General features: G+C 39.1%; 2 protein-coding genes across 19 annotated transcripts; one reads left to right on the top strand and one right to left on the bottom strand.

The window, feature by feature from the left end:
* Positions 1–15,145: 15,145 nt before the first annotated feature.
* CUNH9orf85 (chromosome unknown C9orf85 homolog) lies at positions 15,146–29,738 on the bottom strand. 14 transcript variants are annotated; one of them, XR_005954382.1, is made up of 5 exons: positions 24,947–25,178; positions 18,717–18,823; positions 18,405–18,524; positions 16,395–16,508; positions 15,575–15,602 (listed from the first exon to the last, which is right to left on the bottom strand). XR_005954382.1 is itself a non-coding variant. In XM_041458413.1 (5 exons), coding segments are annotated over exons 1-3 (1,104 nt in total). In that variant the 5' UTR covers positions 29,736–29,738; the 3' UTR covers positions 15,575–15,602; positions 16,395–16,508; positions 18,405–18,523. The 14 variants fall into 14 exon arrangements, 10 of the variants coding, with proteins under 10 accessions (XP_041314345.1, XP_041314347.1, XP_041314350.1 ...); XR_005954384.1 differs by having other exon boundaries at positions 18,405–18,521; XM_041458413.1 differs by lacking the exon at positions 24,947–25,178 and adding an exon at positions 28,740–29,738.
* On the top strand, positions 28,984–46,555 carry ABHD17B (abhydrolase domain containing 17B, depalmitoylase). 5 transcript variants are annotated; one of them, XM_041458422.1, is made up of 4 exons: positions 28,984–29,122; positions 34,773–35,247; positions 45,331–45,510; positions 45,965–46,555. In XM_041458422.1, exons 2-4 carry the CDS (start codon positions 34,781–34,783, stop codon positions 46,182–46,184), a joined length of 867 nt encoding a protein of 288 aa, XP_041314356.1. In that variant the 5' UTR covers positions 28,984–29,122; positions 34,773–34,780; the 3' UTR covers positions 46,185–46,555. The 5 variants fall into 5 exon arrangements, with proteins under 5 accessions (XP_041314356.1, XP_041314355.1, XP_041314360.1 ...); XM_041458421.1 differs by lacking the exon at positions 28,984–29,122 and adding an exon at positions 29,607–29,744; XM_041458426.1 differs by lacking the exons at positions 28,984–29,122; positions 45,965–46,555 and adding exons at positions 29,607–29,744; positions 41,983–42,395 and having other exon boundaries at positions 45,331–45,467.
* The last annotated feature ends 7,683 nt before the right edge of the window (positions 46,556–54,238 follow it).

Below are 54,238 nucleotides of genomic sequence, written 5' to 3'. Positions count from 1 at the left end.
AGGCTCAGGACCGCTGTGATAAAAGAGAAACAAATTTGGCAGGTTTGGCCCAAACTATTATTTCCTCCTTTTGTAGGTCAAAACCAGCCTATTGTGGTCCTTCCAGACATGTGTTACTGATTTTGTAGAAGGGTGTTACCTGTTAGGTGACTGCTGTCTGATTCCTTCTAACACATTGGATATCACTGTCTTAGTTGTACTGTTTTTATGCAACTGTACTTTACAAACAAACCATACAAAATATGTAGCTTCTGACATCACTCAGTCTTTTGATATGTGCGGCTGCCACACTCACAGAACAGTCACTAACAGGTGTGATGCCTGAGGTAGGTAAGAGAAGGTAAGAGGTAAGAGAGGCAATAATTTAAATTTCATTTAAGAAAGCATATCAAGCAATGCACAGGTTTTGGCTCAGCAATGCCGTACCTTGAAAGAATTTCAAGCTAGTCCAGATCAAACCTCAGAAAAGATACAGCTGTCTGATTTGATGGTCAAGAGATTCCACAGAAAGAGAAAGAACAGAAATCATCTCTTTCACCAAATACTTCCCCACAGAATCCCTCACACCCTGATTTCAGAAGAGTTTGGTGAAACGTTGGGCAGAACAGAAATGTGAAACATGTCCTCATGAATATAGCACAGGTTTTCTGAGTTCATATACTTTGTTCTCTGACTCATCCCTTTAAATCCCTTTTCATTAATCAAATTCATCCATGCAATTTTGGTAGGGAAAACCACAACATCATTAATTCAAAGACCAACATAATTATTTAAAATTTTTGGAGGGCAGTTTTTTTGATTGTAGATCAGGGAGTATGGCCAAAAAAAAAAAAAAGGTTTCTACTTCTTAGAAAAAGGTCTTATTATACATCTCAAAAATTACTTCAGCTTTGTTTGAATGGAAGAGGAAGATATCAGTCTTTAGTTTCCACACAAAATAACTGGAACTTATAGGCTAGAGGGTTTAAAATTATGAGTACTTTTACTTGGCTTTTTTTAATTCCAAGTATTGTTTGTGTTGGATATCACACCACAGAAATGCTAAAGGGTATGTATGTCATGTACTGCATTGCATTTGTGAGCCGCAAGGATTAAAACAACATTATAATCTCCAAAGAAGCTTGCACTATAAACCAAAAAAGAATTGGATTTTCACATGCATGGCTGTCTCACCTGGTAATTTAACTTCTGGAAAAGATCAGTGATGACCGTGTCAGGGAACAGCTTAGCCAAAGCCAAGAACTGAACCACCAGGCAGCAGCAAGTATTTCCAGAGATAATCCTAGCTTGGGGCTGGTAGGGTTTGACATACTCCAAAAAGAATTAAACTTCAGTTTATATTCCTTATTTTTACAAGGGGATGCTCATGCATCTCCAGTTTTACTCTACAACAGTTTTGGGTGTAGACAAGGAGAGGTGGTCATCAGCCTGTCCCCCCAAACCAGCTCTACCACAACACATAATGGGAAGAAAGAAATCTTCTATATCCCAACTGGACCCCAAAAGCCTTCTCGGATCCCTCAAAATCACATTGAGCTCCCCATCACCTTTTCTCACTCCTACTTCCTTCTGCTACAAAATTTTTATATTTGGCAGCAATGAAGGAAGGAAAATTTAATATGTTCCTATTACTAGAACAACAAAACACAATTTTTATCAACAGTCCAGAGAATCCCTGTAATACTGTGGGTGTGATTTACTGTGTCTTCAGGAAAAGACCTTATAGCTAGCAGCAGCGTTCTTCTGATTCTTACTCTCCACCAAAACAGACTAATCTGGCACTATGTCCAGCTCTGGTGTTAATACAGTCACAGTCCTGCAGAGGTGAGCACTCTCAGTTTTAAAACTTGATCTGGATTACAGGAATAAACAGCCTCAATTTCCATTTTGCAGTCATGGTCCAGCAGACACTTACAGGCAAGTTTTCTCCGCAGCTGAGACTTTGCTCCATGAAGTATAGTTGAGTGAACTTTTGTTCTTTCTAAAAAGAGCTGTAATGAAACAGTTACAACCTTGCTTCAAGTTGTTTTTCTCATTTTTTCAAAATGGTTATATACCAAAAGTAGTTAAAGATCTGGAGGCTTCTTTGCAAAGTGATTTTGGAAAATGGTGCCCTGTCTATCTTGATACTTGAGCTTCTTCTTTTTGACCAGGCTTTATAAGATAAGACATATTTTCAGATTAACCAACTGAAATTGAAGAACTAAGAATGTATGATGTTGAGTATAAACACATGCCAAAGTGCCTTCTTTACACTTCCAAAAAGTACACAGTACATAGAAGCAAGGAAAAAATAAAGGAAAATACTTTCTCAAAAGCTGGTCTCAGCCACCATAATGATCCTAGAGCAGCTAATCAGGTGGAGCTGTTGCTGCTCCAGTTTTGTCAGACAGAGCCCCATGAAGCGATATATCTGAGTGTGAGCCAAGCACCTCACTAGCAGACATCCCTCTATGGTAAGGATAATTTATGGACGTATGCATTTTAAGGAAATACTGATAAATACTTGTCTTTATGTATTTATAATGGGGTGAAAGATGTGGAAATCAGTCCATGATTTTTTGTTGTGTTACCATGCACAATCCACGTTGATGTACATGCTGTAAATATCAGGCCTACAGAAGAACAACTTTGGGAGATTAGTTGTTAGTGCCAGGAGGATAGCTCACAGGTCAAGAAACCCCTCTGTGCAGCCCCAGATGAAGGGAGGTGGTGCCCCTTGCTGGGCAGGCCCTGCTCGGGTGGTTGATGGTGGCAGTGTTACAGCTTGATAGGGCTGGGGGCAAGGGACTCCTTTCACCACCAGCAGTGCCCTCTGGGCACTGACTCCCTCCTGGTCTTTCCAAGCTGGACTTCCCAGCACAGCGGTGATCCTGGAGACGCTTCTCAGGTTGGGTACAAACCTGCCAAGTGCTGGCTGACCCTGTGCCAGCTGAGTGCGCTGCACAGGGCACAACAGGACATTTCCTATGTCAAAGAGTCAGCACAGACCAGGCTCACCAGGGACAGGGGTGTTTTTGAAAGTCTTATCTCTCATATGGAGAATGTCCTTTGGACTTGTTTGGTCAGCTTTTTTTTTTCCAGTTTGTCATCAGAACTGCCTTGCACATATGAGATTAGAGATAACCTGCTGTGTGATACAACAACAGCAGTTTGGAGTTAGGCTGAATGGCAAGAAGCTTTTCTGTTGGCATCACTTTATGAAAGTAATGAAGTTATTTTGGCAAGGTAATTCTTTTTGGGGGGTTAAGGAGGGAATAAAGCTGTGAATGGTGACAATCTCAGAATATGTGCGGAAGTTAAGCTTTTTCAGTCACCATGGTTACTTGTTTCTAAGCTAGAAACAGGGAGGAGATTTATAATTTATATCTTTAAACTGACCTGCCTTATTGAAACTACATTGTGTTCTGAGTTGGACCCACTTCAGTAAAAACTGTTCAAAGAAACAAGCCTGCATTTGATGTGAAATGCCATAGATATTAATCAGCGTGATTAATTCCTGCACTCTGCAAAAAGCAATTGTAAAAAATGAAGTGACCAAGTCAGAGTCAAAGTGGGTTTGTTGGGTGCTATTTAAGATGGCACAAAACCAGATTTTATATTTTTCAGAAGGTGAATTAAGACTCCAGTTGTTTGCCAGCACAAGGCCACGAGGACTATTTAAGCTCTTAAAGCAAGTGTTTTGTGGTACATGGAATCTTTTCTAGGCCTTCTGCATTGATGTGTTTGACCCTGTAGCTGTTTTTAACAGGAAATAAATTGCTAGTAAGGAAGGCAGTGTCTGAAAAATGTGATTAGGAAAATGTTATTGAAAACAGTATTTCTGCTTATTAATTTCTATCTACTGGCTAAAGAAAGGACAAGATTTCTCTCTTCTTGTCCATTTGCTTAAACTCTTATCCACTCATTCCTAATTAGCAGGGAAAAGAGCTGGTAGTTCTGGGAGAGGAAGGTGTCCCTGCCCATGCTAGGGGGATTGTAACTAGATGACTTTTAAGGTCCTTCCAATCCAAATTATTCTATGTTTTGATGTTTCTTTATGTACACCAGAAAGAGCTTTCAAAAAAACATTTTCCAATGTAACCTCCAACTCCTAAAACATTATATTACATCTCATGGAACATATCTTGTTCCACATCCATGCACTTTACTTCCATATACAATTTGCTTACATGATGGCTTGTACCTTTTACTGCAGAGCCATTTGCAATTCAGGAAACACTGTGGATCAAATTCAAATATTCCTCAGAAAAAAAAAAAACAAACTACTTTCAACTTTTAAGAGAGACCTAGTCACTACCTTAACCATTTTAAAAAGCACTAGGATATATCTACTAATATTAGGTGTCAAGAACTCCTAGATTTTTTCTGTGATTACAAATATTAATTTTACCTAATTTAATTCAATATTAGTACTGTTACTAAATGAGAACAGTATTGTGAAAGGTGTAGCTTTCAATTTGTGTTTCCATTTCATGCTGTTGATTTGGTCTTTAATTACAAATGCTCACATTGTAAACCACGGTGAAGCCATCAGTTATGACTGTGACCAGACATTTGATTTTGACACTTTTATCATTAACATTATGTAAAAGGAAGAGTTCTTGACACCTGAACACTGATGGTGCAGCTAATCCAGCCAACACATTTACTGCAGCCAAGGCAAGTGATTCATTAGCTGAATTGTGAACAAAAATGAACTTCCTGCCTATTGTATCAGCCCTAAGAAGTAAAACAATAAAAAATTCATCATTTGTTTTAAGCAAATCTTAGACTTTACCTATTACGGTTCAATTGCAAATATCTTTCAACAGAGAAAAGCACTGATGCCCACCCACAATGTGATGTTATAAATTTAGAAACACTCTTCTGCTGTTACCATAGAAATCATTTAAGTTTGCAACAAAATATATGGGGGAATTTAGGGAAGATTCAACAGATGCTGTTAAATTTCATCTATTTTGTTTTCAATGCACAAAATACCCTGAGGGTCAAAAAACAGTCAAGTTAGCAGAGAAGGGATGTTTGAAATTTTTAGCTCTACCTGAGAAAAGTCTAGAAAACAGAAGAATTGCTGGTAGCTGTCTTATCCAACTCTTCTGTGTCCACCTGTTTTAGGCTATTGGAAGATGAATCCTTTAGCTCCCAAGATTTGGGTCGGAGAATTCACTTTTGGAATGAACAGGAATTACACCTATTTGTTGGGTTGAAAAATGTTTTACCCGAAAATCTACCTTATTTGAGACTTAAGACCTCCTTACGTACAATGGCCTTTCCAGCAAGAGAAATTCACATCAGAAATAAACACTGCTATAACAGCTTTTCAAAACAGCTTCTGTGTGACCAATTTGGATAAACAAGCATTTGTGGATGTGCTTGTGAATCATCTCATTATAGTGAGATTCCATGTGAACCACAAGGTCTTCTCAGCAGGAGTAAGATTTCATCTGCGTGCCTGCAATGCAGAAGGCTTCATGTTCAAAGTCACTTTTAGCACAGTAGAGATTTGAAAATGTCTGATCCAGACACCATTAGATTTAGTACTGAGATTCACACTGATTTTTATACAGTCTGGATTTGATGCAGTACTTACACAGGACCAGGGTCTTTTCTGCTTCTCACCCCACACAATCAGAGAGGAGGCTGGGGAAAGGACACCGCCAGGAGAGCTGAGACTAGCTGACCAAAGGGATATTCCACACCATAGGACATCCTGCTAAGTGTATGAAGTGGAGGCAGAAAGAGGAAGTGAGGGACATTTGGAATAATGGCACTTGTCTTCCAAGCCACCATCACCTATAATGGGGTCTTAGTCTGCTGGAGAAGGATAAACACCTGCCTGCCCATGGGAAGCAGTAAGCTTGGTTTTCTTTGCTTGTGTGTGTGTGTGTCTTTTGCTTTACCTTTCTCTTTACCTTTTGCTGTACATTTTACACTGTCTTTATCTCTACCCACACTTTTTCTTTTTTACTCTGATTTTCTCCCTTATCCCACCAGAAAGTGAAGAGGAAAGAGGAGAAGCCTGAAGAGCAGAATTAAACCATTGACTGTTTGGAGCTTAGTTGCTGGTGTTAAACCCTTTAAACTCTTATTTCTTTCAAAAACATAAATCCAAACCACTGCACTCTACCAACAGCTAGGAAGAAAACTAACATTAGCCCAGCCAAAAAACAGGACACCTGAGATAAATGAGCAATTTTATATGTCTCAGAAAGTCCTTTGGTACTTCAGAAAGAAACCTGGTGCAGTGCTGTTCTGTAAAGCTGCTCTGTAGTAATACAGACCTTTAATGCTAAATAAAACAACATGGATTTGAATGCTCTCATGCACATAATTATCTGTTAGAGACCACAAGTCAAAGTCTGAAATTAATTGTGGAAGAAATAAGAAGGAGCTCTGAAGACCTCTAAGGAGGCGTGGCCCATAAATATTTTTCGGGTCTCTATTCCTAAGCACTTATGATTGTACTATGTCCCTCTCATGACCACTCAATGTTTTCCAGAACACACACACACACACACACACAGAGTCATGAAGTGAAGGACTGAGGAACCTCCAAAAGAGAAAGAGACCAACCACAAACTCAAATCCTGCTGCTATTCTCAAACTCAAATGACTCTAAATAACTGTATCCTAAATATTTAGCACCTTACTATTTTTTGTATGTTTTGTTGAGTCTTCCAGTTGCTGACTAATTAAGAATTCATTAATTGTTTTTAAAATACAGGTTTAAATCTTTCTTTCAAGGAAAGAACTGCTTACCATGCATTATACTCCATAGTGAACACTGTGACTTTCTTTTAGTGAGAGGCAATTAGATTGGTACATATGGATCCCCAGGTGTATGCTGATATAGTTTCTTACAAATTTGTTCAGTGTGTGTCAGCAAAGGTCTGCACTGAAAGTTTTGCAATAATTTATATTTTTGGCCCTCAGAGCTGTGTTTGCTTTAACACTGAAACAATTCTGAAAGCACATTCAGTACATGAATGTATTGGGTCTGGCTGACATGGAGCTGACTTTCTCCACAGCAGCCCACAAATGTTACTCCTGGCAAAGCCCTGCTCTTCTGGTAGCAACTAAACAGCTCCTGGAAGTGAAAAGTAAATTTCTCTTTTTGATTTGCACTGCCCCAACACCCATTATTCACTTTATATTTTACTTTCAGGGTTAGGATTGGGGTTAGGGTTGGGTCTCAATTTGCTATCTCTATTAAGCTGTAGGAAGCAGCTGTGTGAGTATTTGGGTCTCATTTATGGCTGGTCCACCATGGTTAATGAGCAGGTGGTTTTTGAAAAGGAATTCACAACAGGAATTAACAAAAGACACAAGAGACTAACTCTTTTCTATGTACACTTTTTTTTTTTTTTTTTTTTTTCCCTAACTAAAGAGAAAACTAAAAAATGTGTTGGTCCTGACACACAGCTCCATGTCCTCTCAACTAGCAACTCAGGGTTGCTCCTGTGAAGCTGCTGTGGAAAATGAGGGTTTTTGGTTAAATGTGATGTGCTGGCAGTACGTTTTCATTTTCAGGCTTCTTTCTCTCTCAACAACTCTACACCAGGTTCTCCAAGATTTCTGGGGAAATTAATGACCTGAGCTTAATCTAACTATGTGTAAACCTTTGATTTGTGTAACTTATTGTGTTCGTGCAGTGTTCATTTGTTTGGTTGGTTGGTGTGGGTTTTATTTTTATTTGCATGTGTATGTTCTAATTAATTAAATATTCACATTACAAGAGGCCAACATACAGTATGAGGTCGGTAGCTCTGACTTTTGGAAACTCAGCATTTGCCTACTTGTGCTACTGCAGCTGCAGGTGGGTTAGCCAGGCTGGGAAGTACAGCATTTTAAGCTTTCCCTAAAAACCAACTTCATATTAAAAGAAGAATTTCCAGCTCAGGTGTCTGTCCTTGATCCTGACCTCTCCCCTCAGAAGCTTGCTGGAAGTGTAGATGGTCTGGGTCGCAGCTCAGCGCACAGACCAAGGGGAGCCGCATCCCTGTGAGATAAAAGCTGGCCAGCCAGCTCTGAGTAATGAAAACAAAGCCCCCCAGAGATAGCCAGCCTGGGGTATCACCGAGCAGCTTGAAGCTAACTTGCAAGCAAACTTTTTCACTTTGTTACAGTGACACCTGGTGTTGCAAGGTAGCTTTTTCGAGAACGAAACGTGAGGACGTCGGTCAAAGCAGCAACACAAAGGCTTGTACTTTGGCACAGACAAATGTTCCAGTTTGCTCCTTGTGTGAGCAAACACAAGGTTTTGTCAGCTCCCTTTTCTTCCTTCCACACTTACTAAGTGGCAAAAAAAAAAAAAAATTAAAAAGGAGTCTCTGTGACTTTGTGCGTCTACTCTAGATGATTTATGTATGCATTATACTCTGGAGCAACAACTGTCACACAGATTTGGGAACCTTCTCTACAACGAGACAGCAAAGCAGTCCTCCAAGTATAAATGAAAAAAACTCAAACCCAAATCTTCATTGAAGTATGTCAAACATGAAGCCCACGAGGCTATCTTGATGTCAGTTAGGGAAGACATATTTAACTACCAGTATAGTTTACTCAAGGTCAGTAAATCAAGCTCCCTTCTAACATCATTTACCTTCAAGAAGGAGCACAACATTTTGTCCTGGTTTCAGCTGGGGTAGAGTTAACTTTCTTTACACTGGCTGTCATGGGGCTGTTTTGGGCTTGTGCTGAACAGAGGGTTCATTATACAGAGATGGTTATTATTTCTGAGCACAGGCTACACAGTGCCAAGGCCTTTTCTACTCTTCATGCTGCCACAGCGGTAGGGTAGGGGTAAATGGGAGACTGGGAAGAAACAGAGACAGAACAGGTGACCCCAAACTGACAAAAGGGATATTGCAGATCATCATCCTCAGTATTTAAAGTGGGGGAAAGAAGGAGAAAGGGAGAACATTTTGAGTGATGGTGTTTGTCCTCCCAAGTCACCATCATGTGTCATGAGGCCCTGCTCTCCTGGAGATGGCTGAACACCTGCCTGCCTGTGGGGAACAGTCATTTAATTCCTTACTTGGCTTTGTTTGTGTGTGTGAGTTTTGCTTTCCTATCAAATTGCCTGTATCTCAACCCATGAGAGAGTTGTCTAGCCTTTCCCCTTCTGATTCTCTCCCCAGTCTTGTGGGTGGAGCAGTGAGTAAGCAGCTACCTGGGGCTTGGCTGCTGGCTCAGGTTGAGCCACAACACATTCCCCAGTTGCAGACTAACAAAACTCAGAGCTACTTAAGCAGTAGCTCTGTGAAGAAAAGGTCTACACTCAACAGAGTCACTAATGGCAAAATGCTTTAATGTTAAGAAAACCAAAACCACCCCTGAACCCCTCAAAAAAACCCAAATAAAAAACCCAAACAAAGTCTCAGTAAAAAGTTTATCAAATTACAAAGGTAAAGTAGTGATAACTGTGTTTTGTCACTGTGAAGGTCTAGCTTCAGTTCTACGAGTGGGATTCTTAATCTGAATCAGTCTGTTTCAAATAATTTCCATTTACGCCCCAGGAGAAGAAATATTGAACAGTAATTACTGTCCGTTGTAATGTCTCCTTTAAATTGCTTTCAACAAACGTTAAGCTATCTCAAACAGCAACAAGCTATTTCATTCCTTGGAACCTGCTGAAAACCAGCTTGTTGTCAGGCTAATTACGATAAAGATCTAGGTTTATTATTTGGACTGATTTCCATGCACACAGCAACAGCTGAAGACTGCAGAGATGAAGAGAGGCAGGTACAGGCTGTGTGCATTTCTGTACTTCCATACAAGTTGTTTCCTGCCATACCCTCTTCCCCTTCTTCCAACCTTCCCCCACAACCCTCTGCCTCTAAACGGCATTTTGGACAAACTTGGCTGGACAACCCTCTTTGACAGCATCAGATATTTCTCCATTTAAAGACTAAAGCATATGCATTACTCTTCCTTTAAAATCACACACTCTGTTCTCAATGGCACATGTTAGTGGCAAGGGAAAAGAATACCCAACAGGACTCATTCTGAGCATCCTGGTTAAGTGCTACAGGAGGAGATATTGTTGTTATGGTTTTGTTTGGAGGGGTCTTTTTGGTGTTTTTTTTGGTTTTGTTTTGTGGGGTGGGGGGGGGGGGGGGGGGGGGGGGGGGGGGTGTGTGATCACAACTAGTCAGCTGCTAATGTGATTTTTTTGAAGTAACATAGACAGCCAGTACCTGTACTTGGTCTCCGTAGACCTTAGGTGCAGTCATGAGGTGAGGATGAGAAAGAAGCAGTTAGGTGTGGTGATCCAAAATGCAATTCTTTCTTGAAGGGAGAGTTCATAAAGTCAGAATTACTAATACTCAAATGCAGCTCAAGATAGTACAAAAACTGTAAATAAAGGAAAACTTCCTTTATTATTTATTATTATTATGTGCTGAAACACAGTGAAAACCATAGCTCTGAGATTCTGGTCACCGCCTAGTTTTGGGATGACTTAAACCTTAAGGCAACAATTTTCTAAAATATGAAGATTATAGCAATACAGCTTGAGTTTTTCTAGGTATTTTCTAGGCAAATTCCTTGTGATCTTTTTAAAGCATAAGATTAGTTTTGTAACACAAAGATTGTATTATGACTTTTCTCTAAATAATGCAGGTACAACCTTGCTCCACTCTGGAAGGTTCCATCACTAACTTACTGTCAGAAAGACTAAGTTGCTACTGAAGAGTTATTTTCTTTGGAGAATGACATATTAGCCATTTCCAGAGAGACTTTTAAAATCTTTGTCATGTAGGTAATAGTAAATCTACTGTTGCTTAAAAGAATAGAAGTTGTCTGGTTTTACAGGGCTTATTTTTCCATGGATATGGAAGGTGTGGGATTATTCTGAGTTTCTCCAATACTATAAAAAATATTGTAGCACCTTTTCATCCTCCCAACCCCCACCCCCCCAAGACCCATGGCTTTATTTCACTTCACATTCACCTCACAAGTGCATTTTGTATTGGGTTTGCACAGCAAGGTTTGGGAATGTGGGGGACACAGGGTTGCTCTTTCTGAGAAGCTGATCTACCGTCTTCCCCTGTGTCTGATGAAGCCCACATAGCCCATCTCCAAGGTGGATACACAAAGCAGAGCAGTTTGTTTTACAGTTCTAGCATCAATTTCATTCCTTCTACTGGGAATAACCCAGAGTAATACATTGTTGCCGACAGTCAGAAGCTGTATAGCTCTCATGCAGCTAAAAACTTCCACAGCGCAGGGGCTGTGGGAAAAGGAAAAGAAATAACCCCAAAAGAAACATAATAGTCAGGAGAGTCTATAGGGAAAAAAAAAATCTAGCGTTACACATGTAGCTTCACCACTACATATTATTCAATAATAGTTTCACTGCTGATATGTTTAATGATAATTAAACTTTGGATACTTTTCACAGATAGTTTTGACACATTGTGTCATACTTGCTCACATAAGATTAGGGAAACTGCAAGTCAAGTGCAAAAAGAAGAGATATTAAAATGCAAGATGTCCTTAAAAGAGATTTCAAGTGAGTGCTGCCATTTGGTAATAGCCATAAACATTTTTTGTTTTGTTTTTGCATAAAACCATTATATTCTCTGTTGCAGTTTAAAAGGAAATTATTAAACTATTTGGTGCCATTTTCAAAGCACTTATAATACATCTGATCCCTCCAGTTTGGGTTTCTGGAGTTATGTCAGGGGCAAATGCAAGGAGAGATTTTTCAGGTAAAATCTGAATGCCTTTGGCTCCTGTTTTTATATCTTCGAATTTATTATTGATGACTGAATTATGAGTATTACCCCTATTATTACAAATAATTTTTTTATTGACTTCAGAAAAAAAAAATTAATGTGATTTCTTTTTAACTATTTTTAGGGGCTCCAGCAGAAAAGTCTGCTACTTGAAATAAGTCAAATTTTTTATTTTTAGTCTGTTACAGATAACTTGTCTGCGAATGAGTTATCAAGCCACAGAAAGATCACACTTCAATTGTTTCAAACAATTGAATGTGATCTACTTTACAAACTCACCGTATGTGATGAGTATGTATGCAGGGTTCATACCTTCTTTTTCACCAAGAGTTTTGAATTGTATTAGCTTTCAGACGAAAGGTAGGCAGGAAAATTAAGTGAGATGCTGAGATGCTGTTTGCGTGAGCAGCTCCCTAAACATCTGATAAAGAAAAGCATCTCTCCCTGTCGCTTACAAAGCTTTCCTCATTAACTCTCTAAGTCAGGCTGATGCTTCCAATAAGCATTTAGTTTTGCATTTTCTACCAGCATACATTTACTTATGAGGACACCTAAACAAAGAAAACATACATAATTATAGGGCTAGAGGTTTACAAGGTGGCTCACATTTGATGACCTGCTATATTTTCTCCTATTTTCCTTGCTAATGCTGTGATTTCCATCTCAACATCCAGGTACATGCCCATTACAGGGAGAAAGCAAGCTGTACTTTTCTTAATTAACCGGTAGTTCTATAAACCTTCAGAGGCTGGTATTATTACAGTATTTTGGAGGAATACAGATTAGTCAGTAGCCAAGACAAGAACAGAAGATTGCAGCCCATGCAAACTGGAAGTAAATCATGGAGCGATGTTTTTTGCATTACCTGATCCTTCAAAATATTAGATGATAGGATGTCTCAGAGATGCCTGTGAACTTTGACAGGGAAGATTGTTAAGGAATTATTCTAGGAGGTAGCACTGCGTCCACATCAGACTCTCGTCATATTGTAATGAATCCAGGTTGTCTCAAAAATCCCTGTACACAGGAATTTGATTCCCAGAAATGTGTACAAGTCAAGCATGTCGAGTTCTGGCAGTTCCAGCTATGATGAGCATTTCCCCTTGCGGAGTAAGAATCATCTGGGATGCCTGCCTCACCCATACTGGCAGTCCACTACCTAAGTAATTACTTCAGTGTTGAGTCATGGCAAATGACACTCCTAAGGACAACCTGGTAACAGGAACTCAGCTGTCAGCAACACCACTGCATCACTAGTGATGCATCAAGTATTCTTCAGATGACTAATTAACATCTATCATTTTCTTCTTCAGTAATGCATTTGGTAAGGCACTGCAAGGTCCAGACAAATCCTGAAACCTCTGATCAGTCATACTGTTTAAACTGCATCTCAGTACCCTGCAGGCATTGTGGTATTTTTAATTTCCTCTTATGTTTATAAACACAAATTCATTATTATTTGTGAAAGAATAGACAGAAAGGTTTCAAAATCTCAATTAAAACTAAAAATCATTCCATGGGTATGACTACCCTGAAGATCTCAAAAATCTTTGATGACTTGTGATCTCCATTTTAAAAAATATTCTAATTTCTATATGCTTGTACTGAAGATCAGCATTTAAAGACGTCCTGCTCCTGAATTATCCTCTGTTCAATAAGTTCCTCAAAAAGAGACAAGAAAACCAAACCCCTGATACTCAGAACTCTTACAGTATGACTTAATGCAGTTCCAAATATATCCTAATCCTCAGTAAAATGCAAACTCCTTTTCCCTTGCAAAGCTGCCATTTTGTAAGCTGACTCACAACCACCACATTAAACCGTGTTGCAGAAATTATTTCCAGCAGTATATCCTTCAGCCACAGCTGAACCTAAGACAGAAGGCTTGCCAAAACCAAAACTGTCTGTAGATAGGCTGGACTAACACCAGCCAGCCACCACTGCAGCTGAGCTCACCCACAGCACAGTTTCATCAGCTATAGTACAGGAGTGTGACATGAAGACTTCACAGGACTTTCCCTTTGTACAAACATTTTCGCACTGTGTGGCAACACAGTCTCTGTCACTCTGCTCACTCCTGGTACTGACAGGTTGTGTCACCACTACAAGAAGAGAATTCTTCCCCTTATTTTCTCATTATACAGCTTCCGCCAGTTCCATCACATGATTTCCTACCGTTCCGGATTTCCTCTCACATTTCAACAAAGAACAAGGCCACTACAAGTTTTTCCAAGTGGAAGAACATTTCCCATATGTATAGCACTTTCAAATTCACTTTAGGTTCCCCCTTTAGAGAGACCCCTTCTGAAGCTAAATCCAGATTACTTATTAAATTTCTTCTATGCACCCGCCTACCTGGTCATCTGCAGGGTAGGCATGGGATATTCCTTGTTTACTCTCCCCTTGCTGCCATCAACTAGCAGGACAACAGATGTGACACTAAGTCAGATGTCATTGCTGTCCTGTTAGGAGGACTTATCTGTCAGTAAAACCTTCAGATAACATTCAGATCCAACACTTCTGAACATACCTGACAACCTCCTTTTCTGCCACTGAACACTTCTTGGTGTTTTCCAGCTTGACAGGACAGACATCGGGTGCCTATCAGCACCCAAAGGACCAAGTTTCAGTATTTCCTTCATTCCAAGGCAGGGATGGGCAACAACCTCAGAGCTGAATTTCCTCACAGAGCATTTGAAAAATGTAGTTTGAGAACCAAGTTTTTTCATGCTCACTATTGCAAATCAGGCAAAGCATCAAAGCAGATATGGCATAACATATTGTCACAGATTAATGCATATATATACTGTTAGTTAAATGTAAAGAGCAAGAAGACAGTAAAAAGCAATCAAACCATCCTAAATCCTGTAAAGACAGTTACTGCAACTTCAGTTAAATTCTTTGTACAGCTTAATCAACACAGGAATAGAAACTGGGAAGGGAGTAACTCTATATGCATCATTCTGCTGTGCAAATCTTTTCATATCAGAGAAAACTACATGAGATCCAGATGAATCTCTGAATTCTGAAAATTAAAAGGAAGTGTGATGAGAAATTCTAAAGTCTTCAGATTTCTTCTTTACAAAATATTGCTAGCAACAAGGTCACAAATCTGTAATGCACACTTATATATGGTAAATAAGCTTTAACTGTTCATGAACTGGTGATGGCATTTACATACTTGTTTCATTCTTGTGGGGAAAAAAACCCCGAATAAAAACCCTCAGGCATAAGGGTAAGACCCATTTGGAAACTCATTGACAGAATGCTGCAAGTTCTTCCTTCAGAAAACCATTATAGCTGCTTTAGCTCTCCCTGTCTGTGTTTATTCTAGACTTTCAGGTAGATTTCCAGGTAGCAATAATACTTCCGATGGTCACATAATACTGAATTTCGAACAATTACACAAAAAGGTTTTATTCCATAAAAACAGGAAGTTGTTATATGTATGAAATAAATAACTATGCTTACAGATAGAATTTCCGATTATTTTCAAAGAATTTCTGTTCCTAATACACAAAACTGTGTATTAATACAAATGCCCACATGTATCATCATACACAATGCCAAAATTAACATACAAGGACTTTAGATGTATAATCAGGGTTTGGAGCAGTTTAAGGGCAAGCACTGGTTTATCATATTTGATTGCATATAATCTCTTGCATAAACACAACCTTTTAGATCTCTGTTTTTTCAAAATTCATACTTTTGAATTGTTCTTCAAGCACATCAGAATCTTCATCACTGTCTGCACTACTGAAATTTGTATCAAAATCCAGCTCATCCTTCAATTTACTGCTCTCTTGACCAGTTTTAGAAGTCTCACTGTCAGTTCTGTCTTGTCCTTTATCAATCCTGTAGAAAGCAAGAGGGATATTATCACCACCCACTTCTGGAATTTAAACAAGAATGGGAAAAAGTATAGAATATCCTCCCAGCATTCCATCCCAGTATAGGATGGAAGATAGCAGGAGGAAGAAGGAGGAGAGGGGCAATAAAAGTCCCTAAAGTTACTTCACACTAAATAGGAAGCATATAAAATACAGTAAAGTATGCATAAAATAGTATTTAGTACAGAAGAGACTGTAAAGAAAGAAAATGAAATATTTGAACAGCTTTACCAAGTAAGCAACTGCTGAACTGTTGTCACAACTAGTAAATTAATGTTTTATGTATCATGTCCAATAGAGAACACCAGTAAAAAAAGCCAAAAGCCTGTTAAATGTACTGTGGTAACTGTGCTCAATATCAGTCCTTGTTTAGTTGTTCTGTTCACTAGTAACTGAATCATCAAGTGGCAGACAAAATGCAAACAGTAAAGTGGTTTGTGCATATTTTATGATGCTCTACATCAAAACCCATTTTGAAGTGCTTTGTTAAGAAGATACACAATTTACCCATTGGTGTTAAGATGTCTTATCCAAGTAGAACTTTAGTTGTCTCAGCCTCACTAACACCAATAAGCATTTTACCCCCAGCTGCATCTGAAGAAAGTGAGGAAAATGACTCCTACTGATTCATGTTGGGATAATTGAGAATATGGCATAAATTACAACAGCTTCTTGGCAGTTTCCAAACAAGGCTTATTGCAAAGGGAATTATCAGTACCGAATTATCAGGACTGAAACTACTCTATGAGCTACTTACGGAATCACTATTTCTTCTTGTTTCCCACACTTAGCACAAATTTCTAGTTTACTAGCACATGGTCGACAAATAATATGATAAGGATCTTTTACAGTCTTCTGGAGGCATTTCACACTGTGAAGAGAAAGAAAATATGATTAAAAACATATTGTGGACACTTACTAAACATTCTGTATTCAAATATAATATACAAAAGAGGAACAAACACTAACAAAAGAGGAATAACATATTTTAGGCTTGTTTCAAATTAAACACTCAGTGTTTTATGAAGTAGCATTATCAAAATCATTGTCGTTCACCCCCTTCCCTTACCTTCCTCAGGAAGAATTACTAAAACAAGTACTGAAAAAGAAATATTAAATAAAGAATTTTAAATTTGACAGAATAAACATTTCTGTTCATTTAAGTAGGTAGTTTTTACTTTAAAATTGCATAACTTCCTGTTTAATGATAAAAGCAGCATATGGCATAAAAAAGTACATGGACTTTACAAATAAAAACTTTCAGCTGAAACACTGAAATTACTTCCTCTTGAACTTGTCAGAGTATAAACTGAGTCAGTGCTAGACTTTGTCTGCTATCAACACAAGCCTGCAAGGAACAGTATTCTCAACAAACCCAACCTAATAAGGTAAAGGGCTTGGGCTGTTCTTTTTCAAAATATTATAATATTCTGTGGATTTTGTAATTTCCAAAATTCTGTGTCTTAACATTCAGCTGACATTTCAAAAGCTCTGTATATCTGGAGAACATAACCAGAACAATATACCCCATGTAATGCTGATATCTTGACAGTAATTTTTAATTCCCTCAAAAGTTCTTCCCAGACATGTCATACTAAACAGAGGCACTACCAATGCAAGGCAGATTTATATATATATTTTTTAAATAGTTTCACTTGTAATAATTAAATACTCAGTAGTAAAGTAGGGAAACTTATGGTTGTACTAACACTCATAATTTTAAAGATGCTACAAAACTTAAAATAAGTTGAGGTACAGAGAAGTCCTCCATCCCCATCTTTTGCAATATAAAGAACTCCTTTTTTTTTTAATTGTCATATTTTTAATGTCTATTACATTTTTACTTCACCCAGAAGCCTAATCTGTTGAAAATTTTCATAGTCTTGTCATTTCAGAACAACAGCTCACCCAGCCATTGTACTGCTGGCACAGAAATCATGACCTGTAAAGCCAGAATGCTCTGAGGCACAACTTCCTCATTCAAAAATATGAGGGAGAACATCATGTATTCTGTTATAAGCTGCTGTTCTAAAATGTCACTTTTTCTACATCCAATGCTTCCCTGATTTACATGGGGGTTTTGCCTGCTTTCTTCTCTTTGGAAAAAAAAAAAAAAAAAACAAAACAAAACAAAACAAAAACAAAAAAAAACCAGGATGCACAAACAACATAGTTATTTGAGAAAAAGGAAAAACACCAACTTCATCTGTGGTGCATAGAACACAGAATTCTTATCTCTTATTCAGCAAGCCTTCTACCTAATCATTTATTCTTTACATGAAAGGATGAAACTGGTTACTAATACCGAAGTAACTACTACCGAAGTACCGAAGCTACTGTGACAAACCTGGCTGTATTGTGCACCACAGCCCAGCTGTGGTTTCTCGAGTTCTGTGTTTCATTGCTGAAACACTGGCTGTGTCTGCTACCACAGGAGGTAAGGACCTCTGCAACTGAGCAAATAAGAAGCAAGAAGAGAGCATCTCCTTCAGAAAACTAAAATAATTTATATGTTTGTGATAGGTTAAAGTATTTATCATCTTTGTCATACAGTTATACAAAAACAAGCAATATAGAACTCTATGCAAACAATGCCAACATTTACTACTTAGGATTATAGTTTCTTACAGAAAAGGACAAAACATGCTAAGAGGTAATGAAATGCAGGTATTGCAAACATTAGCAAAGTACAGAAGTCAAGAGATGTGCAGATCCCTCTAAAGAATGTTTCATAGATGTGAAACAAGACCTCAGAAAATTGTCTTACAACAGGTTCAGGTAGGACTTTTTGTTCAGGATGACACTGACAGTCTTGGAAACCTACAGGTCCACAGCTCAAGCAGTTTTAACAGCAAAGAGGGAAACAGTTGCTCTTCCTCTGTGTCTTCTTTTCAGAAGTTTATGACAAAAGACATATGAATTAGAAAATTAACGTTGCCTATATGTTGTCATTGCAGACCCCACATTTAAAAAACATTGCATAATAGCAGCTTCTTCTTCTGAGTTTCCAAAGCCAGAATATTTTCCAAACGCTCACAAACAACATGATCAACAATTAACAAAAAATATCTTTACTCACCATTTTTTAGGTTTTGTCAGTAGCTTGTACTTTCTGAATTTTACTCGCCACTCCAAGATACCTTTGCAATGCTGACACACTCCATCATGAAGCTTAGCATTTATTTTCTGAATAAGTAAAAAAAAAAATACATTGATGACTCCCTGCTGTAAAGAGTAAAATCTTGCTTAGAAAGCATTTTTACCTGTCTTATAATTGATACAGTACTATAAACATATTTGCTTGGTATTACCATTAAACCTTTCATATACATTTGTCTAGAGATTTTCTTCAATGGAAAGGGTACCGTGAAGTTAAAGAATATGATGATGACGACGATGATGATTATTATCTTAATAGTGGTACTTCCTTCTGTTATTATATTGCTGAAAAATGATTGTAGGTATTTAATTCTTTTCATCTCTAGACATTTTAAAAAATGTATTAAAGAAGAAATAAGCCCTGAAATACACAGCTTTTATCCAAAGAAGACAACTTACAAGACTTAGCATTTTACTTACTATTGCTCAAGCTATCACTATACTACATAGTTTAAATAGTCTCAGGATTTTTCCTCAGATAACAACAAAGTAGAATCCACACAGTACTTGCAGTCAAATTATTCAATCTCTCTCTAATTCTAGCCTTCCTTTATGAAAAACATTTTTGCTCTCTGCATCTAAGATAATTTTTTAAAGTGGTAATTTAAACCATGGTATATTTTTGAGACAATGAAAAATTTACCTTAATATCTCCTACAACATTTTGTCTTTAGCTTTCTCAGAAATACAAAATGTCAACTGGCTAGTAGTATTTGCACAAGAGAAGTTATTCTGAGATGGGAAATGGTACCAAACCGTACTCTTACCTTAAATAACAAGCCTTGTAGGCTTGTCCTTGTAGGCTCAATTTAATTTTATTTCTTCTCTATTTAAGAATGCCAGCACTAATGTTGTCTATTATATGGTTGTTCATATTAAATCAGAAATTTAAAACTAGAAATTTCATGGTTAAAAACCACATATAATGAAAAAGATATTTTAAGATAGTTTAAAAATCGCTACCATATCAACATTGCATTATTAAAATGGTTTAAACCACATCTACTTCTTAGTATACATAAAAGGAGTGATTCTGCAATAATATGGACTACATGGACGTTATTATTTCACAAATAAACTGAAAAAGAATTATTCTATGAATACAGCGTCTTCTGAAGTAACTTCTTGCTTTTATGACTCACAAGAGTTTCTTACTACTCCACAAAGCTCTATTTCAGTACATAAGACAAAAAAAAAACAAGATAAGCTTTAAAAACACAGTATCTTATTCTATTAAAAAAATTTTATATGGCAGAGGAGACACTACTTTCAAGTGAAACTATACTCTGGGACTTGTGTTCCATTGTCTCCTTTTTCATTAAACTTGCACATTCAATATGAGTTTTCCTATTATGTGGTTAACTGAATGTGTGGTGCTTTCTGGCTGCTTCACTTAAAATTATTTTCTAAATGATCAAATACAGACTTGGCATATTAAGCAGCCAACCAAACAAGGTTTTGCGTACTGTTTGAATATTGAGTACAGAAAGCTGTGATTCTGATGCATTACGGATATATTTTCCAAAAAATACCAACAATTGCTTAATGTGCAAAACTTCTGAGAGAAGAAAATCATCAAAATCATCAGTAAGTTCCCAGTAGATATCTGTTAAAGGCAATTTAATATCTCACAATTCAGTATCTTGCAATTCAAACTGCTGTGAGCAGTGCCTGTGTTCAGTCTTTCAAAATTCATGCAGTTCAAAGACAAGCCGTGTTTTCAGCACTTGACCAGCATGAAGTAATACTCCAAGCACTATAGCCCACAAGCTCCCCACAATCTGCAAATTAGCCTGAACTTCCCAGCTCCCCCCACTCCCCTGACTTGCATTGATTGGTAATGCAGGAGGGCAGTAAAATACACAGTAATTTATTTTTCCAGGTAGGGATACATTTATTGTTACCAGCTATTTTTAGTTTTGCTAAGGCAGAATCCAGTGAAATTCAAAAGACTGCAGAAGCTTAAACTGAAAGGAGATGGTTGTCCTTTCAAAAAAGCAGTTAGCTTCCTGGATGAAAACAATGTATTTTCCCTTAACACAGCTGGGGCTGGGGTTGGGAGCCGTGCCACGGAGTGATCCAGGGGCAGGCTCAGCAAAGCCTAAAGCTCTTGGAATTCAAGAGCCTGTGCTCAGGACTGCATGGCCTGAATGACACAGAAACTACTTCAGAAACCTCTCATCTGAAGCAAATCCAAAGTTCATCAAACAGGCAGCCTGTTACAACTTCTACTTAATATTTGCTATGGAACAAGGAAATATGCATAGGTATTGTTCATGGAGCTTTATAAAGCTCTTCCTCACCCCATACTCTCATCATCTGGCTCCAGAATACACAACAATCACACAGCGATGCTTTTTTTTTAACTTCTTTTTCCAACCAAACTGACACACTGGCCATTCCAAAAGCTGAAGATGCCAAAGATGAAGGGGCAGTACAGCAGGGCATAGGCAATCCAAGAGGTTCCTAGCATACACTGATGACAGCTGCCTTCTCCAAGCGATAGAAGAGCCAACAAGCAGAGGTGCTGTGCTGGACCTAGTTCTCTCCAACAAGGAGGAGCTGGTGAATGTGAAGCTCAAGGGCAGCCTGGGCTGCAGGGACCATGAAGCGGTGGATTTTAAGGACCTTGGGGCAGTGAGGAGCATGGGAAGAAGAACACTACCCTGGACTACAAGAGAGCAGACTTTGGCATCTTCAATGATCTCCTTAGTAGAGGCCATGGGATAGAACCATGGAGGGAAGAGCGGCCCAAAAGAGCTGGATGATATTGAAGAGTTGTCTCATTCAGGTTCAATAGCAATGCATCCCTACAAAGAGGAAATCAAGAAAGAAAACTGAGATGCCTGCATGGGTGGACAAAGAGCTCCTGGAGAAACTTAAAAAGCTAGGTTACAGAGAGTGTAAGCAGGGAAAGTAGTCAGGGAGGAATACACAGAAATTGGCCAAAGAGCCAAGGAAATGGTTAGGAAAGCTAAAGTAAGTACAGGCAGAAATAAATCTGGCAAAGGAAGTCAAGGGTAAGAAAAAAAAGGTTCTTTAGGTATGTCAGCGATCAAAGATAGACTTGGGAAAATGTCGGTACTTTCAAGAGTACCAGGATGCAGAAAACCTGGTGACCATGTCCTCATGGAGAAGGCATTTATACAGTGGAATTGAGTGTACTCTCAGCAAGTTCGCCAATGACATCAACCTGTATGATGTGATCAACACACTGGAGGGAAGGGATGCCATGCAGAGGGACCTAGGCAGGTCTGAGAGGTGAACCTGTACAAATCTCATGATGTTCAACAAGGCCAGGTGCAATGTCCTGCACTTGGATTGTGGCAATCCCAAGCACAAATGCAAGGTGGGTGGAGAATGGACAGAGAGTACTCTGAGGAAAAGGACTTTGAGGATGTTGGTGGATGAGAAACCCAATATGAGTTGGCACCTTGCAGCCCTTAACTCTGGCCAGCAGTGCAAGGGAGGGGATTCTGCCCCTTCACATTGCTTTTGTGAGACACCACATAAGCATTCAGATCTGGATTACCAGACAACACAAGAAAGACATGGACTTGTCAGAACAAGTCCAAAGGAGAGCCACTAAGTAGACCACAGGACTAGAGCACCTCTCCTATGAAGGCAGGCTGAGAGTTGGGGCTGTTCAGCCTGAAGAAGGCTCTGGGAAGACCTTAGAGCACCTCCCAGTACCAGAAGGGGGTTATGAGATAGCTGGAGAGGGACTTTTACAAAAGGATGTAGTCACAGACCACGGGGGAATGGCTTCAAACTGAAAGATTGTAGGTTTTGACCAGATCTTATGAAAAAATTCTTTACTGTGTGAGTGGTGAGGCACTGGAACAGCTTCCCCACTGAAGCCGTGGATGCCTCACCCTTGGCAGTGCTCCAAGGCCAGGCTGGATGGGGCTCTGAGCAACCTGGTCCAGAGCAAGGTGTCTCTGCTCATGACAGGGGATTTGGAACTACATGATCTTTAAGGTCCCTTTCAACCCAAACCATTATATGATTCTATCATCACATTTATGTGCATCATAAATCACTTTAAATATCGTGATCCAGGCATAAAGATGCCTGGACTTTTCAGTAGCTGTGTAAGACCATAAATCTTACACAGCTACTCATAAAGGAATCATATTGCATCTGCTCAGAAGGTCACAAACTGGAAGAAAGACAACAGCTTTAAGTTCTAACTTCCTCTTTCTAAGGGGCACACATAGAGCATCTTCCCCCTCTTCAGCAATTTCCTATATTTTTTACTCAATTTTGATGCCTCAAGTATGGGGCATTGCAATTAATCATTGGCTCAGCACATCTGAGTAAAAGAGCCACTAAGACTTTACAACCCTACCAGGCAGTTGGTTTAGAAAGTCAATAGTGAATGATGGATTTATGTAAAGAAAGCAGTTAGAGTTTAACTTGTGTATTGTCTTTTATATTTATTTTGCTCAGAAAAAAAAAGGCATGATATTTAAATGCTACCATTACTGAAACAAATGGCTAATTTACTGTGGTTTTTTACACTTAATTAAGTGTAATTTTACACTTAATTCTCCTCTGACCAAAATAACCCATAACACACCACTTTCAAAAGCAATGCAGACTTGAAGAAGTAAAGAAAGCTGCTCCTAATGAAAGATTTGAATAGTCTGTTTTTTCAGATTTTTGAAAATGCTAAAAAAGCACATGACAGCAGTTCTTACAATAAACCTGAAGACAAATTTTCTTGTTTCTCAGTTCCTGGTCAGGATGGGGAAGTCACTAGTAAAATCAAATAAACTCCTCTGGTGCTTACTTTTCTTACTAATATTTACTTTTTAATATATTTTGTATATTGTTTAAACTTTCATAAACTCATATTTTCTTCTTTTTGCCCATTTAATAGCTTGCTTTTCCTTGAGGGTATTAAAAAACCCAACAGCCCACACAAAGCCCTGAAAAAGACTAGTAAACCTCATTATTCTTTTCCAACTTTTCTACCCAGCTTTTACGCAGGTAGTCAGGGCCTCATACACAAATAGGTGGTAGTGCTTGAAATTAATTTCTTGGTGTAAATTAATTTCTTGGTGTGAAAACTACTCCAACATGTTAGATTATGCTTCTGTTGCAGCAGTTTCTCTGGGGTTTTCTTTATGCTCATTTCCCTGTTTTAGTTAATAGTTCTCTTTTCTCTTTAGCATACTTTCTCCAAGGACAAGTGCAACTCATCCAGTGCTTGCAGTATGTCTATACATCCTCAGGGAAATTACAGTTATGCAATACAGACATACCTAAGCAGCCTACAGGTATGATGCCACAAAATATTCCATGTGCACACTGTAAGCACATTCAGTTGTACATTAACGAATCAACATCCTCTGCTAACATAGCCTAGTATTAAAATCACCTAACAACCTGCCAAAAGCAGTTCAGAATGTATTAAAGTAAACAAATGCACCTACACCTACTAACTTGGCACACAAAATAATCCCTAGCTAAAACAAGCATTAAAGGGCTCACAGGTAGGATATAATGACAAGACTTCAAAGAAGCTTCACCATCTGTTTGTAAGCTTCTAATTATGTGTGAACCTATGGGTATTTCAATTTCCTCTACTGAAAGCAAATTCCTTCTACTGAGCACATATCAGTGGTCTATTCTGCTGTAACTGAGTGTAATGTTAATGCCACCCATAAACCTCCTTGTCAGAAACACAGGTGGCACTGTTTCAATCAGCAAGGCTGAATGCAGCACAAGGGTGAATGTAGGATTTCTGAACAACTCAATTTCTCAAAAAAACAGAACTCCACAGGACCTCCAGTGCATGACGACTAAGCAGTTAAAGTAGGTCACTGCAGACTGACAAATGTGAAACTGAGCTACCAGATGCCAGATTTCAGGGTTCCAATACACATTACACAGGCTGAAACTGTCCCCCACAGAGCTTCACTTGCTCCCATATTGTATCAGCATTACTTGAAATTCCTTGTTCTACAGATATTTTCTCATCAAGTGTATTTCAAAATTTAAGCAACATATGCCTACAGCATTTAAGAGAGCACGGGAAGGACTCTCATCATCTCCTCCATTCTTATCATCTCCTCCAGAAAGAATGGAAGATACACAAAGACACATGAACACAGACACACCAGACACACCTCCTGTACTTACCCACACGTTCTTTCTCTCACTCTCTGCCCCACCTCCAGGGCTGGGTTAGAGTCCAGAGCAGACATTATATTTGCTCCTATTCTCCCTACATGAAAGGCTACAACCCAAGACTGAATGTATTTCTGAACCCAGAGTAACAGGAGTGGCTAGAGAGTAGACTTCAGCCTACCAAGCTACTCTATGTTGCAGCAAGAACGTTATCTAAAAAAACTGCAATATGTTTATCTAACAATTCCAGTTGGCCACTGGTTTATCTCTATCTCACTTCTGTGCTTCAAAATACGATTACTGACTCAGCATTTAAGCTCTACATTCAGTTGCTCTCTTCCTAGTCCTTTTCCACAGTCTAAACCAGTGTTTCCACTAAAACAACACTACAACATGATTTATCCATGCACCTGGCTGAAAAAGTAACTGACATTAACACTGTGGTAAATCTGAGGTTCAGATGTAATAACCCCTGAAATTTAGGGAAATACAAATCATCATCTTAACGAAAGAAATGGAGAAACAAATCAGTCCTTTGAGTGTAAATACGAACCACTTTGTGGTTTACCATCTTACTACAATGGAATTCTAAATGTTCTCATTAAATAATATTTGCTTTCATTTCTAGACCTACTGCAGCTTTCATGATGACTTATGTAATATATTTTACATAAAATGTATATTCATATAACATAATGTATGTTCCTCAGCTCAGTGCTGCAAAGAGCTATTCTGGAATATACCAGGTAATGCAAACACCAATAAACAAATTCCAAGATTCAATAACTAACAAGACAGTGTCTTACCCTGTCCTGGCTATTCCTTCTTCAGGTCATCCTAAGACACAAACTTTTCCAGCACTGTTGTAGCTGTTTCCCAAATACAGTAGAGAGGCAGTGTACTTTGTTGCAAGGATGTTTCACCTCAACAAGCCTCAAGAGCAATGCTGTAGTACTTCTGTAGTAAAGACTGATCATTAGAGGAAAGACAGATGGATCTTCTAGCATGCTCTCAAGTAATCACGTCTGTGGCCTTTAAGATTAGAAAATGAATGACACGGTCAGTGTCAGACAAAGAGCACAAAACATTTCAAAAAACAAAAAAACCAACTGGATAATGACTGCCAGCAGAGAAAAGTCAAAATCCTATTAGATCAATTTCCTCTGCAGACACTGCTTCACTGAGAGAAATAGCAATAACACATAATAAACTACCTCAACTCCACCCACTGTACAAGCTGAAGCTATTGTAGTAAATATTCAACATTGCTAATGCAGTGTACAGTTGCAGCAGGATCCAAATTTTAAGCTGATAAGCATTTTGCAGCCTTTCAAGGTAGCATTGCATCGGACAGTGTACAACAGTAGGCAGGCCAAATACAAAACCCTCCATATGTTTAACAGGAGATCCATTCTCTTTGAGGAGCTTTTAGCATTCTCTTGATCTACTGAGCTAATGAGAGGTAGAAAGGAGTATGCCACACTCCTTTATCAGTCCCTATCAAAGAATTCCTACCATTTCTTCCTTTTCCTCATCCTACCTTGAACATCCATGACACATCATATCATCCAGGACCGCAAAAGACAGAGATGCAAAACTGTCATCATTCAGCATAGTCCATATGTAAACTATAACATTAATCGCCACTTAATCTTTGCTAGTCTAACTTCTTTAAAACAGCAAAATGGGGCTAGCATCATTATAATGACCCCTGTGTATCCCTGTCCTGGTTCTCGCCAAGCCAGGGTTAATTTTTCCAGGCTAGGACACTAAGGTTATTCTATACCACCTCACATCATTTTGCAGGAATGGAAGGAGGGGCCCCTTCCAGGTCACATAGCGTGGTGTGGTCTGGTACTGCCAGGGGTCCCACACACCTGTGTGTGAATCATCTCTTCTTCACTATTGCTGTGACTGTTTTCTTACTTCATTTGCTGTTTCCAGTAAATTGTCCTTATCTGAACCCGTGATCTTTGCCTTTTGTGCCTCAAATTCTTTTGGCCAGGGCTATGCAGTGAGGGAGGTAGGGAGAAGGGTGAGTGAGTGAGTGGTGCATGGTTTAGTGTTTCAGTTGGAACATCAAACTGGGGAATATAATTCCTAAAACATGGCAGTACCTTGGGACTTCAATTTGTACATGGCAGGATACCCTAAGAAAAAGGAACTCATCCTTTCCCCTTACCAAACGTTATCTAACCCTGGAATAGGAGGCACATTCTTCAGGATGCTACTTCCACACACTCAGTCCTCTCCATGAACCAACAAGCATAGAGAGAAAATAAATAATTGGCTTGAAACAGAAAGAAAAAGAAAACAAGTTGATGTCCACAGAAAACCTTGGCCACATTAAAAAAAAAAAAAAAATCCTGAGTGCATGATATTGTGTAGCCAGTTCTACAGGATATAAATTATTTTCAAAGGGAAGAAAAACAGAAAAACAGTCATGCGGGTATTAAAAATATTATTTCATTTACAAAACAGATACCAGAATTCAGGGTTTTTTTTATGACTTTTTTGTGTGTGTATGTTTGTACCCAGTCAGAAAATACTCTCCTATCAGAGGTCATGCAGTGACTCATACAACAAATAATACTGTCACTGCTTAGAATCCCAGGAAAGCAGCCTGTTCAACTTGCAGAACCAGTCCTAAAAAAGCCATCTCAAAAACCAACCAAAACAAACTCACAAAAAAACCCAAACATCCCTCTTTGGCATCAAGGCTTTAACTCACTACTTTGTTCCCCTCCTCCCAGCCCTTTTGGACAACCCAGGCAGGTTCATTTGAAGGGATATTATATAATAGCAATAGCCCCAGATCAACTCTCCTAGATTATTCATCCTCTGTTTTGTCTTAGTCACCTTCTCGGTTTAGCCTGCAAGATGAAACATCCCACCTTGGTGGTGTTACCGCTCAGACACACCCATGTTCTTCAGCCCCTTCCGCATATTATGTTACCAAAACTAAAAGCACAGAGCATGTTTCAAGAATATATTGTAGACCATTTCCCCCTCCCTGCTTAGAACCAAAAAAGACAAAACAGGCTTCTGGAACAACAGAGTGAAGATAACTTTTGTAGCTGAACACACCTTTCTATCTAACTAACCAGAAGAGCCCCCTTTTTTAAAAAAGAAATTAAATTACGCATGAAAGTGATCTCAAAAGTGTGCTGATTGAAGCTGGGTATTTATATGTGATGGGAGAAAGTTGTTCAAATGAAGCTCTCCAAACACCAAGATTTCTCAGTTATGACCACATAGTCACAAACCTTGAGAAGACTAAAGAAAAGAAGTCATACCAATAGCCACCTTTCAAGAAGTCATATGGATAATGCACCATTGAACATTCAATTGATGCACTCACTGCACAAATGTAAGCACTTATTTCAGTCTTCCTCTTATAACTCTTCGGCTTAACTAGGTCCTTTCATGTCACAAGCATGACTCAAGTTTCACACTACACACTTGCTTACAGTGACAACTGTCTGAAATGTCTTGTTACGATTCTCTCTTAGCAGCACTGTGCCTGGTGTGGGCGGACCCGGGCCAGAGGTATCTCCATCCCTAAAACGGTCCCTCGGCATTCACTGCCGCGTGACTTCGTTTGCGACCCCGAAGCCCGTCAGGACCTGGCACCAGACCTCACAGGGACAGGGCATGGCTTCAGAGGCCGTAGGAGGACCTGCCCACGCTTTCACCAAGAAACCAACCCTTCCCACCGCTCCGGCCCCAAGCGCTGCATCGCCTGCAGAGCGGTGGCTTCTGACGCCGGGACAACCCCGCGCGCCCCGGGCCGGCCCCCGCCTACCTTGCGCCGGGCGCTGGTGTCGTACTTGTCGTTCTCGAAGGCGCGCGCGTTCTGGTGGCGCTGGGGCCGCGTGCGCGACACGTTCCCCCGCTCCGAGCTCATCCCGGGCCGGCGCCGCGTGCCCCGGAACCGCTCCGCGGGCCTGCCGCGCTGGGCGGCGCCGCCACGGCTGCGCCCCCATTGGCGCTGCGGCCCNGCCGGCGCTGCTCCGGAGGCTGCGCGGGGCGGGCTCAGCGCTGCCAGGGCCGCGCGTTCTCCGGCCGGGACCGGGCGCTGACGGCCGCCTCCCGCCGCGCCGTTACTCAGCACAGCTGGCGCCCCCAGATCCCGCCGACCCGGCAGTCGGGAGAGCGCGGGGCCGCCGAGCGGAGCGCCAGGTGCAGGTAGGGGCCGTCCTCCCCCGGCGTCGCGGGGATGGACGGTGTGCGGGTGACCCGCTGCCGCGGCGTGTGGGCGACTTGTTTCGTCCTCGCGGGTCCGTCCGTGTCTCTTGCCCCGCTCGGAGCCGCGGCCCGTCCGCGCGCCTGGCGCAGGCGTGTGGCGGCCCCTGGGGCGAGCGGAAAGGCCCGCGGCAGCCACCGGCGTTTCCTCAGAGGGGCGGGCGGCGCGGCTTCGGTCTGCGGCACGAACCGGGCGGGGAGCTGCCGGCCCCGCCAGCCTCCTGCCCGCGTCCCTGTGTCGCTGGGCTCGAGGGTCTCTGGGGGTGTCGCCTGCCCCGGGGTGCCCGGGTGATGTGGGCGATCTGTCCGGTGCTCCCGTCTCCGTGGTCTTGCCCTGGACTCCTTTGTTGGAAACGGGCGCACTGACTTGTGACACGCGTGTTAAAGTCTGGCTTTTCGCGGCTCCAAACAGTGCCTTTGAGTCGCTGCTGAGGACTTCGGCGGAACCCTTTTCCGACGCGGACCCCAGAGGAGTTAATTTAGTTCCCGCCAGCCTGGTTAAATTTATTCCTTCAGCTTCTGCTATTGAGGGTGGGAGTGGCGCTGGCCTCAACATTACTCTCAGGTATTATATAAAAATTTAAAGTATTTGGTCAGTAATTAACTAGGAAAGTTCATGGCTGCGGAAATCAGAGTAGAAGCCCCTGAGCGCCCAGCGGTGTTGAGGGCGGAGCTCCGCGCTGGTGCCGGCCGCCTGCGCTGGGACGGCGGGCTGGGGCCGCGGGGCTTCAGCAGGGCAGCGCCGCGGACAGGGTCTTGCTTGGAGCATGCAAGGCATTATGTAATCGGCTTGATCCCGCATTTGTCTGTCTGGAAGCTTTAGAGGTTTCGTTTGTTCTTCGGTTGATAAAGAATGTGTGGATTTTTCAGGTAAATTTTCCTGTTAATGTTTCCTTTCTTTTTTCAACTATGCCGTTAGGTTTTGATATATACAAAGTGACCAGCAGAGGATAAATAATGTCTCTATATATGAGTTAAAATAGCTGGAATTTGTGAGACTAGAAGGGGTGTTTATTTCTTTAGAATCAAATTAACCAAAGTAAAAGTTTTGGTTTGATCAGGCTTCTCTGTTTTCAAGTAGCCTACTTTGTCCTTTGAAAACTATCTTAAGTACTTACTTCACAGTATTTCTTAATACAGCTTTTTCATAATTGAATGTACTTCCTTTGTGTTGTTTTCTGGACTTACTGTATATTCTTTCTTAATATTCTCTTAATCCTTTTATGCGGTACTTAATCAGACACTAATGATTTCTTATTCTCTGAACATTTTGTTTCTTTAACTGTTGGGCTAGTAAAAGGATGTTCATATCATTCTGTTCCATTTTTAATATTACATGGGTGTTGAAATAAATATCAGCACTTCAGTAGTGGCTTGAACTCAAGTTCTCATTGTATTGTGCTCAATGAAAGTGAGAGGAAAAATGCTATAGAATTTCTTATTTCAGCAGTAGATAATGAAAAGATGAAAAAAACCTCTAATCAAACAACAAACCCACAACTAAAATACACACAAATAGCAACCAAAAAAAAAACAAAAAAAAACCCCAACAATTTTAGTAACTCGCCCGTTATGATTTGAACAACAGTTAAACCAGCATCTATATTTATGAGTTTGACTTTGTTCTTGTGAATAGTTCCCATGAAACAGACAATTTAATTTGAATAAACAATTAGAATAATTTATATTTAATGTAAATATAAGATTTCTAGATAAGTATTTGCAAGGTTGGGCTGGTTTTGAGAGTAATACAAAGATGTGAATAACCCCTGTCTTGTTATTATATACAGAGGTAGGAGGACCAGAATACTTACTTACATGAAAAAATTACATTTGTGTTATCCTAGGAAGCACAAGATAAATACTTGAGGTGTTCTTTAAGATTAAATAGACATTGTCCCCCTTCTGTCAGCCTTTATGAAAAGGCTAATTGCCACAGAATGAATTTAAATCACTGCCTTTGGGCAGTTTTACATTTGTAATTTTATATGTTAGGTCTTTATTCATAAGAGAGCTAAAGAGATAAAATTGATAAAATGCTCTTGCTTTCCTTTTAAAAGCTATCCCAGAAGGGGTAAGTAGTATAATTTGGATCTGTTTTATTTCTTAGCCTCTGTTGCTGCAATAGAAGAGTTTTCTGCAGTTTCTTCCACAGAATTTTCAAACTTAATTACTATGAAAAATGCAGAATAATTTTAAAGGGGATGTATATTTCTTTATTGTATTCTTTTTGTTGTTAGTGTATTTTACCAGCTGTAGGAATTGTGTTTGCAGAACAGCACCAGCATTTTTATTACTACTGAAATGTCAAGTAGAAGGAGATGGTTGTGTTGTTGGGATGTGTTCATCTCAGAATCTGATGATGCTGTAATGAGCACAGAGATTTACATCATACATACTCAGGTGTTAGACTGTACCTTAGGTATTCACAACATATCTTAGTCAAATGAGTCCCATTAAAATTACTCATGCATACTTGTGGAACCATATGCTTAAAGTAATCTAGTCAGAGTTGGTTTTGCCTCAGCTTCACTAAGAATCCAGATAAACACACATCCAGCTTATTCACACTCTCATGTGAATACAATCCATCACAGTGAAAGACAAACCAGTTCCAGTATAATAGAAACATTGTTTGCATTTAGTTGGAGCTATTCTGCTGTAAAAGTTCAATAGGTGTTTTGTATCGAATTGGTTCAGTTAGTGACCTGATGGTTGTCTTGGATCTTCTGAGTGAAGAAAGTAGCATGTGTTTGTTTTAAAGAAAAGAGTTGTTATTAGCCATTATTTAGTTGGAGAACGACTCTAGAATCAGAATTTTTTTTTTCAGTAGGCATATTTTCCATTGGATTAAAAGATCAATACATAAAGCCTGCATTAGTCTAGCGCAAGGGGGGAATAATACTTCATCTGCTGTCTTCAGCGTGTCATTTGCCATATCTAGTGACAGCCCATTTTTAGCACATTTTAGCTATCTTGGGGGACAGTGCCACCACATCAGCTAATTCACTGTGGTTTACTGCAGTACTGCCCTGTATGTGAATCCTGCAGGCCGATTTCCAGTCTTCTGAAATTACTTGGGTAAATAGCAAATATTTTCTGAGTGAAATCATTTTTGTAGTGTTGCTGAACTGTTTATACTTACAAGTAATGTAAACTCCTGTTCTAATTCTTTCTGACAAGTGGATTTGGAAGAAATAAGAAATTCTGTAGTTCTCATTGTATGTTCATATACAGTGCAATGTGCTGTTCCTGGGCAAAACGAGCTATTTATATCTCACTTTTGGAGGTACAAATTCTTTTAAATTTTTCACAAAAAATAACAATCACCCCCTTAGAATAAAGTATAATATCTAACTTCACCTTCAGCATTTCTGTAAAGATGGGAAAACTCGGAACAGATCCATTTAATAGTTTCTGATAGAAATAGAAGTGATTTTGAGTACTATGTCATAAGTACTTGGGAAAAAAGCGTGTTGAGACTGGACTGTGAAAATGAACTCATTAAGTAGAGGTGAAGGAAGTTGCTTCTTTGATGCTCATAATTACAAGAGAAGTGAAGAAGGAACAAATACACACCACCACCCCCCAAAACAATAGGATTTTTACTTTGCATAAGACAATCTAAACCTTTTGCTAATAGTTAGACTTCCTCCACAGACTCCTTCCACTTATCCTGACTTGTGGGTATGACTGAAGCTTAATGTTCACATAAACTCATCTGACAGGGATGAGTTATTCCAAATTTGAGTGACTAATTGTGCTGAAACAATATGATTGTTACTTCAGCTGGCAGGAATATGGTCTTTTATCCAGGATCTTCTTTAAGAGCCTATCTACCTTCTTATGGGAGCTGAGTACTTCCTGCCATATCCTCTAAATTGGAAGTGTTGATCTCCCATATTTAAGCTTCTGTGGTTATCCTCTGTTTTGAAGAAAACTAGAGACCTGGGGTGAAAAACCTTAGCTGTGGCAGCCTCTTTTTTTGTGGTATTCCATGAATGCTTGTGTGTTTGGCAGACTGTCTCACTGTGCCTATTTTTGCTGCTCTAAAAGTATGCTCCATGTAACATTGTTTGCAGTATGCTTTCATACTGTACCACCAGGAAGAGACCATTCACACATCCAAAAATACAGAGAGTTGTTCTGTGACGCATGTTAAGTGTTTTTGCAGCACTGTCCTTGAAGCTTCTTTAAAAAGAAATTTACACATGAAAACTATGCTTCTGTACAAATTTAAGGGCAAAATTTGAAGTATCTAAATATTGTTAGGTGTCATAGTTAGCAGTAAGATTTTACTGTTGGATGACCCAAATACTTCTGGAACAGCATCGTACTGTAGACAAATGAAATCTGCTTGTTTTGTAGCTTGAGTCAAAGTCAGTATGTGAAGCTGTAAATGTTTATGTTCACAGGGAGCCATCAGGAGGTGAACTTGAGACCTGTAGATAGATTTGGTATGAAGACGTTGTTTAAGTTAGGATGAAATGTCAGATGACATAACACAAGGAAAGTAGAGTAAATGCTTATCTTTGGTGTGCTGGTTTCCAGCATGGTGCTTGTTAAATTTCATTGCCCTTCTTATCTCTGAGAAAAAATATTGCTGCAACAATGGATTTTCCCCCACTCCCTTCTCACTGCTCTCAATTAAGGGAACACAATGGCTATTTTAAGGGCAACTGTGTCTTTACCTATCTTGCTTTAGGTGTAGGTGTGTTTATTTTTTTCTCTCCCCCAACCACTGTTAAAACCAATGCTTTGAATTGGTGCTATAGATTATATTGTTTTAACAAACATCTGTGATTTAGTTTGGGATGTGTCTCATAAAGCATGAAAAAAACCCTAATTGTGTCATTTATACAATCCCAGTTCCTATGGGCAGTACAGCTAAGAGCTGTCTTGTTCTTACAGCTAAGAACTTCTTTGAAGGTTTTCAAAACACTTAAGTCGGCAGGTATGAGGAGTGAAGATAAGTTTATGGTTACATTTTCATGTACCAAAGCTCTAGAATGTTTGCTAATCCAGAAGCATCATCTTGTTTTGTCTTCTAAGTTTTGACCTTCGCGCACCCTTCATACTTCTGATAGTGCCTGCAGGAGCCCATACCTCGTGATTGCAATATACATTCTTGGTATTTAGGAGATGCTGTAATGATTTTTAGCTGCAGAAATCTGCATAACCTTAGTATGCTGCAACTCTACAACATATTTTAATTGCTTTTTATCACATATGTATTTGTCAATGGGAAGAAAACTTTTCTTAATGCCTTGAGATCAGGAATTACTTTTCCTCCAAAGAAACTCCAAAATTCATGCTTGTTCTTTCCCTGGGTAATCATGTTTTACTTTTGATATCTGGCAGGGCTTTAGAGTTATCTTTAATAATATACTCATTGTGAAGAAACTAATAATACAAAATTAAATATTACATGGAAATATACGTATATGTATATACGTATTTGTTTTGTTAAATGTTCAGAAGTTATGCGTTATTTTCTAGAGATGTTTTGTCCACTTTTTTTTTTTTGTAAGTTGGGTTTTTTTAATGTCAGATTGTACCTGGAAACTGATACTATTCTCTCTTCCCATTTCAGACTAGAAGATGAATAATCTTTCCTTTAGTGAACTGTGTTGCCTGTTCTGTTGTCCACCATGCCCAGGGAAAATTGCCTCTAAGCTGGCATTCTTACCTCCTGATCCCACATACACACTGATGTGTGATGAGAGTGGCAGTCGCTGGACTTTGCATCTCTCAGAACGAGCAGACTGGCAATATTCTTCTAGAGAAAAAGATGCCATTGAGTGCTTCATGACTAGAACATGTAAAGGCAACAGGATTGCGTGTATGTTCGTGCGTTGCTCACCTAATGCCAAGTACACTTTGCTTTTCTCACATGGAAATGCTGTTGACCTGGGTCAGATGAGCAGCTTTTATATAGGACTGGGTTCACGGATTAATTGCAACATATTCTCCTATGATTATTCTGGATACGGTGCAAGTTCTGGGAAGCCTACAGAGAAGAATCTGTATGCTGACATTGATGCTGCTTGGGTGGCTCTTAGAACAAGGTAAGATATTAGTTGCTATTTTTCTTTTACAGCATTCTTGTCAAATGGTTTTATTTCACATGTATCGGTAGTTGAAACAGAAATGCTGTGATTTAGAATTAGCGGATTCATATCCAGGCTGACTGGTGGTGCCTGGTGCTGAAGGCATTGTCAGTATTAAGCAGGATCAGTGTATATTACTTACGGACTGGAAAATTGAAATGGAATTAAATTTAATAACAATTAGAGGATCTTCCTTATTGTCATAGTTTGGGATCTTCTTAGCTGCAAAAACTGAAAAGTTGGGATGAATCTATAATAATTGATACCCCAGTAATTAACCCACTGTTGTGATGTAAATGTGAGAAGATGCACGTTGTTTCTTCAGATAATTTCCATCACCTACTTTTTTTGTACAAAGGGGCAGAGTAAAAGCTGGTACAAGAGAAGTTATTTCTGTATGGCGTTGAGATCACCTTTGTTTCAGAATTCTGACTAGCAGCTACAGCATTTCAAAGAGAGAACACATCTTTTTGCTTTATATAGAAAGCTATCGTCACAAAATATAATGTGTGGGAGAGTTTGTAATAGATCTGTGTAAATACCTTATGGTGGGAACAAAAAAAGAGGAATTTGGAGCAGTGGTGTTAACCCAAGCAGAATAAAATGGACAAGAAAAAATGCTAATGAAAAGATGTTATTTCAGCAATTTCTGTGTTCTAAGCCTCTGGTTTTGTGGGACATAAAATAGCAAGATGAAAGACTGAATGCATTCAATAATATAGGTGAGAATCCTAGAGAATCCTGCACCAAATAAGTGCAGCTTCTCTGAGAACAATTTTCACCATAAGTTTTTCCATTTAGCTCAATAGTCTTCTCATGTTACAAATACCCAGACTGTAAAAACGATTTTAAAAATAGTATTCAATCATAAGAATAACTGCTCATCAAAAAATCCCAGAACACTGTGTATTTTACACCAAAAAGGTATAAAAATCTGAAGTGTGTTGTTATGGCTCAGTCATTTCAACTTGAGCATCCTGTTTAATAATTATAGTATCAGGAACATGACTTGGTGGAAGGGCATGTGGGCTTTAAATCCTGGATCCTGGTAATTGTCACAGTGAGTTTAGGACTTCATCAATGTAGTAATAATGGGCAGATTACCCCTCTTCAGTGCTTTAAATACACATTTAGTCTTGCACTGCTTTTACATTACAGCAACAATATGATATTTCTTTTCAAAGAAGCATATGTTATCCGTGTATTAAATAGGGGAAAAGCTTATTGTCATAACCCTCATTCAACCACAGGGGACAGGTTTTCACCTTCAGCTATTCAAAAAACATGCATATTAGGTTGTTAGATTAGCTTTTGTTTTTCCAAAACAGTGGAAAGTTGAGATATGGCTGTTCCATAAACCAAGAGCTGCAATATGTGCACTGCTGACTATGGTTTGTAGCTGGTAGGTGATCTGGACATTAGCTACTCAGTGAAATTCCCAGTAACATTTACCAAAAATGTGATGTGGTTTGTGAACAAGAAGACAGTCTGACAGTCTGAACTATTTACATGTAACAGGAAATGGAAGAGAACTAGATGGTGAAACATAATACTTTATGTCAGTTTACAGTCTCTGTTTTATAAACTAATTTGTAATTATTGTTTCTTCTTCCTCATAATGAATGTCTGATGATAAAATCTGCAAAGAAATGTGATTGCAATTTGATTTCTCACTACTATTCTTAAGCAATGAAGAGTACTTTCTCTAACCAAATAAGATTGTTCATAATTCATAGGACACAGGCTAATGGCTTTAAACTGAATGAGGGTAGATTGAGGTTAGATATAAGAAATAAATTATTTTCTGTGAGGGTGCTAAAGCACTGGAACAGGTTGCCCAGAGAAGTTGCCATGAGAAGAACTGGCTGTCCAGAGAAATTGTGGGCAGCTTTCCCATCCCAGGAAGTGTTCAAGGCCAGGTTGAACGGAACTTTCAGCAGATTGGTCTAGTGGAAAATATCCCTGCCCATGGCAAGGAAAGTGGAATTACAGGGTCTTTAAAGGTCCCTTACCCAAACTATTCTGTGACTGTAACGTCCCATATAGGTGTGCTCATTCATCAGCAGACATTGTTGGGGAGACCTCTAAATATATCTTATAAGATATTCTTATGTTCAAGAATGACCTCACCTCAATCCCTTTTTTTGTCTGCTGTTTTTTTAATTATTATTTCACCTCCTGTAGAAATTAAGGTAGTTGTGTATGAAGTTTATATTGGTCTGTCCAACTTGTGAATTTTACACATGTGAACTGAATTTGGTCTACTGCTGAAAAAGAAGTTGGTATTACCAGTTACACCTGTACAGAAAGCTGTACTTAGAACAGCTTTGCAATTGACTGACCTGGTCTTGTCCTTGTATCTGAATGCTGGATGTATCAGGGGGAAGTTCAGGACTTAACTCTGGATATACTGGATCACAGTTTGGTTATCTAGCTATGGTATTCTTTTGAGCCCTGAGACAGTGCTCAGCTGTGTTAAAGTACTCAGTGTATATCTGGACCGGAACAGAGCCTTTGAGCATTTGCTGCAGCCTTGATTCACTTTCATAGCGTAGATTGTTCTGTCAGTTTCTCATTGGTACCATCTTTAACATTTATAACTAATTCTTCAAAAACAAAGTAATTCAATGGATTGTTTGCAGGATAAATGTGAGTATAGCTGTAACTCCTTGGAAATTCTTGTTGATGAGATAAGAAAGGGACCCGAGAGTTTTAAACTGCCTCGCAGTTTGTGACGTGATGAAGAAAAGAATGGAGAAGTTACCTTCGGAGATTGATCACAGCCGTAGCTCCCTGCACTCCCTGTTCTGAAAAATGAAATCACAGAACCCAGCACTAAAAGGTGTTTCTTCGGTAATTGAAGTGCTGTTGCAGACTTAATTCTATAGTTAACAAAACCGCTTTTGTTAAAGACTTGATAGTCTTTAGTTAAGATACTAGTGATAAAACTTAAGATACGAATCTTAAGTTTTATGTCTTGGGAAGGCAATCCACTTACTCCCCTTTAAATCAGCACAGCTGTCCAGTGGGGACTGGACACGTGGGGTGAAATAGTCTGGAACTTGTACTGTGGGTGATGATGAGATTTTGCTATGAATATCAGTATTCATGAAAGTGAATACATAAAACTAGTTTGGCAGCCTATCAGAAGAGGTAAACAGCAGATGTAGATGCTGAGTTGTGTCCCTATTCTTTATCTCCTTTGAAGATGTTAATAGGAAGCAGTAACTACCTATGTGGATGATGGCCATGAAAGAAGGTGGAGTGATTCACTGCCTTCATCAGCTTTGGAAAAGTTGTACATTGTTGCATATTCATGTGCATGGGACTATATAAAAGCTGCAAGTAAGGACATTCTTCTTCCAGCTGTCATAACTACCAAGTGTTGAAATGCCAGGAGTAATTTTGGGATACGCCTATTTTCTGCTGTTCTGGTCTCTGAAGGCCTTTGATGACACCCTAGCAAGGGTGGAAAGGTTTATTCAGCCTCAGGCAAATGCAGGGCAAGTGGCACTCATTCAGAAACCTCTGAAGATGTGCCAGAGTTGCCTCATGACCAGATTTACCTGTAAGAAGCGAAACAGCCCCTTCATCGTTGCTTATCATGGACTGCATAATAATTGAAAAATTGAAGGGTAAATCTCACCATCGGACAATGTGTCAAAGTGGACAGAATGTCCATAAATTAAACAGCCAGGTATAGAAATAATACTGAGTCTCTTCAGATGCTGGCCAAAAGTGTTCATTTAACAATTCACAAACTACTTTTTTTTTTTTCATTCAGAAATAGAAGGGGTGAGTTCAGCTAGAAGTTGAGGTACTAGAACTTTGTGCATTTGGAGGGAAATTGAGGTTTTCTTTAAATTGATAGGGAAAGGTAGCTCAATTATTATGGAAAAGAAATCTTGACAATAGAACAACTGTATGGGTAGCATTTTAAAGTTTATAAAAAGCCAAACTATGAGAGCAGCTCAGAATGTGCAGTTTGTTGATACGATGCGGACAGTGGGTTTGCCTTTCATAAAACATAGTTCCTTTTTTTCTTCCATTGTAAAATACTGTATGCACAAGAAGGGGGATGTGCACATCGGTTGAGGAAGAGCTGTATGCTCCTGAATTTTATTCATGGCCTAAAATGTTGCGAGTTACAGGTGTGGATAAGGTTCATGCCCTACATGTTCTGCAACTTGCAGCTGTAATTTCATGTGTTATGTCCGTGATGACAAATGATTCTGAATGTGCATTGAAAATTCCTTCAGTAGATTCCCCCTTGTTTCATGTGCTCCAAGTGGTGTGTTTAGGCTGTGTTTAGAAACGTGTTTAGCCTAGGTTTCTAAATGTGTGTATTGCAATAGCTTTGCAAACTGCAGCTTCTCTAGAGCATCTAGTGTAAGCCTAAAGAGGTACTATGGAAAAAGTACTCTTCTAAGCTTGATCTTATCAATACTTTATTTCATTATTGTAAAGCTGTCAAGTCTTCTAGATTAAGAGTAGTAATTCAGAAGTAAATATAAATTACTTTGTCCTCCTTTATGTATGTCCAGATCAAAATGGCAGGTATTTTTTAAGAACCTGATGCTGTAGCTTGGTAATTTCTGCTGGATTTTGTTTCTTAAAGGTAACCGAAGTTAAAAACCAAAGGAAAACTAAAGAAACAAAAAAACTCTACCTACCTTGTCACAGCCAGACATGCATTTTGTAGTTTGCTTATTGCACATCATGGTAGTGTGATAAGTATCCAGTGAAAATATAAAATAAGGTTAATATCCAGTGTAAGTGATGTACATCCAATTAAACTGTTTAAGGAATGGTCAGACAGCACTTTGAGCAACTTGATTCAATGAAATATTACCTCCCTATGGCAAGGGTTTGGACTATATTACTTTCCAACCTAAACTGTTCTATGATTCCATGAAGAGAAAAAAAGAGAAGGGAGGGGCAGAGAAAAGGTGGACCACCAGTAAGATAAGTGTTTAGTAAAGTGCAGAAAAGGTCTTGCTACAAAGACAGAAATATCAAGGAAATGGTGAAAGAGTTACTGCTAAATCACATGAAGTTCATCATGGAGGGGAAAAAAGAATATTTCATTACTGTTTAGCAGTTCTTTTCCTTCCAGAAGCTGAAAAGATCAGGCCAGGGGTGTGTAGGATTTCTTCTTTTAAGGAGACCATCTATATCTGGTCAGCATATGTAGGGACACAGAAAAGAATACTGGCTTCATTAATGTTGTCTTGGGCCCTGGTTCTGGGCACTGGAACAGTTTGGGCCAGTTACAACACCTTATTGGCTTGCTCCTTCCTCACCAAACAGTGGCATGCTGTTTCCTGCCTGTCCCTGAACACAGGCAGCACAAAGGAGCGCTAAGGCAATTGCTCCACTACTCCCAGACAAGATTTATTTAGTTCCTTTCATTAATTGTTAAAGCCTAATGAGGGGGAATGCATTGCTGAAGCTGCAAATAGGAAAGTGGTTCTTTTCTGTTCAGCAGTAGCTTAGCTTTGTAGTGACATCAACCTGTGCCTTTAGTGTGGTGATGAGGCAGAAATTCATGAGTGCTCAGACACTCTGTGAGGATGTCAGGAAGCTTATGTGAACACAGGTTCTGTGTCAAAACTGCTCTTTAGATTCCATCTCTTTCCAGGCAGGTAAACTTTAAGTGTGTGAACATAAAGGATGAATTGGGTGTTGAAAGGAATTGAAATTTCAGTTGCTCTGGGAAAGAGAAAGATGTTGCAGTCAGCCTTTAGACTGCAGAAAATATCTATCAAGTTCTGTACCAGATTCTGCCCAGAATACCTGGTCCATGAGGAATAGAGCTTTCTCTGCAAAACCAGCACATTGGTACATTTGTGCATAACTACTTCGAAGGTTTTCTTCCAAGGTTCTCTTTGGTGATTATGGCTTAAAAAAAAAAAAAAAAAAAAAAACAAACCCAAACCTAAAACCACCCTTCATTACCTTCACCCCCATGCTGAAGGTCTGTCTATGCTGACACAGGTTATCTAAGATAAGCTGAGTGGACAACAGTGTTTACTGTTACTATTATCAACATAATGAGCTTTCAAAGGTAGCAACAGTCTTTACAGCATGTCTTTGACCTCTTGTAACCAGAGGAACTACTTGAAGCATACGGCTCTGTAAATTTCATATTCCCCTTCCTCAGAATGGCCTGTACTTATAAGGTACTGATTAAGAGAACAATGTTACTGTGACTTTTTCTCTTGATCTGACACTCCTCCTTTGGGAGACCAGGTATGGTCATCTGATAATTCAGCACAAAACTTCTTGAAGTTTAACAGACTATGAGTCTGCCAAAAGAAGTAAACAAATTTTATGAGTAGGAAACTTAAAAAGTTACCTTTTAAATAATTTTTTTGTTGTAGATTGTAAAGTGATACTTTTGAGAGATAGCAACAGAGGGACAGTTGGGTTCTTTCTTTTTTGTAACTATTTCAGAAGCCTATTATATTGGGCTTGCATGGCCAAGCTTTGGTAGCACGGTGCTACAGGGGTACCTTCTGTGAAAAGCTGCCAGAGGCTTCCTCCATTTCTGACAGAGCCAGCCTCTGTCAGCTCCAAAGATGGGTGTGCCACTGGCCAAGGCTGGGCCAATTAGAAATTATGGTAGTGCCTCTGGGATAATATATTTAAGAAGAGAGAAAAACAAAAATCATTGTGCAGTTGTAATTTCAGCCAGAAAAGAGTGAAAGGAGAACATGTGATGGGAACAGCGCTGCAGACACCATGGTCGGTGGGAAGCAGGGGCAGGAGCTGCTCCAGGCACCAGAGGAGCCCCACGCCAGAGCAGGGGGATGTCTGGAGGGAGGCTGTGACCCCATGGGAGACCTGTGGAGAGAGGAATGCACACTGGAGCAGCCTGCCCTTGAAGGACTGCACCCCGTGGAAGAGTGACCCACCCTGCAGCAGTTTGAGGGGGACTGTTGCCTGTGGGACAGACTCACATCAGAGAAGTTCATGGAGAATGGCCTCCTGTGAGGGGGATGCCATGGTGAGCTGGGGAGAGACTCCTCACCCTGAGCAGCGAGAGAAACGAGATGTGATGAACTGACCATAACCCCCATTCCCTGTCTCCCTGCACTGCTGGGGTAGGTTGTAGACCTGGGAAGGAGAGGGTGGGGGGAAGGTGTTTTTAAGGTGTGTTTTACATCTCATTATCCTGCTTTGATTTTGTTAGTAATAAATTTCATTAATATCTCTACTTCTAGTTGGTTTTGCTCATGATGGCATTTGATGAGCGATCTCTCCCAGTCCTATCTCAGCGCATGAGCCCTTCATTAAATTTTCTCTCCCCTGTCCAGCCATGGAGCAGAGTGGGAGAGAGCTGCTTTGGTGGGTGCCCGGCACCCAGCCAGGATCAGCCCACGAAAGCTTTTCAAGAGAAAAGGGAAGACTGGAATGAGCAGATGTAATCTGTTTTCCAAGCTACTTGGAATTTGTTATTTGAGAGGCAGAGGTTGATTATTTAGGTTTTCATCCTATTCAAGCCAGAATATTCAGAAGTGTACTTTGAACAACCACTTTGAGTTATTGACTTCTTTACTTTAGTTTACAGGTTGCAAAGCATGTATTTTCTGGTGGGCACTGTGAGGCAATGTATTTGACTGTGATGGAGTAAGGATTACTTTAATCCAGATATTGGAAATGCTTTTCTTGGCTTATTTTCTTGTAGCCATCATTTATCTGTGTTCAGGCTGAAGGAATTTGATCAAAAAATAGGGGAAAGAATGAGAAAGAGGAGAATATATGTTCTAAAATATAGTTTTTAAGTTGTGCTTTAAATTCCTGCGTAATGGCCTTTATCTTGTAAAACTCAACATCCAAGGAAACGCCAAGTGTAGTAATTGGCAAGGTTTATTATTTGAAAAAAGTTTTGTCATAGTGTGCTGTGCAAATTGCATGCCATACTAGTGATGCAACGTATTAATGCAAGTTTTCTTTAGATTATGTTGGAAGGAGGGAAGGTTGTACTGTACTTTCACAGTGGACAAATGTGATGTGAATTGGGAGATGAATTGGAAAAGGATAGGTGCTATGTTCTCAGGTGTTTCAGAAGAGATGCAGAGATAATGGAGACCTTAGATTTGTCTTTTGTTTCAAAGCTTTATGGTAGCAGTTCCAGGCTGATGATGAAGACTTAGAGTTTTAGAAGTCCTAATTTGATCATGATGTGATTATGACTAGAAACTCTTTCTAGGAAACAGTGATTAAGTAGTCATGATGCAGCAAGATTGCTGTGTCAGGCTAATACTTTAAAACCTTTTACATTTCACTTTATCAGAACCCAATTTAAATAAATGAATGAATGAATATTAAATAGACAATGGTAGATGTGAACAGTTAACAAGTTACTGGGATGCCTAATGAGTTCTGCTATTGGTACGTAACATATAGGTATTACTACAGTCTTGAAATCTTCCTAGATATGTATTATTTTATTAACTGTGTATTATATATGGATGCAACTTAGAGGACATTTTTTTCTGGCTCATTAAGAAGTACTTGTAGATTTGGGGGGAGCTGTTTTGTTGGTTGGTAATTTGAGTGTCTTGGTACACATGAAACACCTTTTTTCCTAATGTTCCTGATTTTTAGTCTCTTAGATTTTACTGATTTCAGTGTTTGGTTACCCATACATTTATTTACCGATGTTTATAAGATACTTGTGCATTTCTTTTATACTTCTGCTCCCCTAACTTTACTGGAGATACGCAAAATATAGTCATTTGATAACTTCTTTTTGGCTATGGGTGTTGTTATATAATGTTGACAGAAAATATGCATGCCTTTATTGTAGACAAGGTAACAGGTGCATTTTCCTACGCTTGGTTTTCATTCCTTTTAGAGTTCACTTGGCAAAGGCAAACCTACCTCATGCTGTTCCACAGCGACGTTAGGCTAGGCTGCTCTTACTTAAAAAGTTGAACAAGTTTTTAATAATGCATGAGAACAGTGATTTGGGTTTTTTGGTTTAGTTTGGGGGCTTTGGACTTTATTTTTAGAGGTGATGGGGATTAATTTGTTTGGTGTGTTTTGGAGGTTTTGGGAAGGGTGGTTGTTGTTGGTTTGGGGTTTTTTTGTGTATGGGGTTTTCTTGGGTTTGGTATTAATGCAATGTGGTATCCCCTCCTATTTAAGGTACTTCCTTTCCCAAGTTTAGGTACACTGCTGCAGTCTGACCCGTGCTAAGAGTACCTGGTTAGGGGTACAGGGATCAGCAGCTCACTTCTTTCACAGGCACTGTTCTTGGACTCATTACCATTCTCTTCACAGGCTTTTCCTGTGTAACTTGGGTAGCAATTGCTTTTTGTATTCACACTAATCTGAAAAATATATTAAAATTACTTGTATGAGTGTTAACTAGATGTTTGTTTTGTTTGCCTCTGTTAATTACATCTTACTAGAAGGAAGGCTTTGACTTCAATTCTGTATTCCCTGTTGGGCTGTCTTGCTTGTGGATTAGATAAGAACAAGGCTGATAAAAACAAACTTCTTGGCATTACATGGAATGATCAATATCATTGTACTGATCACTGTCGGTATGGGCCTGCTTTAAGTCTCACCACGTTTATAAACAATGTTACCAGCTTGCAGGTTTTATCAGGTAGCAGAAGAGTAAAGCTGACCAAATTTTTTCAGGCTTGATTGTGCTTCATGTGATGATAACCAAAGAGCTATTAAGGCTCTAATCAGTTTTCTGTTGTAGGTCCTCTTGAGTTAATAAATAAAAACTTTTAACAAGGTACACTGCATTCACAAATCCATGTTTAAAAATTTAAATCATTATTTCAATATCATTCAGGCATAGGGAAAAAATTACTGCAAATAGAGAGTAAATAAATAATTGTGTGTTTTAGTCAGGAATGTCGTAGAACAGACTTGCTTGTTCTTCTACCACCTCCTGTTTCATAGTTGATACCCTTCTGAAAATTTTCATCTTCAGAAATGCTTTTTTTGCCTTGTTCTCTAGGTTGTGCCTGGTTCATTTTATATACCACTTTCTAAACATTTCTAATTTTCTAGGTATGGAATTCGCCCTGAAAATGTGATTATATATGGCCAGAGTATAGGCACAGTACCATCTGTGGATCTTGCTGCTAGGTATGAAAGTGCTGCTGTAATTCTTCATTCTCCACTGACCTCAGGAATGCGAGTAGCTTTTCCTGACACAAAGAAGACATACTGCTTTGATGCATTCCCGAAGTAAGTTGTACGATACTTTTTTTTATCCAGCATGCATTTTCTCTGTAACAGAAGTTTTCAACTAGAGAAGCAAGTAGTCTGGCATATTCTCTGAAATTTTTTTCAAAGGCTTAATAAAATAATTGAAGAAAATTAGTGAAAAACATCAAAGAGGAGCATTTGATTTTAAGAAGTTTACAAAACTTTGTAAACCTTCTGGGCACTTTGCACCTCTAATTATTTTAGTGGATATCTGTAAAGAAGTAATTCATTTTCCTGTACATAAGATGTGAATCCCTAGTTTTAAGAAGTAGTTCTATCCAGTGAATTGTTAGTCTGGATAACTGTGAACAAAGTCGTTTGCAATATGTTTCTGTAAGACTGAAACACAAAGTAGATCTTAACTGAAGAAAATTCCTGTCGTATTTCAGAACTATGCTATTGTTTTCATAGATATAATCTTTTTTCTTTACAGCATTGACAAAATTTCTAAAATAACATCTCCTGTCTTAATAATCCATGGAACTGAAGATGAAGTAATTGACTTTTCACATGGCCTGGCATTATTTGAGCGTTGCCAGAGACCTGTAGAACCACTGTGGGTAGAAGGAGCGGGCCATAATGATGTGGAACTCTATGGTCAGTACCTTGAAAGATTAAAACAGTTTGTGTCACAGGAACTGGTGAACTTGTAACTTTCATTGTGTATTTACATTTTTTTTTTCATTTCACTGCAGAACTGCACACTTCTTTAAATGTGTAACTTAAAACCTGAATGTTGTGTTTTCAAATCATCTTGGTTGCCTTCATTAAATCTACAAGTAATGATTTGTCAACATAATTAATGAAGGTTTTAATGTCAGCATTATAAACTGGAATTACATGATCATGCAGTCAGACTTGGCAGTTCATATTTCTTTGTGTGAGGTTTTTTCTCTTAGATGTAAAGAAAAAAATCACAAGGAGTACTGTAAGAAAATTTAATTATATAAAACCAAATGCTGTAAAAGTGTTGCCAAGTGCTTTAGCATATCAAAACCAAGTTTATAAATATTTTTTAAACATCTCAAAGTGTACTGTGACTTACTCTGTTGCACAGGTGTAATTAAAAAATTGACTTCTAAACTGTTGTTCTGTAAAAATGTAATAGCCATGAAATCTGAACAAATACTAATGTATGTAATGAGAATAAACAGTCACTGGAAATTACTCATGCCCTGTTACAGGGACAGGGGGACAAAATAGGTATATTTTCCTATATTTTTCATTTCTTTTGTGCTTAGTTTTCCTTTAGTTATTTTGTACTCATATTGTCTCTTAGCTTTCAGGATAATAAAATGTATTCGCTCATGTTCTCAGGAGCCCTAATCTTGCCAAAATTATTCCATAAATTATCATTGTTGTAATGCAAGTATCATTCACATGATTGCTACTGAGGCCACAAAATACCTCTTTGAAACCAGACTTAAAACCTGGAAGACTTCTTGAACCATGTAGTTTTGAACACTGATTTTCTAGAGCCACAATGTGTCATTAAGAAGAACCTTGAAGTTTTTCCAACATTGTAATAAAGAGTTTACAACTTAGCAGTTGTCTGATCAGGCTTAATTTTGGATGTTTAGTGTAAAAGCTTATTGTTTTTTGAGTATTGTATGGAAATTTTTGCTAATTGGGCCTGTGTGGGGTGGGAGAAGTGACAAGAAGAGAATATTGACATTTTTCTATTAACTCACCATGAAATAAACTTAAGTTGACATTCCCTTGAATGCATTTTACATGAATAAAACTATGAAAAATAAACTTAATTATATGTAGCCTAATTATGAACAAAATAATATTCCAACAATACACACTGTGCTTTTAAGCCTTACGTAGTTTAATTGTTCTGCTTGTTTTTTGTGATTGAGACTATTGTATACTTAAATGTAGCTTTGAGTATTGTGAAAACTTGGATTAAGATGTGTTGATTCCCAGTAAACAATATTCCATAAACTTGCAGTTCTTCCTTTTTCTTTTTATTCAAAGTAGTAGCAGCTGTTGCTTGCACTATCAAAATACTTAGCAACTCCCCATTTATTTAAGAAAATCTGAGATCAAAAGCAATAACTCATTGTTCTGAACTGCCAGCACTTTTCTTTATCAGCAGCTGCTGTTCTGATCACTCTCCTATCCCCATGGCTCACCTTACTACAATTTGCCATTCAGGACACAGGCTTTCTGCTGCAAAGCTGCTTGTAAACGTTTTTTCTGTAATGGATTCTACTATTTCCTTCTTTGATATTAAAATGAATTATTGTCTTGTGCACTTTGTTGAGTGTGGTATTCACATGCCCTCTGAACAGAGAGAAGCAGAGAAAAGAATGATCGAAACAATTCTTATCTCATTTACTACTCCTGTGTTTGTGCCCATGTAAAATGTGTTTTGAAAATTGTTTACACAAGGATTGACCAATTAGATCCATGTGTGTGTGTCAGGACTCTTGAGCAGAGAGTCACAGGTTCTCTAGTTAGTTAGTTAGTAGTAAGTATAATATAGTATAGTATCTCTCTTTAATATAGTAATGCAATATAGTGTAGTTTTAATAAAGTGAGTGTTCAGCGTTTCGAAGCCTTGGAGTCAGATGCTAATCATTTCCTTCGTCGGGGGTGCCCTGCAATTACTATATGTTGAGTTAATTGAGTTGAAAGAAATTTGTTCTCAAGCAGCTAGGTTCCTACATGATTTTTTGATCAAGGATATTTCAGTGAATTTTGAAATTCAGAGTATATTCAGAAAAAACAACATTAGAGGTAAGGATTTTCATTCTAGTTCAAGGCTTTTGGATACAGGTGTGTAACTAAACTTTATTAACATTGCATTTAATACATAGTTTGATTTCCTTTTCTTACTGCCTTAGTAAGGAGGTAGCCACTAGCTACCTCCAGTGAAAATCATTGCCATTAAATGTTTAAGTGCTTTTTTTGTCATGAATGGAGCCTGTTTTGAGATTCACCTTCAGGAATTCAGAAATAAATAGTGTAGAAGTGCAATGTTAAGTGATATATAATGGCTGTAGTTTGGTTGCCTGCCCCTTGCTGGCAAATGATCAACTGTTATCAAGAACTATCTGATTGTGCCGGGGGGTATTATGGCACCCTGTAATAGAAAAAGACAGAAAAGGTGTTGTAGTAGTTTTGCTGCTTTTGTTTCTGCGTTTTTTTGAAGCAGAACAAAAGATGTGACTAACAGTGTTTTGTCTTCAGTATGTGCAGCTGTGCTGGATTGCACTGGTGAGTAGAGATTCTGGTCTCTTGCACTGTTTATGCATGGTTAATTATTGCCAATTTGTTTTATACAAAACAAAACGGCAATAATTTATTTTGTTTTGTTTTTTGATTTATGTTTTATACTTGTACTTTTTCAGGTGAGTTGTATACATGAAAGAGTTTAAATGGGTTTTAGGCATAGCTTAGCCTGTGGTGCAGATCGTATTATGGCAGCAAACTTGTTAGTGACAGAAAGCAAATCTAGGCTGTTGCAGCGATGAGGAAAACATTTGACATCCTGATTGTCTTATCCTTATACCATCGTTTTGGTGAAATTGACAAGGGGCTGTTGTTGAATGTTACAGATGCAATTGTCTTCTGATAAATAAAGTTGATTCAGCATTCATTGAAAAGGCAGACAATGCCTGTATTTTAGGGAAAAAGAAAAGAGCAGTTTGTAAGCCTCATGGTGTCATTCCTGGTTTGTTGTTTTTTCTTTTCTTTAAGAGATGTATTTGACAGTAAACTGTCTTTTTCATTTCTGGAAACCTTGGCAAATCAGCTTTCAAAACAACTTCATATATGTAAAATATGGGATTACCTTCTAAAGGTGGGGTCTGTTTGGGACATGTTTTGCTTTTACATTTATATATATATATTTTTTTTAATATTTCATGTTTATTTTTGAGCTCCTTTAATTGGGTGATGTTGGATAACAAGGTACCACTCATATGGAGTATGCCAGGTCCTACAGGTCCTAATTTTTCTCACTACTCTCTAGGCATTGTTAATATCTTAAAGTCAGAATAAAGAAGATAGTGTGTTAGTAGGGGACTGATTGGTTGAACACTGCAGAAAAGGATTTGGAGACTGTGCTGCGACAGGCTGCACATGAACCAGCGATGCACCCTTACACCAAGGGCAAGCAAGACCATTCCAGGCCTGATAGGCAGAAATTTGCCAGCAGATCGTGGGAGGTGATCCTACCCCTCTTCTCTGCACTGTGAGTGCAGATGTGTGTGAAATGCTGGGTCTAATTCCAGTCTTGCATGAGGAAGATATGGATGTACTGGAGGAAGTCCAGTGCAGGGCCACAGCTATGACTGAAGGACTGGAGCATCCAGCATGGGCAGAGATGCTGAGAGAGCTGGGGCTGTTCATCATGGGGAAGATACTGAAATCTGAGAGGGCAAGAGTCTATCATGACACACTAAAAACCAGAAAATATAATCTGTGTAATCTGAAATTAGAAAGGTTTTTTTGTTTGTTTGTTTGTTTGTTTGTTTTTGGGGTTTTTTTTTAGATCAAACATTGGGACTGACTGTGTAGTGCTCATCTTTACACATAGTCAGAGTTCAGCTGAAGACAGCTTCAGATGACCTAGGTAACCTGCTGTAGCTGACCCTGCTCTGAGCACACAAGTAGATGATCTCAAGGGGCTCCTTTCAGCATCTGTCATTGCGTGTACAACAGCTCAGAAGTGGAGGCTGTTTAATTAAGAGAATTATCTTCATTTGGTGTTCCCTACTTTTGATGCTTTATTTTAAAGCAACAGAAAGCAGCAAAAGAGCCCTTTTTCTCTTAGTCCTGAAATCATCATTGTTTGATGCACTGCTGCCGAGTCAGACTAATACCAACTTTTATACCACAGACAGTGTCATCAAAGATCACAGGTTGCTGTAGTGTACTACAAAAGGAAGGTTGAAAAGCTAGAATCAAAATATAAACGTGCTATCCTGAAAAGAGTAAAAGTGTTTGAAAGATATCTTAGACATTGTCAAAGATGGAAATGTTGCATTCACAGCTACTATGAAGTTATGAGATGCAGTTATTTTAGGTTGTTTCAATAAAATTGGGTAATAAAGTTGGTTGTACTTCACCTGATTAGTGTTTGTAAAACAGAAATGAAAAATTGTTTGTGGGGAAGTTTGCCATGAGCTAGTAACTCTGTGTCAGACTTGCTCACCATCACTTATACAGTTCACATAGCTCTACTTATTAAAAGTTAGTGTGAAAACCCATTCGGCTTGAGTACCACCAGATTGAAATGACATAGCCTTAGAGCTCTTGACATACTGAACTTCATATTAATTGTAAAATAGCCATAAAAAGAAACAATGATTCCCTAATAAATTTTATTGTATGATAATAATAATTTCTGTACTGTATCTGATTCCCTTTTTTATTTATTTCTCAGTTAAGGTGTCTTCTTTCTGTGAAAGGGAGTAAAATCTTTGCAAACTTCTGGTAAAATGCCAAGGAAAATGTTTCAAGAAAGAAAACAATGTAAAAAAAATTAACTTAAGAACAAATTACTCTTTGAGTGAGGAAGGGCTTTCCATAAAAAATAATCTCAGCATTAACTTTTTCCCAGGGGCATTAGTCGGGTGTCTCAGCCTACTAATGTCTTTCAAAATAATGAGGAAACCTTGAAATGGTCTGGTTGCTTAGAAGAGATTTTGTGGTTGGTAAAGGAGGCATCATACAAATGGTTGTCATTTTAATGTTTAATTTTCAATTTTTTTTAATAGAAGTGGGCAAATAGCTTTCTAGCTTTCAGTGAGCACTGCAGAGAAGACATGAGCGAAACATTGATGAGACAGTCAATATAGCTTCATATTGGGCTAGAAGCTGTGTGCACCTCAAGTAGGTGACTCTACCTTCTCTCCTAGAGCTTTGGGTGAATGTACTATAGATGTAATCAGGCTGTCATACTGGAACATTTTTAATTTTCCAAAGCCACTAAAGTTTTTGCCAGAAGTGTTTTTCTGGAGTCAGGTAAATGGTGGATTGACTAAAATTCTAAAACTGAACTGTGCCAAAGATCCAAATAAATTGTAAGCTAAAACAACATTTTAAGTCATTTAATCAATAACTCATCTAGTAGCTCAAGGGCACATAATGGAACTGCAACTCTTTATTCAGCACCTGAAGTATTGCAAAGGCACTTGATTGGCCAAGTCATCTGCTTTTAAAGGTCTAAGTGCACTTTAAATGTAAATGTTGTGCATTTATGTAAGTCATTCTAAGGAGAGCAAGGCGCGTGTGCATAAAAAATCACCAGCAGCTTTGCAAGAGCATTACTGATTTGGAGGCACGTATGATGCATTCTGATTTTGCCCCAAATATTTCCTAAAAAAAGTTTGCAGCATTTGGTAGATGCTGCACACTCTTCAAAGCAAGAACAGAAATATCTGGTCTGGTTTAAAACAGCCTCCCAGGATGGTGCTGTTTTGTTACATTCATGGCAACACTTTGATTCATTAGAAAAATGTTCACAAATTATTTGGGTGGTAAAATCTAAGTGCTGATGAGGCATTTCAGTTTTCAGACCTCTGCTTCTCAAGATGGTACTAGTTAAATATATAGTTTACTTCTTTCTTTTGTATTTGGCCAAGTTTATCATTGTGCGCTACACAGAGAAAAGCAAAGGAATGTATGCCTTACTTATCAGAATTCTGTTTGTGTTGTTTCAGAATTCTTTTTGTGTTGTAGTATCATTTCTAGTTGGCAACAAGATTTAATGTTAGTTTCTTCCTGTCAGAGATTTTGTGGCCTCTGAAGTGGTGGAACACAAACCACATGCTTGGAGCCAGAACAGGAGAGTAGACAAAAAATGCAGACTTGAAAAAATGTATGGGTTCCTGTTCTGCTGTATTTGCAGAGCCCAGCACTGTCTCAGTTTGCCCGTCATAGCAGGTGTGTAACAGATACCTTGTCATTATGTTACTTAGGGTTCCAAAACAAAAAGAATTTGTGTCTTGGTTTAAAACAGCTTGAAGGAGCACACTCTGGAATGAGCTGCCTCCCTTTATAGCTTCAACCAATCCCTTTCCACCAATTAAGTGATGAATACAAGTAGAAGTGAAAAAGTGAGTTTACCAACAACGGGTACAGCAAGAGTCAGGAAATAACAGCAAATAGCTGTCAGATACAAAACTGCTAAACTTCGCATACTCCACAGAACAGAGAGACCCAGAATGCCGGGGGCAGCCCCCCAGGATGACACTCCACAGCCGAGTGCGGGGTTCGAGGGACAAAGGGAAAAGTGGTGCCAGTCTTCCCCCACCGTCCCCCTGCGCTCTGCTTATCCCCAGCTGGAGCTCCGGCCAGCGCTCCGTGGATCAAGGGCTGGAAACTTGCAGAAGGACTGCCCCTTTCTCTCGGCAGGAGCAATAAAGGCAAGGTGTCTGGGCTGGGGTGACTCCATAGTCTTGTCTCCTGCAGCGGGGATCGATGGATCTGGACCAGATTGCTGGACCTGAGCGAGGCCGCCCCACTCGATGCGGCAGTACAGGCGACGCGTGTGGAATTCTATTCCATGGAGCTCAAAGCTGCCAGCTGCAGACTCTCCAACACGAGAGAAAAAAGCCGAACGAGAATCCCAAAAGGAAACGGCTCTGCCTGGGCAAAGACCAGGAAGTCAGCGAGCCAAAACCCACATGGCAAGAGGGGATGAGCTGATTGTGACAGGCGACTTAAAAAGGGCCCGATAGCACCCGGCACTGCAGCTTCCCGGCTGCAGGGTCAGAAGGAGACAGGAACAATTTTGGGCACAAATACATCTGGACCACAACAATATTTTGGGTTACCGATGACAATTTGAGTAATCTACAAGTTAGGATGATATGTAGGCTGTATTTTTTGTGTTTCTTTGTAGTCACAAAATCTTGAGGGTTCTGTTTCAAGGAAAAGTTGTGATTCACTTGTCAGTAATTAGAGTTCTTCAGAGACATATGACATCACAAGGAAGGATAAAACCACCAGGACTGGCAATTCCTGGAGCCAGCTCCAGAATAATGCAGATAAGGTAAACATTAAATCTAATTTTTTTTCAGACTGCTAGTTATTGTCCTGCCATATTTTCACTTTCTAATGTAAGAAAATGAATTTTATGCAAGGCATTGTTCATGCATTACAAAATCACATTGTGTTTTTCCGCATGTGTCTGATCTGTGACATTTAGGCTTGCTTTCCACAGAAGTTGGCACAACAGGTTTTTTTACATGGTTCAGTCTCTCCTTCCAGACAGCAAATAATAGGAAAAGAGAAAATGGCCTCATGCTGCACCAGGGTCGGTATGGATTGGATATTAGCAAAAATATTGTCACCAAAGAGACTGTCAGGGATTGGAAGAGTCTGCTCAGGGAAGTGGTCGAGTCACCTTCCTGGTGGTATTTAAAAGACAAGCAGACAGCACTTGGGGACATGGGTTAGTGGGAGACCTAGCAGCGCTGTGTTAGTGATTGGACTTGTTGACCTTAAAGGTCTTTTGCAGCTTTAACAATTTGATGAATTCTATGGGGAATAGCTATTTTAAAAAACAATTGTATATGAACAATAGCGTTCACATGTGAACAAAGCATTATTACATCTGATTATTGCTTTGTCAGTGTTCAACAGCTGTTCTGAGTCAAATTGCTTCTGTGGCATGTGAGGATGTGGTGATAAGAATGTGTGTGTTTAATGGTAATTTGTATTTTTATTTATTTATTCTATCACT

This window comes from Pyrgilauda ruficollis, unplaced genomic scaffold (genome assembly GCF_017590135.1).
Source record: "Pyrgilauda ruficollis isolate IOZ18807 unplaced genomic scaffold, ASM1759013v1 scaffold128, whole genome shotgun sequence".
NCBI lineage: Eukaryota > Metazoa > Chordata > Aves > Passeriformes > Passeridae > Pyrgilauda > Pyrgilauda ruficollis.
This window is presented reverse-complemented; position numbering and strand designations above follow the sequence as displayed.

Bases quoted from the DNA above. Each gene is read 5' to 3' on its own strand.
- ABHD17B (XM_041458422.1), top strand. From the start codon at position 34,781: ATGAATAATCTTTCCTTTAGTGAACTGTGTTGCCTGTTCTGTTGTCCA. The intron at 35,248-45,330 runs GTAAGATATTAG...CTAATTTTCTAG, and splicing joins TGGGTGGCTCTTAGAACAAG to GTATGGAATTCGCCCTGAAA. The intron at 45,511-45,964 runs GTAAGTTGTACG...TTTTCTTTACAG, and splicing joins TGCTTTGATGCATTCCCGAA to CATTGACAAAATTTCTAAAA.